This window comes from Lycium barbarum, chromosome 1, assembly GCF_019175385.1.
Source record: "Lycium barbarum isolate Lr01 chromosome 1, ASM1917538v2, whole genome shotgun sequence".
NCBI classification, from domain to species: domain Eukaryota; kingdom Viridiplantae; phylum Streptophyta; class Magnoliopsida; order Solanales; family Solanaceae; genus Lycium; species Lycium barbarum.
The window spans coordinates 165,911,704-165,983,792 of record NC_083337.1 but is presented as its reverse complement, the minus strand read 5'-3'; the positions used below and the strand labels follow the sequence as shown (position 1 = coordinate 165,983,792).

Genomic DNA, 72,089 nt, shown 5'->3' with positions numbered 1-72,089 from the left:
CAGAATTTTGGTCAAGATTATGTGATTGTCCGTAAGTACTCTCCTTTGAGTTTTTATTTTTAAAGAAGAAAGGCTAACACTATAAGACCATCTCCAACCTTACACTAAATATTACACCAAATCCTATTTTTGTGTAATATTTGGTATTTTGTTGCTCCAATCCAACACCATTTCTTACACCATTTTGGTGTAACACTATTCGTAACCACCGTTACTATTCATCAATATTTTATTATTATATAACACTTTAAATTTAACATATTATAAATTTTAATTTTTTCATTTAGGTCCCTAATATACCTAATTATTTTTTATGTAATATCTTTATAATATTAATTTTACATCTTAATTTTGGAGTATAACTTTTATAAGTTAATTTTCGTATATATTATTTTTATATAAAATTATAAGTTAATTTTATTATAAGTTATAATTTTATAAAAAAAAATATAACCATAACAAAAATGAAAATTGCAAATATAAAATATAATATGTTGTTAATAAATAACACAATGTTCAATGACATAATAATTTCGAATTGAAAATACATTAAAATTTTACCACAATGTAATATTTATTTAATTATATTTTATCAATGATTTCACTTTTATTTGAATTATCCATTAATATGTATAATGTATAATATTTGCTTACAATTTATATTATTTAAAAATTTATGGTATAAAATAATTTTATATTAGATGGTTATATAAGAAAGGAATATGAATTATATGAGATGAATATGTAAAAAAGAAAAAAAGAAAGGATTTGTTTATGAAATAGAAAAAAATTAAATAAAATAAAAAATATAATATAGAAGAGAAAGAAGAATATAAAAGGGTATTCTTTTTTTATGTAAAAAATAATGTAATGGGTTGGAGTTAATTTCCACCATTTTGGTGTGAAAAATAGTGCTTGAGGTTGGAGATGCCCAAATAGAAGGTTCAATTAAGTCCAATGTAGAAATGACTCGATCCTCTTCAAGAAATTAACCGACTTCATTCTTGCGATTTAACTTGTTTGGGCTAGTAATATAAATGTTATTTTAGATGTTTAGATGTAACACATTGGAGAGAAAAAGGTCTAAATAGTCCCTAAGTTTAAAAATAAGTTTAATTTAATCCCTAAAATATGTACACAAAACAGAGCATCAATGTTGTTGTTCAGTTTCTTTTTCAGATTTTTACCTCCTATATTTGGGTGGTTATTGATTTCCAAATATCCTTTTAGTTACTCCCACTGTATCAAAATTTATGTGTCACATTTTTTTTTAGTCTGTTCGAAAAAAAATGTTATCTTTCTGTATTTAAAAATAATTTAACTTTATGATATGATTTACAACCATATAAATATCTAAGGATTATTTTGGGTCACAAATGTAAAAAATATTCCTTTCTTTTTTAAACTCCGTTCCTAGTTAAATGGTGCCACATAAATTGAGATAGAGGGAGTATAAATTTATCGTGCTGGTTGTATTAACATAAAATCATTCGATTCATGGATCATGTGAAAATAAGTACTGCTTCCCTCAGAATTTATAGAACACCGTTTGATAGGCTGTGAAATTTCCGTATCTTTTTGGAATTGTGTGTTTAAAACTGCAAACTCGTGAGCGGCATATAAAGTCAAAGTGAAAAATAAGTTCGAAGATAATCAGATTAAACATTAACGACTTTGAGTTAAAACAAATTTTGAGTGTCCCTCTGAAAGACGGACTCAACTATATGGGGAAGTAAATGTGAAACATGGTTTAAATGGCAAATCTTAAAAAATGTACTGACATCAAGTGTTTACAATAAATCATATTAATTTACCATGTTAAATCATAAATTAAGAGGATGCGCATTGATTTACTATTATTCAGTGATAATAATATGTGAAGACGTGTGTCATGTATTTATTGGGTAGATATAAACACAAAGTAAGTCATCACATCATGCTTTTCAACCACCAACTCTCGTAGGATAAGTGCTTACCTGCACCCATTATATTTACACCAAACCAAATAATATAATCTTAGTAGGTAAAATCAAATTAAAATACATATTACTTAACAGAGGTGTTATGCAACTAGAGCAACCTTACTCATCAATTCAACGTTGCTTTTATATTTAAAATGTTTTCATTTATAGAAAAGGTTAAATTCCATATTAGTTAAGGAAATGAATTGTGATCTTTTTATAGCCATCATTTTTCAATTTTGATCTTTTTATTATGATTTTGAAAAATGTTTCCTTGTGAACTAATTTTTGAAGTTGAAAGACTCAACTGTCATATCTTTACATCGTATCAGAGGCAGACCAATCGATCCCTTTATTGTGTTTGTCTGTGTTGGGCCCGTAATCCACGCTGCAATAGAGTCCTCACGGACAGGAGTGTTATGTCCATATATTGATTGAGAGAATGTGTTGCGGTCTCCTTATGTGATTCGGGCAATGGGCAACCCGACTGACTTGAATATAGATTTAATTAGCAGAAAATTAAACCAATTAAACAAGCATATATGTACACGTACAAATAGTAGAAATAAGTTAGAAGGCTAAAATGCTTCAAACTAACATAAACGACCACGCAAAATACACGAATCAAAAGTACACTCTTCAAATAATATACTACTCTACTAATCTAATTGTACATACTTATTAGTGAAATATAATTAAGCAAAGGAGAAGATTTATAAGTTTCTAATCCTTGAATCCAGTCTTTGCGATTGGGAAAAGTTCTAATGTTCTTAGAGGTCTGTTATTGCTGCAATGGACAATACTCGAAGAACCCTCGTTTGTCATGAAGATCCAATCTCCGCCGTTGGTCCTCATCATGCAATTGATCTCCCTGAGGTAGTTCACCATGTGAGGTGATGCATCTATTGCTTCGACCTACAAAAAGGACGAGATATTTTAAAAACATTACATAGTTTTAGTTGCCAATGACTAGCTACTCTATGTTTATATATTTGTTCTAAGAATTATCCTGAAAGTTATACATGTGCATATTCTGTATTTAGAAACAATTTAATTTTAAAATTTCTATTTTACGCCTAATAAAATGATTTATGGACACCCAAATATATCTATAACTTGTGTCAGACCACCATAAATTTCAAAATCTTTCTTTTTTTCTTAAACTTCATGCCCTGTAAATTAAAATACTATCACATAAATTGGGACATAGTGAGTAACTGATAAGATAAGATATTTGAGAAGAGGAAACCCGTACCCGGTATTTACACTAAACTACATGACTTACTATAGTTAATTGATAAACTAAGACAAATCTACATTACTACTTATGCGTTCACGTAAGTCCTTTAACTTTTACTCAAAACCCCTATATGTATAATTCCATTTTAGATAAGTAATTTTGTGTAAATTCAGTGAATATAATTATTTGTTAATTTGAGATACATGTAAGAACTCATAAACTTAAAATCTACATAAATGTGATGTGTGCAGAAGACATTGATTGGTTTAAGGGTGGATTAAGTCATTCTCAAAAAAGAAGAGCACGTAAAGATTATGCGTATTTAATTTTGCATGTACGTTCATGCACGTCATACAAAACTATCAGAACGAAATCATATATACACAGGCACACGCTAACGCATAAAACACAGCACTAGTAGATAGTAGACAAAATTTGTACCTGATGAAGAAATATAGTTGGAGAGTTGGGGTATAGTTGATAATTAACAGCAGCAGTATTAGAAGAAGAAGAAGGAGAAGGAGGAGAAGGAGGGTTTTGCGCATCCTCATTAGTGTAATTCTGCATTTGCTGTAAAAGCTTTTTTCTCATGTTTTGCCTGTCTCTAGCTTTGTGGTTTTGGAACCAGTAAAACACATTCTTCCACTGAATCTTTCCATACATAGAAAGATTGGCAGTTATCATTTGTACTTGTGATGAATTTGGATTAGTCAAACCTTTTCTGTACAAATCCTGTAATATCATCAGTTGATGTGGAGTTGGTTTCCATCTAGGTCTAGGCATGTTGAGACTTTGTGAGTATTCAAAAGATTCTTGATAACAAAAAAAACACTGTTTCCCCTTTAGGGGTTTCCAAGAATAAAATGGTCCTGCTCTTTTGCTGTGACTATTTAGCAGTACTATAAATATAGACGAGCTAGACGTCAAGTGGCATGAAATAAGTAGTCATGCTGGTGTCACGATAAGGAGAGACATTAAATGAGAATCCAGTAGTATGTTATAGAATTCATATAAGTCATTATTTTAGGTTGGTTGTTTCTGCATAATGGGCTGCCTAATTATTAACTCATTTCACATAATGAATCCTGCAAAACTTACAGTGTGGGGTCTAATAAAATTCACTTAATTCTTTTCATTTGGCTCGTTTGGTAGGATCATTGGGAATTACTCCTACAATATCTAAGTTATATTATAGGAGTATTCAGTATCAGCTATACATCGGTTGATACGTTTTTTTTTTCTCGTTCACAATTAATACCGGCACAAAATCGATAAAAGCTATACTCTCTCTTTCCTAATTTATGTAACACTTTTTCATTTTTAGTCTATCAAAAAAATGATACTTTTCTATATTTAATATGTAACAATTAACTTTAAACTTTCAATTTTACTCTTAATGAGATGATTTATAGCTAGCCACACAATTATCTATGACTTGTCTTTGACCACAATTTTAGAAGTATTTCTTTTATTCTTAAACTCCTTGTCCGGTCAAAATACCTTCACATAAACATACGGAGCATATCATAGCAGGTATCTATATATACTCAACTCAGTAAGTATACACTGATGAGTATATAGTATATCAAATAAATATACACTGATGAGTATATAGTATATCAAATAAATATACACTTCTATACGAAATTTCTGGGAGCTTTTGTGCTTTTTTTGGTCAGGCAAAAACGAGAGGAGGTGAGAGGAAGGGTTGATGGTGGTCAGCGATGGCTAAGCTTTGTGTTTGGGGGCTTCTCCTCTTGTAGATTTTATTCTTTTTCGACTAGGATTTGTAAATGTAAAGTTCCCTGTTTTATATTTTACAGGCAAGGTCCGAGCCAAAGCTCTATATATGTGCTCTTGGGATTCAATCGCTTTTATTCATACTCTGTATATATTGAAAAAATCTATCAAATATATTTATAAATTGATTGTGAACCCAATTATTATTGTAAATTAATTTAAAAATTATCGTAGGAACTCAAAAACTTAAAATTCTGGATTTACCCATGTGTTTGTATAGTACTTCTAAGTCTGAGTTACTTATTCATATGTAGTGTTTACAGTTAACTTTTACCTATAGTCGACTACTATTATTGAGCCAATAATTCTTTACTTATGAACAACTGAACTTCAGTACTAATTCAGTCGCATCTATTTTTCCCTAAAATATTACTGCTTTGTTCAATTTTGCATAGCAAATTTTGCATCAAGCCGCCCTTTGACAGCCATTCGAGGCGGCTCATTATATCATATGTGTGTTTGCTAATGACAAATCCCAAAAAAGAAAATCAGAGGACATTAAAAAACTACTGTGTCTTCAGGAGAAAGTAGCTGGCTTTCATAACGTTATGCACTCAATTGGATTCAGTTACCGTACATGTATTAAATCGCCTTCTTTTAGTAAATATACTCAGTTACATACAGATATACATTCTTTTATTACCGTTTCACCAAAAATAGGTAAAACATAAATCCAAGGTACAACGAATTTATCTAGCTTTTGTCTGATTACTCCCTAACTATTAATCATTGTGATTCAATCACACCAAAACAGCTCAAATATGAATTTTTAATTGCATCATTCTACTCAAAATGCGAAAAATAGTCAAATAGATTCTCTTTAAGAGCTTACTTTTCTATTTTATGTTTCTAGCCGGGGCTGATGACTTTATCGAGTCAATAAACTCCTACTTCAGCGGATGTTTTGTATTTGAAATGTTTACTACTCTCTCCTCTCCGTCACTTTTACTTGTTTAGTATGTTAAAATACGTTCATTTTTACTTATCCAATTTAAAAAATAAAGAGATAATTTATTATTTTATATTTATTTTACCCTAATTATTAAATACTATAATAATTTTCAATTCATTTCCCAACATATAATTAGTGGAGATTTAATAAAATTATCATTTTATTTAATATGATATCCAAAAAGAGTTGTATCAAGTCAAAAATGAACAAATAAACACAGACGGATGAATAATTCAAGGTGGTACGTACTTCTGATATTTCGGCAATTTATTCATATCATTTGGCAATCTTTTTGGATGTTAGCTACTATTCGCTGGCTTACTGTACTGTTAATTCACTCACCTTTTAGTTTAATGCGTTTTGTTGTTTTCACTCCCCCCCACGCGTTGTTGTCCTTCATATATATAATTTTTAATTAATATTCCTTGAAGTTGAAATAAAAAACTAAAGAAAATGATGCCGATAGGCAGATGCATTAATAGAGTATAGCAAAGAAAAGAAAGTCATGATGTCAGCGTACTTGATGTGAGCGTCATCAGAGCATGAAAATCATAATTCAGCCACGTTTTGAATTGATTTCTCATTTCCTACTCATCCGTCTCAATCTAATATGAAATTGAATACTAAATTTATCAAAGAAAGAAAGTACTTTTAAATTTACAGTCTAAAATAAAGTATAGACTCTCGTGTGATTTTAAATAATTTCATTAGGAATAAAATAAAAAGTTAAAAATTAAATTAAAATATAAAAATATTTCATTTTTTATTTTTTAAACAAACTAAAAAAGAAAGTGCATATCTCATAAATTGGGCAAATGATTTATGTATCAAACGAGACGATCAAAGTTCTTGATTGGGTTGGAAGCAGTGTTTTAAAAGGCAATTTCAGGACTTGCCTCGAGGCAGGGCACTGGCAAAACATCCCGGGACTTACATGTGGGCTTAGTTCCTGTGTGGCTTGCGCCCTAAGCGCTCGACTGTACGCCCTAAACACGTCTAACTCCCAATGTTCGAGGCTCGCCTAACAGTTCTTATACAAATTATATGTTAAATTCCTTAAATAAAATTGTTGACCTTCATAATTATTTAACAAATGAATGATACTTAATAATTTTTCATATAGAAATAAGAAGATTGGGTGTAACTCAAATAACAAGTCGTGATATTGCATATTTACTATTTGAGAACATCGTGAGTGTGAACGTCACCTAATATTTCTTTTTTAAAATACATAGCAAAATTGTACATTTAGCTTGTCATTGGTCTTTTGTCTTACGTATCAAAATCATCATATTTTATTATTTTGCTATTTGAAAGTAATTTTATTTTTATTCATGAAGAAGTTACTTTTTAATTATAATACTGATAAAGTTTATTGATTATTTGCTTATAGGGAGATAAAATGAATAGTATGACAGTAATATTGTTTTAGAATTTGTGATTTTTTCATTGTTTGAAAGTTAACATGTTAGAGTTGATTTGCATTTCATAATAGCTTTTATGAAAATTATGTTATTTATATAATTACAAGTTGTAAGTGGCGTATAATGGATTGCTTTTATTTATTTACAGTTTTCTTTTATTTTTTTTTATGTAATTTTACCAATTAAAAAATATTTATTGTAATTATATTATTTATGAAGTATTAAAAATTAAATACTCATAGGACTTACGCCCCGTGTCTCGGGACTTACACCTCATTGAGACATATGTAAAACGCCCCGTCTTTTAAAACACTGGTTGGAAGAGAAGTTTAAGTTACTCATGATTGGGGATTTGGGGATATACAATGTTAATTGTAATTCCAAATCTGAATTAACCAAGCAAGCATGATAATATTTATTCTTTCATACTTGCTTGGTTAATTCAGATTTAGAATTACAATTAACATTGTATATCCCCAAATCCCCAATCATGAGTAATATTGTAAATTAACTCTAATGAAACCAAATATATATATATATATACTGAAAGTAATATTACTACTATTTACTCACAAGATAGGATTAGAATTTAGATATTAGTATAAATAAAAAATTTCATACCTAAGTAAAAAGAACAAAAAGGATAATTTTACAGTTAGAGGAATATACTAAAATACTAAAATGCCTTAAAGTTGGTTAAAATCTCAACGGGATGTGTACGGGATATATGTAATGTCATTTTTAATAGTAGTACTATAGTATATCTTCATGATTGATTTAAGATTTAAGAATTAATGAACACCAGAATGGGAGACACATAATTAATTGAACGTATTGTACGATAGGTCAGGTGAAAATTCAATGCATCTGACAAGCCAATACAAAGATAGCACATGGAGTGGAGGGACGTAATATTTACCCGTACGCACGTATCCCGTATTTCCCCATCAACTTCTTAATATTGAGGTTAACTTTATTGAGTTTGTATAAATAGGACGGATAAAGAGCAACACCCATCAGAAGAATAGACTAACGAATTGAATATGACAATCGTACATGCATTAAAATCTTTTTTTCATCGTCATACTTCGTCATCAAGCTACAGTCCCCCAACCCTTGATTTCTTTTTGAGTCCATTTCACTTTATTCCCTGACATTTAAAAGTTTAAAAATAATACCTTCTCCAAATATTGAATGAAAAAGATAACCGCTTATGCGATATTTTTTAGTGAGGATTTTCCTTATCTGAATAAATATCTTTTTTCTTTTTCTTTTTAGAATTAAAATACCAAAATAGTCTTCTTATTATTGCTCATTCACTTGTTTTGTTGAAAATAATATACTTTTTAGGGATATAACAATTGTTTGCAATAATAGGTCAATAAATTATTAGCTATGTGACATTCATTTTACCTGCATGCGCATTAAACTTTGGGGTTCTAATTACACATTAACGGTCTACCTAATTTTCCACTCTATCATTACCTTTATCTATGAATTATCTCATTCACCTCTTCCATTGTTCTATTGAACACCAAAATATAAAAATATATGCTTACATAATTTGATTAATGTGAAAATTGTTGTGAAGTATATCTTAGCGGATGAAATTGCTATTATACAAAATATTTATAGATGACCCACAAGCAACGTCAGAGTGAAAAATTAGGTAGACTGTTGATGTGCAATTAGAATCCCAAAATTTAATGCGCATGCAGGTAAAACGAATGCCGACGCACAAAGAAAATATTTTGTTGCGAATGAACAAGATATTGAGGAATTGTCCATACGTAAAATCAAATTATTGATACGGGCCTTTTCCACAGAAAAGGGGAATCTTGTGTTCTAATAGAAGCGCTAAAAATTTATTGACAAATTATTGAAAGTAGCTGTTATATTCTAAAAAAATACATTATTTTCAACGGAATTGGTGAATGAGAAAATAATAAAAAACAATTATATATTTTCGTCTTTTAATTCTAGAAAGAAAAAGAAAAAAGTTCTTTATTCAAATAAGGAAAATCCTCACCGAAAAATACTGCATAAAGGGGGTTAATTATTGTTCCCATTCAATATTTAGAGGAGTTATTGTTTCTCAACCCTTAAATATTAGGGGGTAAAATGGGATTGATTTTTTTTTTGGGGGGCCTTTTTCCCTTTTGTTTAAACTACCTTGCATGCACAAAAGGTCTGGTCGATCGTACCATCTTACTTATTAAATAAGAAAAAAAATTAAGTTCTATTTACTTTAGATTTTAATTTTTATATTATTAGATTAAGTTGACCCATCACATTACTTAACTCTTCACATATAACACGTATGATATATGATAACTTAGAATATTGATCAGTAATAACTTGTATACGGCTAAATTACAACAATAGTGTAAGACATTAAATCCTTCAAGAAAATGACATGTTGAGATATGTTCACCGTTCAAGAATCTACTATTCGAAATATTTAGGATATTCCATATCTAAAATTTAAAAGTGTCAAAATTAGCTCATGATCAAAATATGACCAGCCTAATCAAATTTGGAGGGGTTAATGACCTACCCATTTACTAATTCAGCCCATCTTAACTCATCCTAAATTTCGTTGAGCTGATTTGGTTATAAGTATTAACTTAAATTGAGCCATGAGAAACTGGTAAAAATGTTTAAATTTTTTCTTATTTGATATGTTATGTGTAACAAAAGAAAGTTTTATTAGGTTTGCTAGGTAATTACATACAATACAAAAAACAAACAAAGAAAGTAAAACTTGGTAAGAGTTGGGCGGATTGAGCTACGACCCAATATTTAGCTCATCTTGACCCAACTAATCCCAGCCCAACACACTTTTTTGTTTTTTTTTTTAATTCCAAAAGCCCAACACACTTACTTGACATATATGAGCAATGAGACACTTATTAGATTTCAACTTTGACCCATTCAAATTCAAATCAAACCACCCATTCCTACTCTAATCTAAATAAAGAGTGGATATATACACAGTACAAGAAACGTAGACTGAGAAAAACTTTATTTGCGGTGACGGGTGATTATACAGGCAGCTAGACTCTTCTTTGCAAATGAGTTGTCTAGAGTAGTGTTGCAGTATTATTGTTCGTGACTGGTAAATAATCTCAATTATATTTGTCTAGGGAGTTTGTTCCTTGTCGGACCACCGTTAGGTAGCCGTTTGATTACTGAGTTTGAACGCATATTTTATTGCATTGTTGGAACTAGGGTTTCAAATTATAACATGGCCCTAGTCTTCTAGGGTTTCAAATTATAACATTGCCCTAGACTTCTAGGGTGTCGAATAATATATTGCATTTCTCAGCCAATTAGAATTTAGAAGTACGTATTTGGCGTAGCAGTGAAGGAGGCATTGATTTTCACTGACTACTTGTATATATTTTTACAATCACCAGCAGTAGTACAGTTCTCACACCTGCCATAACACGTACCACTATTATTGGCGGAGGTAAAAGTTCAGATATGATTCCGCTGAGCCCAATAATTTTTCTCAACCAATGCATTTTTGTATGAATAAATTCATAACATATGTTTACATATTAAATTTGGAACCGATTATTAACACATGAAGCTTTCATTTTAAAATCCAAAATCTATAAAATTTTAATCCTAGCCCGCATCTACCACTACTTGTGTATATTATAATGGGATTTTGATGACATAAATTTTAGAAGGGTAGCGCTATATATCTCAGTAGACACTGAAATCACAATTTTGGGGTTGTGGTAATTATGATGTGTTTGTGTAATCTATGGCATGGCAAAAGAAAAGAGCATTTGGATTTAAAGGTGGGGCTAATCACATAAAGGATCTTTGAACTTTTTTCCAAGTAATTAAAGTTTTAGCATTATCTTTTACTATTATATTAACGTAAATTAAACGGTATCCATTATCCATTATACACACACACATTAAGTCACTTTAATTAGTATATCTTGTCTTATACTCCAGAGTAAAATTAAATAATTTTATAGTCAATAATATTCAGTTAATTCAATATGACGAAAAATAATTTGCAATTATTTTTTCACATTTACTCTTTTAGGAAAATACCCAACATGTGGATGGCTGGCATTAATTGTCGGCTATTCATTGTGGATGACGTATACCAGTGTGACGTTCACTGTTGCTGTCCTGGATTTGATATAGGGGTGTAGAAACAAACCGACAAATCGCATTAAATTGATAATTCGAATCAAATCGAGAAAAGATTTTGATTAGTGTTTTGGTTTGACTTATTTTGGTATTGAGAAAAAAATTAGATTATAATTGATTTGATTTGGTTTTAACCAAAAAAGGTCAAACTGAACTAAACTGGTCTGACATTATAGATTTACAATTTTTAAATATAATTTATCCATAAAAATATTATGTAATTTGTAAATATTTGTTAAGTTTATTCATAGTTTCTTGTCTTTTAACATATATATATATATATATATATATATATATATATATATATATATATATATATATTTCAAGCCTGATTCAATAAGTTTTATAGTTCATAAGAGTTAGTAACTCAAATAAAGTCCAAACCAAAACTAAATCGATGCTAATGCTAACAAAAAAAAAAATCAATTCTAATACTAGGAATGACAATAATGTTCTATTCAATTCTTTAATTTTGCATTGGTTTAGACAATGAAAATACATAACTTAATTTTATTTTTTCTTTTGTCATGTTACTAACTGTACTTATTTTTGCATGATTTTGAAGTTTTAGATTATGATTATTTTCATTATGACTTATTAATTAGCGATATTTATTATATGTGATGTCATTATCTATTTTTGTTGAATATTTTATTACAATGTCATCACTCCTCTCCCTTTTTGTATTATTTTCTTAAGAAACACTTATTTATATAGTTATATCTTACTAGGATTAAATAAATATTCGAAGTAAAAAACATATGAAGAGTTTTCCGAAAAAATTGAGAAAATCCAAAGTTGAAAAATCTGATTTTTATTGCTTTGGTTTGGTTTATAAATTAAAAAATCAAACACAATTAATTTAGTTTGATATTTGAAAAATCTGAACCAAACTAAAGATCATAGATCCTTACGTAAAAAAAACCAGGTTGAAAATTAAATATCATAATCAAGTCGAATAGAGAGTAAGAAAGGTAAAAATTGGGTGAGCTAGTGACTTTTTGGACCAGTATTCAACCTTTAGCCGCCATTTGAAATTGAAATATATGAAAAATGTATTAATTTTTAATGTGAAAATAGAAATTAGAAAAAATATTCTAAAAATATTTACTGAAATTTGAATATTTACCAATTAAACTTCAAGGATCAGAAATATTTCCTAGAGTTTTGACATGTCACAATTCAAACACCATAAGAAAATGCTGGAGTTTAACATGTGGCAGTTAAAACTCCAAGAATTTTTTTCTGGAGTTCTCGGCTATAACAACAAACTCGATAATAAAATCTTTGAGTTCTTGGTTGGAGAACCATTAACTCCAGTGCTTTGCCCTTTAGTTCTCAAGCAAGGGTGGATTAAGGCATAAAATTTGGGACACGTGAACTAATGGTCACTTGGTAAAACTAGATATTTTATATAGATATTTTTTCGAATTGATCTAATATTATTTACTGTCACTAATGCTCTAAAAGGGTTGAATAGTGCGCTTGGTTGAATGTTGAATTATTTACCCTAAGAATAGGGATCGAATCCAACTAAATAAATTTTTTTCTACCTTTTTAGTGGAACAACCAGTATGTTCTAGAAATTCTAAATCCGTCTCTGTAATCTCAGGTGTAGAACCACAAACTCTCAAATATTTCCCAAAAACTAAATCATAAATTGATGGTTTATACACAAGTAAGATAGAATTAAGATGCACGAACAACTATTATCCAACAAATTCACCAAAGAAAAAAAATTTGAATTCACTTTTAGCTTTAGATCAAGCAGTTTGTGGTTTTAAAATGAGGTGGAAAAAAAATCTTAGTAGAGTGTTCGAACTCCAACACAATATGATACTCCCTCCGTCCTAAAAAGATTGATACTTTTCGCTTTTTGAAAGTCAAATTTCTTAATTTTGACCGTGTGTTTGAACATAGAATATTTAAATTTTTTGAAATAAAATTTACATATTCGGAAACTACGTAAAGAGTACTATAATTCACCATAATTATTAATTTAAAATATTTAAAAGACATATAAAAAATTACGGTCAAAGAACAATTCGTTCGACTCTCAAAAAACGAAAAGTGTCAATTTTTTTGAGACGGAGGGAATAGGAGTTTTACTTTTAAAAGTTTCGAACTCCAGCGCATGGTATTGTGAGGATTTTCACCTGTAGGGAATTTCAAACTCCAAAAACAATATGATGGAGTTTTGGCATATTTCAGATACATATACTTTTATTGAAATATTATCTCCGCATTAAACAGAGTTTAATTGTTTTAAAAGTGTCTATTTGCCCAATTTATTTCCCGTAGGGAAGTGATAGATGTTTGTTTGTATTTTATGGTCTTGGACAAATAAAGATGATGTAAGTATATACTTGTCCTTTTTTACTCAATTGATTAATTAGTATCAAGATGGGGTCATATGCACTTTTGTCCCAATTTTGTGCTAATCTTTAATTTTTGTCTTTCAAATGGGTTGGTCGTTAATTTTTGCTACGTATCATAATATTCACATCTGATACACCATCTTTAAAGAATTTATGTCTCTCTAGGTATATGTTCGATCTTGAAGGGCAAAAAATAAAGACCAACACATTTGAAAGACAAAAATTAAAGATCAGTCCATTTGAAAGGGAAACCGTGCAATTAAATTATCAAAATGTACAAACTTAGGCCCAATAATGCCTCGGCCGACAAATTAAAGAAGGATGGTTTTTTGTTTTTAATTTGTACAATTGTGCCGTCAGTTTTATTTATCAGAACAGGCTGCTGCTTTATTGCGCAGGATTGTATTGAAAGCTCACGAGCTCACAGCAAAAGACAGTCTAATAAGAACGTGAACAGAGTAATTGCACCACCTTAATATTTTTGGTTTGTGACGTTGTGGCATTAAGGTTACTATAAAGAAAACAAAATTTAGTCGAAAGAAGTTGATATTGTGTCCCCCCACGAATTTAGTTTACTTATATGCGCAAAGCAAAAACAACTGTGCCATACATGAAAGGGCACGTTTGATTGATAGGGAGGAAAATATTTTCTGGTTCTAGTTTTATCATGTTTGGTTGGTCTTTATTTTTGCAATCTCAGTATTTTTCTTTTGAAAAATAAGTTCCTTTAAAACGAGAAAATGACTTTTCTAGTAAAAGTAGAATAAATAAATTTCTGAAGTGGCATTTCACACAAATTATCTCCTCCCCACCACCCATATAACCCCATTCCAACCATGCATCCCCACACTCCTACGTAACCATAGTTCCATCTTACAATATTTGCTTAGATTATATACAAATATTTTTGGGACAGTTTTTTGCTTACTTAAGGCCACTTAAACAAGTTTCTTTCATACCAGTACACCAAAGTCACTCTATATTTTGCGCAAATATAGAGCTAGCACTAGCAGGCCACCAGTTCCTCCTATAAATCTACATCATCCCCTAAATTCTGATTACTGAGGATAGCTGCAGGATTTTTTACATTTTCCAACTTTCAGTTTGTAATGGGTAGCCTGATTCTTGCTGGCATGAAAATACGTTCCTAAAAAATAAATTTCTGTATTTAAAATAATTTTAATTTTAAATTTTAATTTCTCATTTATCTTAATGAGACAATATTTATAGTAAAAACAAAATGTGCCATGTTATAAAACACAAATTCCTGGTCTTATTATTTATGACCTCCGTGACTAATTAAAGTGCATCATCATTTAATTGAGATGGGAAAATATTGTTTAATATAAATCACTGTTAGATATGTGATATCTTCATATCAATAGATGACGAACTATGAATATTTGCGAGTCCGGAATCAAAATGACCCATTAAAAATCAAAGTGAACTAAAATACCAAAAAAAAAAAAAAAAATTGGAGCAAAAGTATCTTTAGCGCAGTAAAATACTGTGCTATAGCACTTAACTGTGACGGCACCGTTAAGCGCTTTAGCGCAGTAAAATTTTCTCTCCCCTATAGCGCAGTAAAATAATGCGCTATAGGACTCCAACATAAAACCCCTTCGGCTCCACCACTGGTCCCTCCGGTGGCGTAAAAAATTTTCAAAAACACCATTGGAGGCAATTTTAAGGTGGTCCCCACATAAAAATACGTCATTTTCAATTAATTTTTGCCAGGAAAGTTTAGATTCTTGGTATATTCAAGTCAAGAAGCAAGATTCTAAACTCGAATTGTGGAAAAAAGCGGCGTACAACTCGATTAAAACAACTCTACAAAAATCTTCGATTAAAATTTTCTACTATGAACTTTTGTTATTAATTTGTTATATAGATTATATTGTATGCATGCTTAACATTTAATCGTCGTAAATTTCCAAAAAAAAAAATCAAATTTCATTTTTTTTTTGGTTTGATCGGGCTGGGTAGTGGCTTTTGCCACTGTTCCGATTTTTTTTTTTTTGGCTAATTCATTAATTGTTAAATGTGTATGAATTGTTAATTTGTTAAATGTTTATGAATTGTTAAGTTGTTATATGTTTATGAGTTGTTAATTTGTTAATTGTTTATGAATTGTTAATTATTTATGAATTGTTAATTGTTTATGAATTGTTATTTGTTAATGAATTATTAGTTTGTTAATTGATTATTTGTTAAATATTTATTATGAATTAATTAGTTGTTAAATATTGATTATGAATTGAAAGAAGTTGATTGTTAATGAAGTATTATTTTGTTAACACTTTGTTTGGATGATTGTTATCTATTGTTTCATAATGTATCGTATTGTGTTGTACTGTATAGGACCAAATCAGTCCTTACATAAAATAAGACCTTTCGTCATTACGTAACGATGAATTTAATGATATGATACAATAAAATTAAAGTAACAATCAAAACAAACATTGTATTTAAACTAACAACACAATATAATACAATAGGTAACAACCATCCAAACAAGTTGTAAATGATTATGAATTGTTAAATCTATATTATTTTAAAAGCATGAATATATATGTTAAACAAAAAAAGATTATCTAAAAAAGAATAGTTAAAGATCTTCTTTTAATATTTATGTTCACGGAAATAAAAATTATTATGAATTTCATAAATACATACGTTAACGATAAAATGTAAAGTTTGTAGGAAAATATGTGGTCGACGAATATACTCTTTTAGTCTAATTTTATCATATTTGTGTTGGCTATTTGGTCAACTAAAAATATATCACATATTCAAAATAGAGTTCTAAACAAATATTACTGCTAAATTTCGATTCCCAACTAATTAACTTAAAAGTCTTTGCCATCACATAATTCAAAACCCCGTGTCCTTACTATCACATATTAAATTTACTACACATTTAATATGACGAAAGTTATGTTGAAAATAATTATTTTCTTCCAATATTTGGTTGGAGAGTGAAAATAATTTTTGGAAAAGACTATCTAATAAAGATTTATACATTTAAAATAAATATTGTATTCAAGATAATAAGTAGATACTTTTTTTCCAAGTTGCTTATCAATAGAATATAAATAATATTCTAAAAATCGACAAGAAATATTCGTGCAACGCACGTACATAGAGACTACATACCCCCAAAATATAGTAATCTCCTATTATGTTAATTATGCCATTGGTGTTTTATTTATTTGTGAAATTGTTTATCCCATGTTAATTATTCACAAGATATAATATAACATAATTCACATATTCCCTACAAATTATTAATTAGTTAATATAATTTCTCTTTCATTTCAAGAATAATGACTAATTTAGTTTGTACAGACCGGACTCTTTCATGGATCCGAATGTTTCCCCGGGGCCCGATGATCACTCGGGGCCCGCAGTTCACCCGGGGCCCGATGATAGATCGGTATTGTCTTTGCAAGGCAATCATAGGTCAGAGTTATTATAGGTTGGTACTTGATAAGTTGGTATTTTACCAACTTATCTCTTCTTTAATCTTATATTTTTGCTATATTTGCTTGAGAAAATAGTGTATTTAATATCATTTACATCTACTTTACAGGTTTTATGTGATTTAGAAGTGATCAGAAGAAACCAAGTGAAAATTTAGTCAAAAAGAGGCCAAATGGGACAGTTTTGCAAAACTGTCCAAACTGGACAGTTTTGCAAAAACGGGACAGAACTGCAAAAAACGAGCAGAACTGCAAAAACTGAAAGTTGGGGCATATTTTGTCATTGTTTTGACTTGGAAAAATCTGGGCATAAAGAGAGGCTTAGGGCAAGAAAACATTTTCATCTTTGGCACAACACACAAGTTCTTGGAGGCTAGGGTTCATCACCAACACCTTGGAAGAGAAGATTTGGAGACACCAATGAGAAATTCTTTACCCATTTCTTCTACTCTTGCTATGTATTGAATATTTATGTGTGTAGTATTTCATTTCAATACTTGAATTTCGTTTATGGAAATATTCTTGATTAAAGTTTGGATTGAATCTCTTGTTTTGCTTATGTGTTGAATGATTTTATTCCTAATGAAGTGAGTTATTGTTTCTTTAATTAATCTCATTTTGAATGATTCTTAAGAGAGTAGCTAACCCTAAGACTTGCCCATTTATTTCGGTTTAAACTTGGAAGAGGCAAACTCGGGATTGGGAAAGATTAATTAACAAGAATTTGGGGCGTTAACCCTCATCTAATGGAAATCGACCTAGGAATAGGCGACACCACTTGTAGCCATATTCGGGTGTTCTTAATGCTCCTAATTGCTTTAGGGATATTCAATTAGGTAGTCTAGTTAGTCTTCGGAAGAAGCTAATTTAGAGTCATTATCCGAGGCTAAGTAATATAAACTCACCATTATTTGTAAATCATGAAGTACATTGGATCGTTACTTGAGCGTAGTTTCCCTTGTATCCATGCTTGTGGCCATTGATCATTTTACTTGCTTTCTAGGTTAGTTTACATTTTTGCATTAGTTATAATTCTCTCAAACAAAACCAAAACATTATCTATCGTTTGGCTTTAGCGTAGTTGGTGAAAATTCCTACTTTTCCTAATCGCCTACATATTGTTCTCTGTGGGATTCGACCCCGACTCATAGTTGGGTAAATTATATTTGCATACGACCGTGCCCATTCCAATTAATAGGGTGGATTTGGACGTTATCAAAAATGGCGCCGTTGCCGGGGAACAATTTGGCGTATTTAGGTTAGTTTGGGATTTAAGCTAACTTGCTTTGGTCCAAACTTTCTTTGCTTTCTAAAAAAAAAAAAAAAAAAAAGCAGAAACTGTCTAGTTTCTGAAAAACTGCCCAATTTTTGCAAAACTGTCCAGTTTCTGAAAAACTGTCCAGTTTTTGTTTCTGCAGAAACTGTCCAGTTTTTGCTTCTGCAGAAACTGTCCAGTTTTTGCTTCTGCAAAACTGTCCAGTTTTTGCTTTTGCTAAAAAAAAATGACATCATATAATGAAAATTGGTTGGATGGTAGTTGTTCATACTTTGATGACCCATGTCCATATTGTGGAGGACCTCACTTTTGGCAAGATTGTGAAAATGCTCCCGGGAGAGAGATGTGTGCACCGTCTCAATCCTATGATGGGAATATTTGTAATATATGTGGTGGTCAAAATGGACATTGGAGTGATTGTCCTAATTATTTTCCTTCCCCTCCCCCAAGTTGTTCTAATGAAAATACTAGTTGTGCTTTTGAGTTTGATAGGAACAATGATATGGCAAACGAAGGGCAAAGTACCGGATATGAAGGTATCATGGAATTGCTCCAAGCATACTTTGACCGGGAAAGGGAGGAGGAGCGAGAACTCGTCGGGCAATCCATTTTAGAAATGAACAAATCACTTGAGGATGAAAATTTTTCAATTTCCATGGATGTGCCTAATCCTCAAAATGAAGTAGTTGAAGAAGAGATTTCAAATTTACAAGATGAGCCCGAAAATTCTTGTGACCACAACAAGAGTTGTGAAATTGAAGAAGTGGTTCAACTTGAAGAAAATGAGCTAAGTCATAAAGAAGAAATCTCCAACACTCGAAAAAAGGAAATTCAGGAAATGTTAAGTGGCATTATGGAGAGAAATGAAAAATATGGGAAAATTGTGGCCAAATGGTGGGAAGTAGTTCAAAATGGAGATGATGAAACTATCCAAAACATGGATTTCACCATGTTAGGATTTTTACAAGCTTTGGACGATTCTCACCATGAAGAAAATCTTGACAAAATGGAAATGGTGAGCCAAGATTGGCTAATGAATCAAGCTCAACATCTTGAAGTCTATGGGGATCACCGTGAAGGCTTTTTACGGATGATGGAAGAATATCTAAAAATGCATGTTGAGCAAAGTCAAGAAGTGGAGCTACTTGAAATTGATATCCGGAAATTGGAGGCCGAATTGAATGCAAAGATTGAAGCATGTAATGCTCAATATCAAAGGGCCATGGATCATAATTTTGAGTTGGTTTCCAATGAAGAAGAGGTCAAGATTGATTTTCATGAGTTAATGGTGAATTGCCAACCGACCAATCCGAAAATAATGCAAGATGTCGAGATTGAAGAAATGATACTAGAGTTGCATAAAAAAGTTCATAAAATAATTTTTGAAGACTCTAGTTCATTTTTGGGTGAGGATGCAAAAATTCATGCAAATTTAGAATTTGAGCGCGTTGGACCTCATTCTAGCCATTTTTCAACGTTGTGCTTGGTAGATGATATGGAAGTTGAACCAATCAAGCCAATGGAGATTTTTGGAGATGAAGAAGAAAGCGTTTTCATTTTGAAGTTTGCTATGCCAAGAAGAGAAAATGGCATGCCTCACTCACGGGCCAAGAAGTGCAAAATGCGATACCCAAAAGTTGGCCTCTTTGCTTTCCTACCACCGCCTCATAAGCATCACCGGAATCTTGATTCAAAGTTGGGGCGCAAATTCATATCTTCCAAATGGAGGGAAAAGTGGTAAAAGGTAACCGTCGTGCCGCGACGTTAACTTAAGCGCTTGGTGGGAGGCAACCCATCGTTTTAAAAATTTTAAATTATTTTTGAAATTTGAGTTTTTAGAATAGTTTTGTTTATGGTGTTTGACTAATCTGCAAAGTTTCAGAATTTTTGGAGTTGTTTTGAGCAGGTCGAATTTTTGGACAGCCCCAAACCAGTAGCTGCTGAAAATTGCAGAAACTGTCCAGTTTTTGCAAAACTGTCCAGTTTTTGCTTGTGCAGTGAGGACACTGCAATGTTTTTAGTTGGGGGTGGCATGTGGTAGCACGTTATATTTTGGTTATGCTTGATTGTGTGCCCTTGTCGGGTTTATTTTGTGACTGTTGGTGTGGCTGTGGATAAACGTTACAAATGGAACTTGCTCAAATTCTTGAAAATTTCGTTCTTTTTGCATGTTGTGGATTAGTCACTTTTGTTATTTTATTTCCGTTCTTAGTTAGGTAGTTTAGGAGTAAAAATGGTGTTGGGATGTGATTTTTTACCCCTTGGCTAATTTTTGGCTTGCTTGGTACCAACTTATTTAAACCTTAACATATGAACTTTTGATTTTTGAAAAAGAAAAATGATTGAAGTAAGGTTTCTTGTTGTGATTTTTAGATTTAATTTTTGGCTCTTACTTTCACTAATTAGTCTCTTTAGGCTATGAGTGACTTTTTGAGTTCATTTGTTTCAATTGGTTCTTGGATACATATTCTACTTGAGTTTTCATGTGCCATGTGTGATGAGGTTTATTTGTGAGTTCTTTTGCATTATTTGTGGTCTAGAACTTGCCCGGAATGAGTTTCAAGGCGAAATCCTAGACTACACTTGGTTTGAAAAATGATGTTAGGCCTTCCTTGAACCGCTTTTGTGCCTTAAATATCCTACCTTTGCATATTTTCCCTAGTCAACCCCTTTTGAGCCTTTAACCTTTTCTTTGGCAACCATGTTACAAGCTTTAACCTTTTGTTCTTCATTGATCCATCTTTTGGTACCCTACCTCCTTAAGTGCGTTGAAAGTGCAAACATAGGCGAAAAGCCTAAGTTTGGGGGTGATGGTTGGAAAAAGTTGTTATGTGGGAGTTACTTTAAAGGCGGAAAAAAAAAAAAATTGAACTGTTAAATGGTTCCGTCGTTCAGTGTTACGGACCGTAACGTGTGTTACGGACCGTAACACCCATCGTAACATCATTAAATTTCCAAGTAAACTCTCTGGAAATTTGGATGACGTTACGGTGAGGTGTTACGGACCGTAACGTGTGTCCCATTTGGCCTCTTTTTGACTAAATTTTCACTTGGTTTCTTCTGATCACTTCTAAATCACATAAAACCTGTAAAGTAGATGTAAATGATATTAAATACACTATTTTCTCAAGCAAATATAGCAAAAATATAAGATTAAAGAAGAGATAAGTTGGTAAAATACCAACTTATCAGTACTATAGGGATATCGACTAGGCTCCGTCCCCCTAGACTGCAGAGAGCGTGAACTCTTTTACGGAGCGCCCCCCACACCCTCGCGTCTTAGATATATTGTTTCGGGGCGACATCTATCGTTGCGTGTCTGTTGGTCGGGTACAACATGATTGGGCGCTCATTACGGTCATGGTTGAGCGGTGGAGGCCGGAGACACATACCTTCCATCTTCGCACCGGTGAGGCCACGATTACACTTCAGGATGTGGAGGTTCTCTTTGGATTGCAGGTAGATGGAGAGTCATTATACACTCGGTACGAGCCTCCTCCTAGTAGGACATGGGTGACAGAGTTTACTAGGCTCACCCACTTCGTGCCTGATGCCATGGCCCAAATCTCGGGACAAAGTCGGGTTCAGATTAGTGCACTCTGCACTTATATGGAGGGTCTGGATCCCATTGTGGATGACACACAGCAGGACATTGTTAATCGTCATGCCCGTTTGTACCTGCTTATTATATTCGGGGGCATCTTGTTCCCGAACTCATCGGATGCCTTTGTCAGTTTACAATATTTGGTTTTCTTGGAGCATCTGGACCGCTTGGGAGACTACAGCTAGGGCGGTGTTGTTTTGGTGTATCTTTACAGATGCCTATGCTGAGCGTCTATTGGTGTTGTCAGCGATGTGTGTGGATTTTTTGCTCTTCTCCAGGTAATATTTTATGTGTGCGTTCCTTTAATGTAAACAAACCTCTTGAAACGACGACTAAAAAAATCGTATTTTCTAATATTGCTTACAGTTATGGGCGTGGGAGAGGATGCTACTTTTTCAGCCCGTACCTAGGCATCACGTCGAGATTGACATGCCTTATGCGAGGAGGTGGACAACGATTTTTGACCGGGATGTGGATGCAGTATTCTTCCATTCCGGGACCAGCTTGATCACATGACGGACGATGCGGTAAAACTATTTAACTTTGCATTATTAATTTAATTAAACGTCTTTTCTATTTGGTGATCACCGATTTGTATTTATATATTATGCAGCTATTTATATGGACGCCGTATGCTGCTATATTAGATGGTTTGCCGGCCTTTTGCAGGGCAGGTCAGGTGATTTAGAGGTCGCAGTGTCCATTGATACACCTGGACAGAGTTAAGGACCACATGCCCGAGCGCATCTTACGACAGTTTAGGCATACACAGAGTATACCCTCTGACGTTCGTCATGAGCTCCGACATTACCAGTAGGATGATCGGGCTACGGTGATGATGAATTTCTGGCTTTCATGGCTGTCCAACTCCACCGTTGGAAGAACAGGTTAGGCACTTTAGCGGTGGTCGGCCATTTGACTCCCATTAAGGATTACATGCGCTGGTATCATCAGATCACACGCTGATTGATCAGCAACCCAGCTTTGCATCTCGCAAGGGATTTAGGATACTCAGCACTGGCGGGGCAGTACAAGGCATTGGTAAGTTTATCGTATTTAGATTTATTTAATTGCATTAATTGTTACGTTTTAATTTTTTTTTTTATTATTGAACACAAATGCAGTTGGTGGCCGTACAACGATTACGCATGTTGGGGTTAGAGCATATGCCTTACCCCGGGCTTGCGGCAGAGATGGTACGGATATCTGAGGATGGTATCCGGCAAGCAAGAGAGATTAGGCGTATGCAGGAGCCTGTTCCAGAGGCTATGTATTAGCCAGCGCCAGGAGAAGGACCTGGTGCTACCAGAGGAGGAGGCCGTTGTTGACACCCAATTTTGTCCCTCCTTTATTTTTATTCACTCGGACGTCTAAATTTATTGACGAGCTAGATACTTTATTTTCACTGCTATTTATATTCGCTACTTTTATTTTAACATTACAAGTATTAATTTATCACAAATTTTAAATGTTCATCGTCATTTCACTTTCGGGTTTTGAATCGTTAAATTAATTACAAGACAACATTTTGTAAATCCTTACTTTCTATATACTAATTACTATTTATCTTCACATAATAAATATTGTACTAGTTACTAAATTAGAAGCCCGGAAATAATTAAAATAGCGGAGGAAGGACCAATATTTTCAGCAAATTAATGGCTTAAAATACAAATACAATATTACTTCCCTATCCAAATAAACAACCCACATTTTAATACCCAACCCACATTATATTAGTCCAAACACAATACCCGGTCCAGCCCATACCTTACCTGAACCGGCCCAACCCATTTCCCCTTTTCTTATTCCCTTCACTCCAACCCTAATCCCTTTCCCTCTTCAGCCGCCTCCTCTCTCCAATTCGCCGCTCCCCCTTCCCTTTCCTCTCTCTATCTTTCCCTCTTCAGCCGCCTCCTCCCACTCACCCTTGTCCCCCACACGCCTCTGTCTCCTCACGTTCCTCTCCACTTCCCTGTTCCCCGCTCCTTCGTCTCTCTCATACGCTCCTCTTTCTCCTCATATTTTCCTATAAAAATCGGAAATGAACAAGATCAAAAACGGGAAAAAATTCCCTAGAGATCGAACAGAGATCTGGAACCAAAAATTCCCTATCAAACACCAATTTTAGTCAACAAAGACAACGAACAACTACTCTATTTTACTTTCATTCTCTGTTGAAACTTTAGTTTTCCTTAATCGATTTCGAGTTTGTCGCGTTCGAGCGTAGATTCGAGGCCTCGACGACCTCAGTTCATTGCGCACAAAAAAGGTAAACTCGATACACACATTATTTACAGTCTGTAGCTTCTGTTTTGTTTAGATTTCAGCTTATTCTGCTATATTTTCAGTAGCTATGTAGTTTCTCTGTCGTCATGTTTTTTTTTTTTTTTTTGTGTTTGATGTTTGGGAGCTGTTAGGATAGATTATTGATTGCCAAATGAATTTGAAAGAGGTATACTGTAAATTTGAATGCTTAGGCTGAATTTCCAGGATTTAGAATCTATTTAAAGCCGAATACATATAGGACTTACAGTGGGTATACACTCGATATATGCCTGGTATACACACCATGGTGTATATATCTTAGGTATTGTATCAGTGTTCTGATGAATCTCATAATGTTGTTTAAAGCCATCTGTTGACGAAATCTTTTAGTCATGACCCTTGTAGTCTTGCACTTTCCTGTGTACTTCAGTTGATCATGACTTATCTTGAACTGTGTAAAGCTGCCCATTTCACTCTGATCATGCTAGCATTGCCACTTTAGGATCAATATGCATTTCTTTTGCTTTCACCCTTAGGCAGTCTTGTTTGTGTTTTCTCTGCAAATTCTCCTATGTTTTTTCCTATTGCCTAGCTTGAATCTTATGTGCTAAGTAATTGTCTCTGTTTTAAATCAGAAAATTGTAGTCTAGTTTGAATGTCCTGCGATATATGATTGAAGCTGCTCGAAACCAACCAACTCCCTGGTCCTATCACATGTGAATACAATTTAGTTTCATTTTTGCTTAATTTTGTTGTGACCATCATACATGATTGACTTGCTTATTTCTTCCACAATCTTATCCTGAGCCTAACCTCTTTTGCATTCAAGGTATATGTTCCAATTCTGTGAGCCTAGGAGGAGTCTGAGCTTATTGTTATAATGTGCTACTTTATTGTGAATTCAATACCATCATTTGCTCGACTGTGCTGGTATCTTTTTAAAAAATAAAAATAAAAAAAAGGGTGCACAAGCAGTTCGTTAAATGAATTAAAACTGGCATTATGTGTCTCCGAATAGAGATCAATACTGCAAATCTTCCTTACATAGCCTTACAGTTTAAAATTTAATGATAAAATGTCTACACATATGAAAGAGTTTAGGTTATGATATAATTGGCCTGGGCTCTGTTTGGCTTGAGTTCAGATGAGGAGGATATTACCTTCCTATCGTTTTTTTTTTTGGATTTGTGAGAAAATTCTAATTCGAATCAGATTTATTAATAGGTCGTGTCGCTATATGATTATTTTGAATTTTGCATCTGTTAATCCCGATAACATCTTTTAAGATTAGAGTATCAAGATATCTTGAACATTACCTTCTTTGTGTTTAACTGATTCCCCTGAACAATCTTAATGTTTGTCGTATGGGTTCAGTTCGATAGAGCGATTCAAATTTGTATTTGCTAATCAGATTTTGTTTCCTACTTATAAACGGAGATTGTAAGATCTTTTGTCCAAGTTTCTTGGTCTTTGTTTGTTAATGAAGAGCTAAAGATTGGTTAAAAGAAGAAGCCAATTTTATGTTTTAAACTTACTGGCTGTTCTCATCCAGATAAGCACTGTTAAAGCTTTATATTATTTAAGACCAGATTCGAATTCCTGAGGCTGTGACTCTAAGGCTATCTAATTTCTTGAATTTGAACATATTGGGTTTCTTTAAGATCTGGGTACCAAGATCTGTATGATCGGTTGAGCCAGGGACCTAATCAAGCTAAATATCATCACATGCCTGTTTGCGATATACTTTACACTTATGATAGAGAACATGAATATAGGAAGTCACCTTGTTTTAAAATCATATACGACAGCCTCTTGATGATGGTGCTTTACCTGGCTGTAGAAGAATGCATATTTGTTTCAATGGAAAAATGTTACTGAACTGGTTTGCCTTTCGCTTGCTTGGGTCTTTGTCCCTTTACTTGTTTGGCAAAGGGTAGTTTAAGTCACGTTGGCTGTTTTGATGTTGAGTAAAGGGTTGGTCTAGTCCTAATCATTTATTAAGTGTTTTAAACAAGGAAGTTGTTGATTTGCTCGTCTGGGATTTTGCATCATGCAGCTTTATTTATTGATCATACATACACTAATCATCCTTTCCTTCATTTGTCTTTTTATGCATGACTATCACACACGAGTCCAAGGGACTCGTCATCTCCTGCATTCGGTATTGGGCCAGAGCCAACGCAATTTCTCTTTCAAGTCAGCCAACTTACGGCCAAGCAAGGAAATAAAATTTGGGCCAAAGCCCAATCGGTGTGAACAGCAACAGTAGCGGACAGTAGCATTCTTTAATGGGCTGAGCCCATTTGCCTCATTCCTATTCTTTTATGTGCATTTAACGTATATTGTATGATTAACATTGTGTTTGCTAATTTAGATAAACTTTAGTAACATTAGAGATTTTAGTTTAGTTGTGGGTAGTTAATTCAAAGAGAAGACTAACAATTAAGCTTCATTAGTTTATATCGAAATTATCTATTATCCACAATATTTATCATTTTTAGAATAATTGATTTTCAAAGTATCATGACTATATATTTTTGACTAAAGTAACCATAAATTATACTTACTATTTTAGAAGTTTTAAAACGCCCCAAATTTTACACTAACTTAGCTTATTCTAAAAATAAAAGGCAAATTAGTTTCAACGGATAACTTTCCCACTTTAATTCTTTTTTAACACTTGAAATACATAATTGTTTGAAATAACCTTAGCACAATATATATATATATATATATATATATATATATATATATATATATATATATATTAAACTGCTAGTCTTCATATGAAGCCTTTAATATTTATTTTACATTAATCTTACGATAACTCTTTGAATTTGTGAGTCGGCATAGCTCACTTTTCTCCGAATACATATAAACATTACATATTCTGTTTCTTTTAGTTTATTTTAACTAAACTCTTTATACAAATTATTGTGTTTTCTACAAGTATTATTTTAAACAATACTATTACACTTTCATTTAAAATTTCAACAACATTTATGAGTTGTATTTTAAAATAACATGATGAGTATTCTTTTATACAAATTATTATTTATAAGTTCTATTTTTACAAATAGCATGTTTACATGCTTATCTATAACTTTAGCCATACTTACAAAGCTATTTTCTTTTCCTATAATACTATATTTACACTTAGCCTAACTAATCATAAGTCCGGTCGGTTAACCATTGCTAATGGGTCTTAAAGGGTGCCTAATACCTTCCTTTTAGACTAATTGAACCCTTACCTAGAATCTCAAGTTTCGCAGACCTTAAATAGAGTTAACTTTAAACATAACTTTAATTAAACTTTAGGTGTCCTAATTCACCATAAATAATTAGGTGGCGACTCCTTAAAACAAATAAACAATAAAACAGGAATCTCCAATATGTCGTACTTCTAATTTTAACCTCCGGGTAAAAATGGGGTGTGACAGCCGTACTGCCAGAGGACGAGGTACTACTAGAGGACGCAGTGCACGTAGAGAACGCGGTGCTGCTGCTAGAGGACTTAGTGGTGGAGGACACCATCTGGTAGATGAGGCAGATGAGGCCGATCCCATTCCAGAGGATGTTCCCGTTATGGTCCATCCGCAGCTATTCCAGGCCGGTGGCAGCTCACCTGGGCACTCACCTACGTTTATGCCGGCGCTCCTACTTGCTGAGATACCTGGGTGTTCATCACAGCCAAGCCAGAATGCATACATGGAGGAGCGTGATAACGTCGATTGGGCGGCGTTACGCGCTTCATTAGCTGATGAGTGGCCTGTGAGGAATTTAGAGGGAGTCAGGATTCTTGACTTCGATGATTTTTTAATCCCCGTTAGTATTTAAAATACTTATTTGTTCATTTAAATTACTTATTTTAAATGTATATGTTACTCATTATTTAGTTAAATATTTTATATTTCAGGATTCGGCGCCAGCGGGTCCACCAGAGCCACCCACTCAGGCGTTTTCTCATGGGCTTGCCGAGCCAGCGGTGTCTTCCCATGTGACTGTCGAGCCACAAGTAAGCATTTTATTAAAATTAATTTTATTCAATATAAGGTCAATATTTAAAATACATATTTGATTATTTAAAGTACTTATTTTAAATATGTATGTTACTTATTATTTCGCTTTTTTCATATTTTAGGATTCAGCGCCAGTGGGTCCACAGGAGTGATCAATTCAGGAGCCTTCTCATCAGCCTGCCGAGGCAGATGTGTCTCCTCATGAAACTATCGAGGCACAGGTAATATTTTTACTTAAAATCAATTTTATTCAATATAAGGTAACTATTTATTTAATTTTTATAACCTTTAATTGGACTTCGAACAACATCTCGTCCATGAGACTACATGATATTCCGCACCAGCCCCATCTTAGATGCCTATAGACCCACCTCAGGAGCATACTCAGGCGCTTGCCGATACATAGGTTTGATTATTCGACAAACATTAATGTATTCAATTGAATAAATAAGAAATGGTACTAATTATTATATATTTTTTAGGTTCATCCTTCGGAGCCTGCGCTGGCAACTCCTAATGAGGAAGAGGTCGAGTTTTGATAATGTCCAAATTCACTCATCAACGAGAAAGTGTACACAGTCTTCGCAATATAATTTACCCAACTATGAGTCGGGGTCGATCCCACAGGGAACAATATACAAGGCGATTTAAACAAGTAAGGAATTTTCACTTTCTACGCTAAGCCAAACACTTTTTCGATATTTGATTTTTGATAAAATTATAACTAATGCGAGGATTATAACTAATGCGAAAATACAATGGATCGTTACTTTAGAGTAAATTCCCCTGTATCCACGCTAGAAAGCATGTAAAATGATCAATGGTCACAAGCATGGATACAAGGGAATTTACTCTCAAGTAACGATCCAATGTATTTCACGATTTTACAACTAAGAGTGGGTTTATGCCAATTAGATAATGATCTCTAAAGTCTCATCAAAAGTCTCTCGACGAAATCAATGAATTCCACTCTAAGCTTTCTCAAGCCTTAGAGTGTGATATTAAGCACAATCAATAATATCTCAAGTAACTTTCCTATCTCTAGCTCAAGTTATTAGATGGGTTTTAATGACCCAAATTCTTGTTATTTAATCATTCCCCACCTCAATCTTCCTCTCTCGAGCTCAAATCGAAGTAAATGGGAGGGTCTTAGGGTTAGCTAATCCCTTAAGAAACATTAAAAAACAAGATTAATTAAAACAACAAAGACTCACTTCAATAGAAATAAAAATCATTCAATACATAAGCAAAACAAGAGTTTGATCCAAAACTTTAACAATGTATATTTTCATAAACCAGTTTCAAGTAATGGAATAAAATACAACACACTTAATTATGCAATACAGAGAAAGGAATTGAAGAAAGAGTTAAGAAATTTATCATTAAAGAGCTCTAATCTTCTCCTCCAAAGGCGTGGTGTAAAAATCCTAGCTCCAAAGCTTGTAAAATGGCCAAAGATAATCCATTACAAAACCCTTGAAGAGTTTTTATACATCCCAAAAAGGTGCAAGAGAAATGGACAAAAATACCCCCGCGTGCCTCTTCTGTGATTCACGGGATGAGCCACAAGCGCAGCGTGCGAGTCTCGCGTTTGCACACAAATATCGCGCGCTGCACATTTCAACAAGTTAGTTTTCAGTGATGGGTAGAGCACGTGGCAGGCTCGTGATTCACAGGCAAAGCGTGTGGCAGGTTCATGATTCACATACAAGCTGTGCGTGTCAATCGTGTGAATCATGGGCGATGCTTTTTTCTCAAAGTTCTCACTCTCTTCTCTCACAAGACGTGCGTCACCTGTGTGAATCATAGGTTTGCCCTGCGAGTCACATGCCTTGCTTTCATGTGTCCGTAGCTCCTTTTTTTTTTTTCTCGTTTTCACTTGGTTTGATCTCAATTCTCTTCATGACTCAATGCGCCTGAAATAGTAGCAATACACACTAATAATAGCCTCATATCATAGATAAAGGACACAAAAACCAAAGCAAAGAGGCTATAATAAGTGGTAAATTGCCACTTATCAAGTTTCCAGACCCAGCTCAGCCTGAGGTTCTGACCGTGCTAGCGGGACTAGATCCCAAGAAGAAGCACATTCTAGGCAAGGGCACACGGTCCAGGAGAAGAGGAGATGATCATGACTTGGAGCGTCCGGTTATTAAGAGGAAAAAGGGCGATGGAGACGATGGCGAGGGCAGTGGGGATGGTATGAGCCTTAGGCCTAGGGATAGTCTCAGGCATACCACATGTGGGACCCATCCACGATAGTGTATATACAATAGTGTTGTACAGTTTAAGTAAATATTATATATGCGTTTCTATTTATATTTATAAATATTATCTTAGTCTTTATTATTGTTTGTAGTGTCACATCCTAAATTGATAATAAAAAAAATGTGACACATTTGAAATAGAGTAAAACATTAATTTAAAAATAACATGAAACCCTAAAACATAAATAACGTAAAGCTAATGACTACAGGTCTTCAAACAAAAAAGGACTTCGAGCACTTTTCAACCACTAAAACGACAATCTGAATTTTTGCATATCCTTGATGTATTGAGCCTACCTTATTAATCGCACAAAAATAAGTAGGGTTCTATATAAAATAATAAAGTTTTGGAGTCTCAAAGCATGATTAATATACGGCTAAACTACGTAAAAAAGTGTGAAAAATGTAATAAGAGGCTGTTTTGGGATTATGTTGGAGTCCTATAGCGCAGTATTTACTGCGCTATAGGGGAGAGAAAATTTACTTTAACTGCGCTAAAGCACTTAACGGTGTCGTCACAGTTAAGTGCTGTAGCGCAGTATACTTTTGTACCAAATTTGTTTTTGAGGATATTTTAGTTCACTTTTATTTTTAATGGGTCATTTTAGTTCCGGACTCAATATTTGCCACCACGAGGTTGTGTCATGCCATGCATGCAGGTTCCTTGTAGCAAATGTCAACGACATACTCTTATCTTTGAAAGAATCTGGATGAGAAAAGGATAAAAATGATCCCTTAATTATGATAGTAGGTTCAAAATAGTCCCTTAACTATGCACTTAACGGTTTTAGTCCTTTAAGTTTGTTACAAGTTAACAAAAATGGTCCCTTAACTATGAGAGTAGGTTCAAAATAGTCCCTTAACTATACACTTAACGGTTTTGGTCCTTTAAGTTTGCCATAAGTTGACAAAATGGTCTCTTAACTATGGGGGTTGGTTAAAAATAGTCCCTTAAGTATGCACTTAACGGTTTGATAATGTCAGAAAATGGTGTCTCGAAACACAAAGACCGACGGACTCTATCGATTAAAACTGATGGAATCCATCGACTAAATAAAATACACTAGACTTTAGAAATAAATTAGAAATAGCAGAAACTAAAAAAGTTGTCACTACAAAAAATAAGCGAAAAAAACGATGGACGGAAACCGATGGATAAAATCGAGGGACAATATTTTTTATTTTTTTTTAAATTTTTATTGTTTTTTATGAAAACCAACGGAAGTCCATCGGTTATTTTTGAGGAAAAATGCGCGGAAGTCCATCCTATTACCGACTAACGTCCGTCGGTTTTGTCCCGAGTTATTTCATCGATCTAGAGTTCTCACTAATTTTTCCCTTTTTTTCATAGTTCTCGTCAAATCTAACAAATAGAGTTCGATGAATATTTTGTCGAGACTAAAACTGTCAACTTATGGCAAACTTAAAGGACCAAAACCGTTAAGTGCATAGTTAAGGGACTATTTTGAACCTACTCTCATAGTTAAGGGACCGTTTTTGTTAACTTGTAACAAACTTAAAGGACTAAAACCGTTAAGTGCATAGTTAAAGGACTATTTTGAACCTACTATCATAGTTAAAGGATCATTTTTGTCCTTTTCTCGAATCTGGATGGCTGGCTCAGCTTTGTGAAGCTTCTCTGAGTCGTAATTATGCAACCACTATAAATAAAAAATAAAAATAAATAAAATATTAAAAAATTAAAAATATGCACAACGATTATTGAATTAGTCAAGTGTACGCATAAATCCAAAATAACTTGAGAAAAAAGGAAGGACCTACGTAAGGGACTGCAACAAGCGCGTCATTGCGCTGCAGTTCAGTAAACCGTTCACTGCGGCATAAATAAATAACCTGCATATTTACCATGTACATCTTAAATAAAACAATTTAAGTCAGACTTTTTTTGTCCCCTCTAAGATTAAAATTTCCGAATTTAAATTAGTATTTCAAGATGTGAACAGTACATATATAATTAAGGTTATCTAGTTTTTAAGGAGTTAGTGGCCTGGATGACCACTCAACTTATGGTAATTGACTATCACAATCACTTAACTTTGCATAGTTAACTTCCATGATCATTTAAACCGGAAATACAATTTTCGGTACTTTTTTTAAGGCAACTGTAAATATTTAGGAAAACAATATTTAAAATATTAAAATCATTATTTAGATTTATTTCAGACCCAACCTACCCTAAACAAGACCCATTTCTTAACTCGGCCTGCTTAATGAGCTGACTATAAAAGATATGTGCCTTTAATAACATTTAATTAAAAGAACACGGTTGTTCTTCAATTTCTACACAAAAGAAAAAAAACAGATAAATTATACCCCTGGTGTATTATACTCCTGAGGTAGAAAGTTAATGTTCTTTTGGGTAGCTTCAGAACCTGTATCCAGGGCGGATCTAGGGCTCACCGACGGTGAACACCCTTGGCAATTTTATTTTTATTTTTTATGTACATATAGGGACTTTGAGTACCCTGAACACAAGAGAAGAGTTTTGTTTAGTGGTTCAGGGGGTTCAAAATTCACCTTGAGGTTCCTAATTTAAATTCAAGGCACTTTTTTTTTTTTTCTTTTCGAACTCCCTCAGTGAGAATCCTAGATTCGCCCACTGCCTCTATCAGGTAAAAGGAAAAAGCATTGAGACAACTGACTTCATTATCCTACCAGCAGGCTGGTGCAGTTGCTAATTACAAACGGTTTTAAATTCAATTGCATGAACACAAAGGAAGTAAATATAGATGTAAGAAGCCATATTCCGACCACACAGATATAATGTTCCAAAGAGCTAGAGTCATGACTGATGCAGTTAGAGAAACAAAGCTGATAATGAAGCCAGTAAGCGGGTCGGTTCAAGAATTGGTTCGGGTTCAGGGTGTGTTGGATCCTAAATAAATCTAAATATTGATTTAAATTTTTTGAAATATTATTTTCCTAAAATTTACAGCAGCCACGTCATTAATTGGGTATCGGTGCTAAAATGACCATATATAGAGCCTGTTTGGATGGGCTTAAAAAAAATAGTTTATAAGCCGAAGACAGCTTATAAGTAAAAAAAAAAAAAAAAAAAAAAATTGGGGTAGCCCAATTGCTAAGTCAAATGGGCCCAATTAATTTTTTGGGCTTATTTTAGGCACAAAATGACTTTAAGCTGACCAACCAAACACTCAAAAAAGCTAAAAACAGCTTATGAGCAACTTATAAGCCAATCCAAACGGGCTCATAGAAACTAACTAGGCAAAGTAGTGACTTTTGGAAGACAAAACAAAATTGAGTGATTTTAATAGCTCATGACCATAAGTTGAGTGGCCATCCAGGCCCACTATCTCGGTTTTTAAGCATCTGAATGCAAATAATTTATCTTCATAAAATATTACATAAAAAAATAAAAAGAATCTTAATTTACACAGGGGATTGTAAAAATTGCATGTTTTTCTATTAGTACACCTAAAAAGATAGCAACAATAATGGAGGTTGATGGAGGTGACTATCGATAATAGTCAGTGTGGTGATGAATGGTGGTGGCTGTGGAGTGGTGATTAGAGGTGAAGGTTGTGCGGTTATGACTGGTGGTATAGAGGTGGTTGGAGGCGGTTATGAAGTAATGATTGACTATGGTGGCAGTAGTGGAGGTGCTGCTTTAATTTGCACGATGGAGGTTGAAGGTGGTGATTTTGCAGTGGTGTTGGATAGAGTAATGGTAAAATGTTTAGTTCAGAAGTTTTAACCGAATGATGTACCTGGTCCATATTAAGAGCCCGTTTGGATTGACTTATAGCTTAAAGCTGTTTGCAGCTTATAAGCTGAAAAAAATAAGTTGGGGTAGTCCAACTTATTTTTTTTGGCTTATAAGCTGTTTTCAGCTTATAAGCTGCTTTAGATAAACTAAGTCAAATGGGTCCAATTATTTTTTTGAGCTTATTTTAAGCATAAAATGACTTTAAGCTGGCCAGCCAAACACTCAAAAAAGCTGAAAACAGCTTATAAGCCAATCCAAACGGGCTCTAAGTGTTTTTATCTTTTCGTCATCGTCCAAAATAAGTGGTGTTTCACATGATCGAGAAGATATTAATTATTTTCTTTCAAATTCTCTCTATCTAGATAAGTGAATTTTTATGTAATTGCTAAGAAATAATATTAAATAGGTACTATTAATTAAGAGTAAGTTAGTAAAACACTTTTTACTTTTTAAGAATTAGTGATTTCTTAAAAGGTGCACTCAAGCTAAAATTTCCGCTTGATATGAACTGGAGTCTGGAAGGAGTAATAATTTTAGAACTTTAATATAAGATCTGAATGAATTACCTATTCTGAATAATAAATGGTTAATAGTGAACTCATTTAATGATTCGAGATCTGAATAGTTCTAATTCAGACCTCACTGAGCTCTAATTATAGAGAAGGCAAGATTCTTGTGAGTTTTGGGAATAATTACAGCCACTTAAATCCCTGCTATGATAAGTAGGACAACCATGTATACTTAAATTCCACTGTTCTCAGACACCTTTCTCTATACAGAAAAAGGCTCTGTGACTGTCCAGCAGTAACTAATTTAAAGGACCTCACTGTGCATACCTAACCATGCATGAAACCATTCTTTTCCTGTTAAGGCAGAGGAGTTTCAAAATTTAAAGGCCGAAGGATTTTTTTTTTTTTTTTTTAAGTCAGAGCGGAGCCACATAGAGCCCAAGGGGTATCCGAACCCTCTCGGCGGAAAAAAACATTGTTTTGACAAGGTTAAAATTATTTTTTATGTATATATAGTAGATGTTGAACCCCTTTAGGCTTCTTCATATGTTTACTTTTTTATATTTTGAACCCCCTCGGCGGAAATCCTGGCTCCGCCACTGCGAAGAAGTGAGGATTTATATAGTCGACCCTAACTTATTTGGGACTAAAGCACATTAATAGTTGTTGTCTTTCAGATTTATATCGTTGTCTAATAATTTACTTGCTACCTTGTGTGGATTGTATAATGTTTTCTAACATGTCATTGTTGTTAGAAGGAGGTTCACATTTGTCAATATTATTCTTTTTGGTGGATCTTAACATATTTAGCCAGCCAACTTAAAAAAAAAAAAATCACCCGCCTAACCGTAACAAATTGTAGCCGCGACCGGTGCATATCCAGTGCATAACAAGTATTGTACGTATAATCAGAGCACATACAAATATACTTGCTAAAAATAAATATTAGAATAAATTTTTGTTGTGGGCTTTTGTTAGGTTGCTGTGATCCATTTTCTTCCAACAAATCCAGCTCAGCAGAATGGATTTGTACTTGGGCCATCGTCTAGTGAAAATGGATCCAGACATATGTATCGTAAAAAAGGCAGCTTACACAAATGACTATATTTTGAGGGGTTTTCTTTTAGGCATAGTTACATTTTTGCTAATTACATTTCGTAGCTATAGTAACGTGTATTTCAATTCGGTTGTATTTCTCTGTTTTCAATTCGGATGTATTCAATTTGGATGTATTCATTCGTAACAACTTTTACATTGTATTCAACTTATTGTATTTAAATTCGGTTGTATTCAAACAACATAAATGCAAAAATAATACAGGGATATTAAGCTGTATTCAAAATTCACTGTATCCATTAGTATACAAAAAAAATCTCCTTCGAAATACATAAAGAAACACTCTATTTTACACTAAAAAAATAACGAATACACTCAGATATGAGATACAAGAATTAAATACACTCAGATTTGAGATACAAGAAAAAAATACACTCAGATTTGAGATACAAGAAATAAAATCACCACCGGAGATTTTTCCATCATGGGCAACGGCGCCGTCGTCCGGTAACGATCCAACCAGAAACCATTTCTTTCTATGTATTCAACACAAAAACAAATACATCTCAAGCAACAACAATGATAAATACTCAGATCTGAGAAATACATTCAGATCTGAGCAAATACACTCAGATCCGGCAACAGCGCTGTCGTCCAAATAGTCTGCCTTCAACTATTTCTTTCCCACCGCCGTTAACGGCGAAGTCCGTCGCCGCGATCGATCTTGAGTCTTCAGAATTTTGGTTGCAGATCTGATAAATACACTCGATCGAAGACACTGGAGAAGATGACCAAGCGGCGGAGGCGGCTAGCTCAATCGAAGAAGATGACCGGCGGCGGCTGGCCGACAGAGAAGAGAGAATGAAAAAGGAGAGATAGTTGAGGGAGAAGAGAGAGAGGGGGTTGAGGGAAAAGATTGATACAATGGAATAAGAAGAGATGAGTTTTGAATTAGTTACCTTGTGTAATTGAAATACAACATTTAGCTACTAGATGTAATTAAACCAAAGTGTAGTTACTAAATATAAATATCTCTTATATGTTCTCTAAACTATGTAAAATTCCCTAAAACATACCAAAATAAATTTATACGCTTTTTTAATGTACATTAAACATAAAATCTTTAAGAAGACAGTTTCTAACTGTTACTGCCAAACTATCTTCTAATTTGAAAATTGAATGTTAAGTAAGTCAGTGATAGAATTGTTACCTTATATCCACGTGTAATTTAAATCTTTGATCCACCTAGACAAAAAGATAACACTATTACTTTGGAGTTTTGTTGTACATAGATGATGATGTGGGAAACTCAAAAGTTTTTCTTTAGGATGTGAATGTGTATAAAGCACATGACTATTTCATTCTATTCCTAGCTAGAAGATCATTACAATATTTGCACAATTAAATTTGTTATGACGTAACTATCTGTAAATTTCTTTTTTATCTCATTTTATGTGATACACTTTAATTTTTGTTTTTAATTTCTCCTAGACAGATTTCTTTGGGGCATTTGGCCGATTAGAATACATGCTTTCTATGTGTATAAAGCTATAATTATCTTATAAGTGATGTTATTATGTAAATACTTTTTATATATCTTCAGTACATAATTAAGATCTTCTTTCATTAATTCATCAAACAAACTTTGAGAAAATCTCTCTGTTCCTCTCGATCCGACCTCTTTCTCCATCACTCACTTTCTTCTTCCTCCTACTCTACCGCAATTCATCTGAAGTACTGAAACATGGCATGCATGCATCACCATAACACTTAGAAACTCAAAAAACACAAATTAAACTTAATGACTCGTTTTTGTATCTATAATTATAACAATAATGACTTCTGCTTCTTCTCAACGACCAGCATTTGGCCTAAGCAACCTTCGCAAAACTGTAACTTGGCTATTCATCACCTTGTTAATCATCTATCTTCTTTATTCATTCAACTTAATTCTCAATAAAGATTCCCCTGAATGTACTTTGCCTTCATCATCAGAATTATCCACAAAAGAAGCATTTTCCACAAAACACCCTCCAGCTTCTCATAATTCCAAAAACTCAACTTCCCTTTCTCTTCAAGAAAATCCAAGGGAGCCTGAAACAGGTCTAAAACACATTGTATTTGGAATAGCCGCGTCTTCGAATTTGTGGGATAAAAGAAAAGAGTACATTAAATTATGGTGGAGGCCAGGGGAAATGAGAGGTGTTGTTTGGTTAGATAAAAATGTTACAATCAAGAAAAATGAAGGTTTGCCTGAAATTCGAATTTCAGAGAATACGACTAAGTTTCTTTACACGAATCGACAGGGGAACAGATCGGCTCTTAGGATTTCGCGTGTTGTTTCTGAGACATTAAGGTTGGAACCTAAAGATGTACGATGGTTCGTAATGGGAGATGATGACACAGTGTTTAATGTGGATAATGTCGTTAGAATTCTTTCAAAATATGATCATAATCAGTATTATTACATTGGGAGTTCTTCAGAAAGTCATATTCAGAACATTTTTTTCTCATATGCCATGGCTTATGGTGGAGGCGGATTTGCAATTAGTTATCCATTGGCAAAAGAGTTGGAAAAGATTCAAGATCGTTGCATTCAGCGATACCCTGGATTATATGGTAGTGATGACAGAATTCAAGCTTGCATGGCTGAGCTTGGGGTCCCGCTTACGCGAGAACCTGGATTTCATCAGGTAACCGTCCATTAAAAATTTGGATTAATTAGTAACCTGAAATGAAATATGTATTCACCTAAAAGATAATTACAGGTAATAGTTCATAAAAAAGTTGGATAAGTAACGTAGAAATTATAGCCAACAACCTGTTACAACAGGTTAGGATACGTTATAGCCAAAATCTTGTTCATAACCAAAATTTCATGCATTACTAGTGCTATGCTACTACAATATTTATAGCCTGTTTGGGCCAAGTTTATGTAAGCAAAAGTGTTTTTTTTTTTTCCAAAAAATGTTTATTTTAGAAAATTGAACTATTTGGCCAAGCTTTTATTGGAAAAAGAAGTTCAGTAGTAGCAGAGTTGTTTTTCAGAAGCTAAAAAAAGTGATTTTTTTTCAGAAATGGTTTTGAAACCTTAGTCAAGCACAAATTACTGCTATAATATTGAAAAAAGGTGCTTTTCAAATTGGTAGCCAAACATGAACTGCTACTCTCCAAAAGTACTTTTCTAAAGAGCATTTCTGACAAAAAACACTTTTCAAAATAAGCAGATTATGGAAGCTTGGCCAAACAAGCTATTAGTCCAAGAGCCATGAAAATTGTTCCCACTATTATCATTTTACTGTGTTATCATCAATTAAAAGTACTTCTGACTGGATTTTGATGAATTTTTCTTTGTGGTAGTATAGTATGATGTGTATGGAAACTTGCTAGGCCTATTGGGAGCACATCCTGTAACACCTCTAGTATCAATTCACCATCTTGATGTAGTGGATCCTATAATCCCAAGGATGAGCAGAGTTGAAGGACTACGGCGCCTTTTTGAGTCGATGAAGTACGACACTGCCAGCATAATGCAGCAGTCGATCTGTTACGACAAGCAGAAGTACTGGTCTATTTCAGTGTCTTGGGGCTACGTGGTTCAGATCACGAGGGGTAATATCTCGCCTAGAGAATTAGAAATGCCAACAAGAACATTTCTTAATTGGTACAAAAGAGCTGATTATACAGCCTATGCATTCAACACTAGGCCTGTGACAAAGCACCCGTGCCAGAAGCCTTTTGTGTACTATATAAGTGCAGCCAAATATGATCGAAGCAACAATCAGATCGTTGGGATTTACCATCGTCATAGAGAGTCGTACCCTTATTGCAGATGGAAAATTGAGTCACCTGAGAGTATCAATGCAATTGTTGTGTTGAAAAGGCCAGATAATAACCGTTGGCAGAAGGTAAGTTTGTTAAGCAAATTAATTTCTGAAGATTGATCCGAAAAGGACTATCTATTAAGTGGATTTTGTTCTGTTTGCAGGCAGCAAGAAGGGATTGTTGTAAAGTTCTACCATCAAACAACTCCTATTTGTACATTTGGGTAGGCAGTTGCCAAGCAGGCGAAACCAGTGAAATGTAGCTGTTGGAAGGAACACGTGGAATTGGCTAAGCATTTTATTCGAAAAACTATAGAGCTAGAATGGATGGTTTTGTGTCTATTACCAATTCTTCCACCTGAGTTGAGACCGACCATTCAAATAGAGCTCAGATATTAATGAACTCTATAGAAGAGTTATTTATAGGAACAATACCCTTACCGTTATATTAACAACAAGTAGATCTACGCCAGGAGAATTAGTAATGTGTTAAGAGAAATTAGTAGGCTTTAGTTTTTCGCTTCCCTCTGTTTTTGTATCAATAGCATTTGATTAGGATAGGAAGAAACTATTCAGAAGTTGAGAAGTAGTAATTTTGCAGAAATTATACTACTTACTAAAGAGCCCATATAAGCCCACACTAGACTAACAGTGGAAAGCAAAATGAATTTTGATTTAGCTAGTAAATGCAATACAAATTTAACCAACATATAAGATATTCTTTCATTTTACTGCAAAGATATGTTATCTGCATAAAAAGTTAAATTCCCATCGAAACATATCCAGTAAATGCCACATTGAAAACAGTATCGAAAAAGCATAGAGATATAATAAAATGAATTTCTTCAACAATTTTCACCGGCTGCTGTGATTGTATCCTCCATTTTTCATCCTTGAGAGAACGATCCAAATGCAATTCAAGCCAGATATTCGTTTCATCTCAATTCCATCATTTATGTACAAGTTCACTGTCAACACCTACATTAAGAAAAGCCAAACATGTTAAACTCTATGTTGTGGTTTCTTTGCCCTTTTAAACTTTTATCCCCCTCCTACACCGTCCTTTCCTCTTAATGAAAAGTTAATAGTTATCGACGGCAATATGAAACATTCTTAGTAAGGTAGTTATTGATGTATCTTAATTATGAGATAACAGTTGATAATTAAACAAATGTCAAAATGCTAGTTTTCGGACTTTGCAATCTTATCAATAGCAAAAGCTGTAACCTTAGGAATTAAGAAGGATTAAATCATAACCTTCAACTTTGATAACAGTTGATAATTAAACAAATGTTGAAATGCTAGTTTTCGGACTTTGCAATCTTATCACTAGCAAAAGCTGTAACCTTAGGAATTAAGAAGGATTATTAGGAACATAGGAAATACAGAAAAGGAAGAAAGTACTTTAAAATCTTTACTTGCATGTGCAAACATTGCCCATTAATTCTGGTTGAGACAATAGTAGTTTCTACTTGGTACTTTCATGTTACTTGTCCAGTTAGGAACAGATCAAAATGAAAAATGTTGGTGAAACTCTAGACCACCTTCTCTTATCTAAGATAAACTCACCACAACAGACACCTATTTACAGAGTCAGCAAGAAAATAATAACAAACAAACAACAGTTCTTTATGATTCCTACAATTGCAAAATCTAAGATGTTTATCATCCGGATACAGAGGAAAGTCGTGAAGCCTATTCTTCCATTCTTATCTCAAACCTCACTGTTAAATTTTTTCAAAGTTGATCGCCATGTCAGTGGGGCAAACTCATATCTCTGGAGATCTCAATAGGGAATAAGAAACCATAACTATTGATGAGTCCTATGTCATCATCTGTTATGGTAATGTTTCATAAATTTTTCAATATGATTCTTCCATTCATTAGCTTCGCTAGCAAAAAGTAGGATCTTTCTGCCAGTTTTCTATAAATTTACATGAGATCCATTTCCTTCCTTCTGTCCAGTGAAACTGCCCGATTTTACAGTATAGTTCTTGTTTTTGGAAAGAAAGGTATTAAATTGGGAAAAAACATTGATAAAATTCAATTCCGTTGTTAAAACTTAAAAAGTTAATTCGAAAGGTATATATTTGAATTCCATTTCATTCTCTCTGCTCTTTTCTTCCATTAGGTTTGGCTAAGGGGTGTCTCTTTTACATACACTTTCAAGTATTTCATACTGCATTGGACTAGTTACTAGAACATATATATTTATATTGGCTTTAATAAGTTCTTGCTAACGCTTCTATTCTGTTTTCTTTCTCATTATATCGTTGAAGCGTAGAGTTTATACATGGAGTATATAAATATATACTATGTACTGGAGCTTGCATTTGCACCAGATATGCAAAGGAGGCTTTGTTTTTCTTTATTATGTCCAATCTATAACTTTTAAGCTGCACATGTAATTTACATATCTGACACAAAAAAGTTGACAACCACTTATATTTGTGTGCGTTTAACTTCTTATTTTAGTCCCCAAGCTCTGTTGTATAGTCTCCGTCACTATCACCAGGTTTCTTCTTCATCTTTTCTAGATTTCTGAGAAGAACTTTTGGATGACTTCCGGATAGGAGGCTCGATTTCAGGGTCATACTTTAAGGAGGCAAGGTAGTTCAAAGCAGTGACGATATCAACAATTGGAGGGCGCATATTAGGTTGCTCCTGGACACACATTGCAGCAATTGCAAGAGCTTGGTATAAGCTCCTAATTGGATAGTGACCATCAAGTGCTGGATCTGCCATCTTGTAGAATTTCTTCCTGTCTTTGAATAATGGTCTTGCCTGCAAAAGACGAGTAGCATTTGTTGAGTATATAATTAATTTAGATAAAAGTATAAGTCTACCGCCTCTAATAGCTTAAGCTTTTAGATGAGGTTGTCACTGGTCACACACTTTGACGTGGTATTAAAGCAGACAAAGGACGAGGCAGTGGCACATTCAATAACATTTATGCAAGTTCAATATGGCTGCCTTAGTTCATTCCTGACTAATCACAAATCTAGAAAAGTTGTCATAATGTTGACAAAGCGCTTCGTCAGCAGTTTCTTCTATCAGGAGACAAAGCATAAATTCGATTTGCAAACATATATAGACAGCAGCATAATCATTTGAAAAAATGTTTACCATGAAAGAACCTCGAGTATGGAACTTACAATGATTTTTAGGTGTCTTGACAAACCATGGCATTGTTCAAGTGGGATTGCTTTATTCATGGTTGAGTGCTAAGTAGAAACGAGTTATAATCGGGTAAACACCATCTTTTCTTAAAACAAAAAGTCAGTTAAATAATGTCATATAAACCTCACTATCATAGATTAACTCATGAAAGATAACAAGATTCATTCTGGGCGTTGCAAATTTTTTTGTTACCTCTTTCATGGAAACCATAGCAGTCAAATCAAAGGGCTTCTGATAAACAGTGGCTGAAAGACTTGTTCAAAAGACAATGATTGGAAGTAAATTCAGTGACATCAATTTCTTGGATCCATTTAGGTGTAGAAATGAGAATGATGGTCAAATTCAGTAGCTAGGAGAGAAGGATAAACCGGTCTTACCACAGCACAACCTCAAAAAATATATTACATGGCAACAATAATAGATAAAGGAAACTTACCCATGCAACCAGGTTTTGCTCAGCGGCAGATTTTGTATAGTCAATCGCTCTCCTGCCTGTGATTATCTCCAGAAGAACAACTCCAAAGCTGTAGATATCTGATTTGAACGTTAGTTGGCCAGTCATAGCATAATCTGGTGCACAGTATCCATATGTGCCCATCACTCTGGTGGAAACATGAGTCTTGTCTCCGCTAGGACCCACTTTAGCCAAGCCAAAATCAGATAACTTTGGGTGGAAGCCCTCATTAAGCAGAATATTGGAGCATTTCAGATCGCGATAAATAATAGGAGGTTTCATCTTGTCATGTAAATATTCCAGGCCTCTTGCAGCACCTGCAGCTATCTTCATTCTAATGTTCCAATCAAGAGGTTTTTGATTTGGCCAGGCATCTGCACACATTGAAATAAGCAAAGCAAATGGACTCATCACAAAGAATATAAACAACATACAAAACATATAAATTGATTATGTTGTGTATTTATGTATATAAAATGCATATTATAACATACATACATTTGCTGGCTATAATTATTCAGAGCGGTCCAAAAAGGTAATTATCCCCAAAAGGAAATAGGCATGTTTATCAGGATGGAGTAGGCTAAGAATGGAAGAAAGTAACATGAAAAGCAGACAATTATAACATACCAAACAAATGGTCTTCCAATGAACCAAGAGCCATGTACTCGTAGACCAACAGCCTCTGTTCTCCCTCAGCACAACAACCAATTAGTTTAACAAGATTAGGGTGATCAGCCTTACTTAGTGTCTGTACTTCAACAATAAATTCCCTAACTCCTTGACATCCATTGGGATCGAGTTGTTTGATTGCAACGATCTGCATTAGAAAAGAATATAAAAAGAAAACAGACTCAGGACACCAAATATTCCTAATGTTAAACTTAAACCACTCACTTACTTTAAATGAACCTGCAAATAATCCTGTTGTTTATTGCAGACTTTAAGGAAAATTCATAAGTATTGCAAGAATGGAGTTGAGCTGACCTCACCAGTATCCTCCAAATGACCTTTATATACTTTGCCAAAACCTCCTTCTCCCAAGAAGTAATCTTCCTTGAAATCTTCTGTTGCAGCTATTAATTGATCGAATTTAAACCTCTGTGCCTTAGCGCCACCTGTTTTTCCATCTGCAGGAGGGATGTTACTATGACCCCCATCTTTCCTAGACGTAGATCGCTTTGAAAGTATAGCCTCTTCATTCTGAGGGATGTTACTATAACCTCCATCTTTCCTAGACGTAGATTGGTTTGCAATTTTAGCCTCTTCATTCTTCACATATTTAAATTGACTAGCCACTGGTGTATCTAAGAAACATGAAAAAACAAGAGGCATAAAAAAGATGGTAGTTTAAAATGAAGGAGGTCTCATTTGAAAGAGTAGAAAAAGAAATGAAAGAGCAGATGGATAGCAATCTGCCAAAATACTGATCCAGAAAGATTCTCACAGAAGCAAACAAAGATTCATATATAGAAAGGACCAAGTTTTCTGAAAAAATAAACATATACAGAGAACACATGGATCAGAATATTTAACCTTATTATCAGGCAAAAAAAAAAAAAAAACGTTTACATCCTTCCATGAATATCTCAAAAAACATCAAAAGTTTTAAACCCTGTAAACATGAAATAAAGAAAGAAATAGGCATAGATAGAGCCACATAAACAAATGGCAGATACCATTTGCAAACGTGAAGCAAAATTCAAATGGCTATCGGGTATCTTTGGTACGACGAAAGTCATTTTTTATGAAACTGATCTTGATGATTTCCAAGGAAAAATACCGTAAGGTACCAAACAGCTTCATGAAAAAGAAACTGTAAAAATCTTTCATCCAAAAAGATTAACCAAATCGTAGATGCATGCAACAATAATAATTCAGGATTAGATGGATACCACCGAATATCCATTAAACAGCAAACAAAAACAAAAACTGGTTTCACAAACTTTCAAGATTTGATCAGATTCAAACAACCCCATATTGAAACTTTCCAAATGCACTAAAAAAGGAACAATCTTTCCAAAATCCAAAAGCCATCCGTTTCACAAAATCACACGTAACGATACGAAAATTTAATCAAATCATGTATATATAAATCTCATACCTTGTTTAGGCTGTGACTTATCAACCCTTTTGTATTGATGATTATTTGTTTGAAATATCTTTTTCTCAGGTTTCTTCACTGATGTATCTCCATCTCCAGAACAAGGAAAACAGCCCATGACTTAATCTCACTTTAATTTCTCCAATTAAATTAAACTATCTCTAAGCCACAACGCTGTTTATATGTCTCTAGTGTAACTTTTTTACTACTCTTATTCTCTCTTCTTCTTCTTCTTTCTCAAAAACAGGGAAATGGGGAGTGGAATAATAATAATAATGAATTAAGAGTTACAAAACTCTCAGTTTTGCCTTAAAAGAGAGAAAGAAGAGAAAAATGGAGAGAGAGAACACATAGCTTAACCTTTTTATATGTTTATTTCCTCTTTAATTGAAAAACAAGGTAGTCTTATTCTTGGGTTTTGTGTTTGTGGTGCAAATGTGTAACATTTTTCTGGTACAGTTTATCCTGTAATTAAATGCCACGTAATAATACCTAGTTTTTTTTGGTCAAATCATATAGAAAGTCACATCAACATATCTGGTCGTCACAGCTGACTCAACTACTAAATGTCTACCGATGTGACAATTGCTGTACCATACTAATCCATTTTAATTTATATGGCGACATTTTATTGAATATGAAATTTAGCTCCCGTTTGGTCATAAATTTGAAAGCATATTTTGAAGATTTGTTCTCAAATTTTTATTTGGCCATAAAATTTTGATAGATTTTGAAGACAAATCTTCAAATTCCAAATTCGGGCTCAAACCCATTTTTGAGTTAAGATCTATGTTTTGACCTTTTAAAAACTACCCCAAACTTTTATATTTTATAAAAAACCCCATCTATTTATGACCCAACTAATTAATTTTATCTACCATCTTCCTCCATTAAAGTCATATCTACCATATTCCCCCAATTAAAATAGTCTCTTCTATAAAGTGAACTAGCTAAGCTAGTTACTGCCCTTTTTTTTTCCTGAACCGATGGATCTTTGTCTTGTAATTTGAATTGTAGTAGCTAGTAAGTGTGTTATTTGCAATTATTATTAAAATATCATGTTCTGCATAATTTGGAATTAACAAGTATGTTTGTTTTGTATGGTTGGATACAGAGTCTTGATAGTTTTTAGAACTTATAGGTATAAGTAATGTTTCTTGTTTTCCAAAACAAAAAGTGAAATACATTTTGAAAAACTATGGCCAAACACATTTTCAAAATTTGAAAAATTTCATCCAAATCAAGTTTTTCAAAATTGTTTTGGAAATCTATGGCCAAACGCTAGCTTAAGGAAAAGAACTTGAAACTTTAATGAGATTAAAGTTACAATGAACCGTTGCCAAGCTAAGTTATTATTAAATATATTTAAATATTATTTTTTTGGTGTGCACCAACAATAAATTTTTCCACATAAATAGTTTTACTATAAGTATATTTTAAATATTATATATATTCTTTCTATTTTAATTTATGTGATATTTTTTTATTACTTTACTAAAAAAATAATGAGACATTTTTATATTAAAACTTGACTCTTTTTTTTTTTGTCGAAAGTAAAAGTTTTCTATTCAATCAACTCGAACCATTTACATCCGTGCTCATGGGATTCTTGAGATGGGATCTACAAAATTAGACTCCATATAACATAATCTAACTTTTGCTATCTAAACTAGCTAGGGTAATGATCTAGTTGGGCTAGAGTAGGCAACCAGTGACTCTTTTTCTGTCCTATTATGTGAAGCAGTAGAACTATTTCCTTAACTCTTTCTTCTTTGTTTCTCCTCTTCGACTGAAATCTTCTAGCATTCCTCTCCATCCAAATGTGATAGACAATAGCAGCAAACACCACTCTAGTGATGGTCCATACCTGATCTCTATCTTTGACTTTTTGAGCAAACCACGACACTTCAGTATCCCATTGTTGAATTGTTCTAGCCTGATGTAATCATCCTAACAGCGGCCAAATGAATTGAGAGTAAGGGCATTGAAAAAGCAAGTGATCATGTGTTTACAACCTGTCCTCTTCACATAGAACACATTCTTGTGCAACTGTCATTCCCCAAGTATTTAGTTTATCCACATTTGTCAATCTCCTGTGAATTGCCATTCACTTGACGGAAAAGGTTCAAAAATGCCCTTAATGTATTAGAAATGGCTCAAAAATGTCCTCCTTCACCTATTGGATAAAATATGTCTCTCCTTCCATCTATTTGGAATTTTGGATAAAAAATGCCCTTAACGTTAAATTTAAGCCTAAATTGCACCTCCTTTTAACAAAAGCTTATGTGGAATATATAAATTTTTGTATTAAATATGTGACATTATTTTTATTGGTCCACATGTCATAACATCCAAATCCATTCACAATCCAACCCATTAACCCAAACCTATTTTTAAAAGACCCAACACTTCTTCTTCTTCATCCGACAGAGGACCGGGCAATTCGCAGAATTGCCCTTCTTTTGGGGTGGTCTTTAAATTTTGTCCCTCATAGTTGCGATCTTTAAATTTTGCCCCTCATATTTGTGGTCTTTAAGTTTTGCCCTTAGCTTGGATACCTGAGGTTCTGGGTTCAAACCCCCGCTCAGGCATAAAATAAAAAAATAATTTCGCAAGGCAGGGCTGGAGGGAGTGTATGCCAGATCCGGCATAAAATCCTTAAGGAAAAACTAAAGTTATGCCGGAGGGGGCATAACTTTTCCTCAAGGCATAGTTTAGTTATGCCTTATGGGGCAAAACTTTTCCTTAAGGAACTATGCCTTATGGGGCAGACTTTTAATTAAGGCATAACCAAAAGTATGCCTCATAAGGCAGAATTTTTCCTTAAGGCAAACTTTTAGTTATGCCTTAAGGAAAAGTTCCGCCTTATGGAGCATACTTTTAGTTATATTTTATGGGGCACACTTTTAGTTAAGGCATAACTAAAAGTATGCCCCATAAGGCGGAATTTTTCCTTAAGGCATAATTAAAAGTTTGCCTTGAAAAGTAAAAAAATATATATATATGTCTCAAGGCAAAGTCTGCCCCCTCCGGCATAACTTTAGTTTTTCCTTAAGGATTGTATGCCGGATCCGGCATACACTCCCCCAGCCCTGCTTTGCGAAATTATTTTTTTATTTTATGCCTGAGCGGGGGTTCGAACTCAAAACCTCAGGTATCCAAGCGAAGGGCAAGACTTAAAGAACACAAATATGAGGGGCAAAATTTAAAGACCACACCAAAAGAAGGGCAATCCGTGCAAAAAAATGCACAGGACCTAATTACTCAACTGAAAATGGTTCGTGCTGTTGGAGAACTAGCAATTAAAAGCTTAGGGTAATGCATATAAACGACTAGATTCAACTGCATTTAAGTCGGACAAAGGATGAGGGGGAAAATAAGAGAGAGTTGACAGCTTTTGTTCCTTTTCTTATTATACAGTTGGAATTTTGGATTTCTACCTCTCAAAGACATGCAGATTCATGAGCATGAAAATCGTTGCTTCATTTTAGGAGTTGGAATAATTTTAACTACATGTTTATGTTGTATGAAAAAGCATCTAAAGTTTGAAATACACAACCTTAACTAACAATAGATTTACTAGAATGAAAATAAGAGCCCGTTTGGATTGGCTTATAAGTTGGTCAAACCAGCTTATAAGCCATTTTTAACTTATTTGGATGTTTGCCAAAAATAAAAAATAACTTAAATTAAGTTAAAAAGTGTTTAAAATAAGTCAACACCAAGAAGTTGCTCAATCCTAATTTTTTAATTTTTTTGGGTTTAAAAGTCATTTTGATTTGACCAACAACTTTACTTCTAAAAACCCTTTAAGCACTTTTATCCAAACACGTAACTTTTTATTTATAAAATAACTTTAAGCACTTAAAAAATACTCACTTTTTTCCAGCTAATCCAAACGGGCTCTAAGAAGAAAGCTGTAGTTCAATACCATCATGACATTATACAGTCAATCTTCTACGGTTCCCATATGTTGGAGTTGGATAAAGAGGAAGAAGAGTTGGGTTTTTTAAAAATAGGTTTGGGTTAATGGTTGGGTTGCAAATGATTTTGGGTATAATTACATGTGGACCAATAAAAATAATGCCACCTATTTAATTTAAAAATTTATATATTCCATATAAGCTTTTGTTAAAAGGAGGGGTAATTTTAGGCTTAAATTTAACGTTAAGGGCTTTTTTTATCCAAATAGGTGGAAGGGGGGCATTTTTTTATCAAATAGATGGAAGGAGGGCATTTTTTAGCCACTTCTAATATGTTAAGGGCATTTTTTAACCTTTTCCGTAATATAAATTGATGTCTAGGAACCATACCAGGAAGCAGTGCTGAAGATTTCGAGGGAAAAAACAGGTACAGCTGCTTTGTATGCTTTCTTGATGATGTATTTGTCACCACTTGTGTAGTTATCCATAGCTGTTAGCCTAGTAGTTGTAATATTTTCCTGACTAGCCAGCTTGCCTGCTTGGGTGTATTCATGTTTTGTAAATCATTCCTCTTGATGTATATACTATCAATCCAAAGTATCCAAAGCTTATCCTTTTTCTTCACAACAGCCCATAACAACTTGCTTGAGGCAGCTTGGTTCCAAACTACTGAGTTAATGATATTCAACCCTCCAGTAGACTTTGGTTGGCATAATGTATTCCAAGCAACTGGTGCTCGTTTGTTGTTTTCCTTAGTGCCATGCCATAGAAATTGTCGACATACACTGGTAAAACTTAACTTTACACTTTTCACTTTACCAAATGAGAAGATTCATAATCACACTAAATTTATCACATATTTAATGCCAAAAATTTAAAAAATTAGTCACACAAATTTTTTTGCATTTTTAAGATCACAAGTTTTAAAAATCTTAATTTTTTAATTAAATTTTATATTTATTCAGACTGCCACATAAATTGGAACGAATGAAGTAACAACTAACCAGTTACTTACTCACATTTAATTCATGTTATTGATAAATATTTATTATACAAGTAATTTTAATTTAAGATACCTAATTATGTAAATATCTTTTGTTAATACTGCACAATTCTTAACTCTTACTTGTATTCTGAAGCCAAACTAACAGTATCTGCGCATCAATTTTGCAGTGGAAATCCTATGTCACAGACGGTTTTACAGCCGTCGATAGCTAGCGGGCCCCATAGAGGCAGAGCTAGAATTTTCGATTTATGAATTTTGGACCATAATTTGATTTTTGATTAACTGGTTATGAATAGATTATTTTTACATTTTAAATGAATTATATAATATAAGTATAAAATTTTAAACCAAATTATTAAATTATGCGAATCTATAATTACTACACTAGCTCCGCCCCCGTTCTAGGAAATATTAACCCACCTGCCAACGCGTCTTTCAGTTGGAGAGCAAACGACGAGCCGACGTAAAAACTCGTGGCCGATTTAAAAGAGATAACAACGTAATTTTTGACTTAGTAAACAAAACCAAGTTGCATTAAGATTGAAACCTGTCAGTGACTCAGTTGTTTATTAATTGTGGGTTAAGTTTTGACCAAAGCAACAATGTTTAACTTCTACGCCTAATGCAAGGCAAACTGATGAGGTGCAAAAACTTTTGCAAACTTGTGTTTGGTTCAAGTTATTCCTAGAAAGTGTTAAATAAGTCGCACCTTATTTAACAGACACATTATTCACTGATAGGTTGCACCTTAAGATAAATTGTCTAAATATTTTTTTTTAACAAATATAAGGAGCTACCTATATATTTGGCATTTTTATTAGAACATGACATGTTCCTTTCTAAACTACATAGTGAAACACTCTAAACTTCATTATGTGATTACATTAGGTGATTTAAATCATGACTAAATTAAACATGTCCATGTTGTTCTAAATTTTCTTTTAAGTACTTCTGTAACATATATACCTTGTATTTTAACTTTTAAGAAAAGAAAGTAATTTTCCAATGTTACAATAGTAGTACCAAATTACTGTGGTTCTTTGCTTCTTCTCCTTCCAGACCAAATTTGTGTTTTTAAAGTTTACTACCAAATCAAACCACATATTTGTTTACTTTGATTTTATGATTCGATTTGGTATTTCAGTTCATCTTGAACGGCCCTACTGAAATGAACGGATGCCGTTTTGTTCTTTTCTCGTAATTTATACTGCCCTCATAATTTAAATATTGGAATTTTCTCTAAAAAATGTAGTTCTTCATTTTCAATTTTCTCAAGAAAAAGACGCGCTCATTACAATATTAATAACAAAAGCCAGCCGCCGCCGTCCAGGTGTGAAATAAAAATATTCTTCAAAGAAAAAGATAAAAGAGATAAATAATATTCAATTCCATACGTCTCTGGTGTAGTCTTGCTCTGTTGATCCACCAAATCTAAACATCTATTGACTATTGTAAAATTTTCATGACAAGAAAGAAAACAAAATGAATGAATAATTTAGAACGTACAGTTCATTCGATCTTTCCATTCTTACAACTAATACAAAATGGATAAAAATGTTAAGAACCAAATGTTGTTAAACTTTTTTTTTTTCTTAAGAATCGACTCACTTAAAGTAATTTGGCTTGTGAATTCTGGACAGATGATTTTTGTAACATTTTACCGACAAACTTTCAAGAAATCTTAGGTTTTCTCGTCGATACTCGATTATGGCAAAATTTTCAACAGCTAATGAATTATCAGTATGTTAATTAATCAAACCAATACGAGTTTCCAACAACAAAAGGTTGGAAGAATTAACCTAATAGGCATCCACCCAACTGCTTAACTAAAAATAACCGTGCATGTATAATATATGTTTGCATCCATGTGTAGTATGTGTATAAAAATATATAATCAATGTATAATCTATATATACGGGCTAGAAAAAGTACACAGTGAATCTGACCGGCTATTTGCATAAATCTTACGTGACCTAATGCATACAACAAACCAATAACAGCGTGCATGTTTAATTGGAGTATGAAATATATAGAAATGCAAAAAAAAAGAACGAATGCATATTTATGCAGTTACAGGGAGATCACAATTTTTTCCTAATGATTTTTAAAATTTCAAATTTTTAATATTAGAATAAGACTTTCTTTAAAAATCACAGTATGATTCAAGACCAATAAGAATTAAGAGGAAATCGAAAACAAGATGAATGTCAAACATAATCAATAAAGATTAGTTTTTCAATACTTTAACTGTTTCTTAAAGTTGGGAGCCGTTTGGACACGATTTCATCTCATGAGATGAAATCATGTTTGGACGTGCAATTTGGATTTCTTAAGTTGCAGTTTTTTTTTATAAACATAAAACCTCACAAGTTGTGATAACCATAAAAAAAAAAAAAAATCTTATACAATCTTACCAAATGAGTAAATCATAGTTCATAATAAAATTAATACACTACTAAAAGGTCTTTCTAAAAAATACAACATCAATTCATCCAACTTTAGCTCAAAAAAAAGGAAAATTTAATATGAATAGTAATGTAACTACTCTTTAATATAATCCTCCCACATGGTACGAACAATATATCTACCAACTTATGGGTTTTTTTTTTACAAAATATAAACGTATGGGTCAAATTTTACATTTATATTTTTTGAAATCATGATTTCAAATCTCAAATCATGCCTTTTTGGATAATTTGAGATTTCATCTCATGAGATGAAATCAGAGTTTAAATCGCATGTCCAAACGTCCACTTAAATCAGTTTTCAAATTTGGTGCGAATAACTTTTTTCCATATTCCGCGTGTCTAGTGATTAAATAGCATACGTAGTAATATCCCAGTAAATGTGCTTTTGGTACCGAAAGTGGAATACCGAAATTACATATTAAGTAACCCTTTTAGGCGAGACACCCATAAGACAAGTATATACTCCCTCTGTCCCACAATAAGTGTCACTTTAACCAAAAAAAATTATCCCATAATAAGTATTATCTTAGGAATCAATGCATATAGTGATAATTTTTTTTCTACTTTGCGCTTAGACAAAAACTGACAAATGTATGTATTCAAGACAAAAAGCACATAGAAACTTGGTATTGTTGAATTCCCAATGTAAAAGGCTTACTTTTCATGCATGATCTAATCAAAAGGGAAAAATAATTTATTTTTATTATATAGGGGTAGTTTAGTAAATTTTACATTGCATTATTAATTTTTTAATATGCGTGTTTTTGGTTAAAGTAACACTTATTATAGGACGGAGGGAGTACAATGCTAGTTGAATTAAGATGAAACATAACCATTTCTTATGTTCTAACTAACTCTCACATATTAAAGAACGGAATTTGATTAGTGCTAAAACTGACTAACTACTAATGAAGTGCCTAATAAATAATAATAGTACAGCACATATAGTTGCGTGGAGTTTATAAATTCTTAATCTGTTGATGATTAGACATATAAGTTAACGATGATTCCCTCTTTTTTTTTTCAAATGTTAGGAAAGCTACTGGGCACTGGCCAAACAAATTATAGACCAAATGGTTGCAACTTGCAACTAATGGAATATCTTTTTTATGAAAATGACGCGCAACTATCATCAAACTTTTAAATGCAAAAATGGATTTTCATATCCTGCACCTGTGCACCATGCATTTTGTTTATACCTTAAAGTTGTGTGTTACGTATTTATAGGATTAATACTATATTATTTCCTTCTAGATAAACCCGTCAACCGGTTCGGTTAAACCGGTTAAAACCGGTAACCGGTAGAACCGGTTAACCGTTTAATTATTACCGGTCCGGTTCCGATATTTTTAAAATCGGAATCGGACCGGTTAAACCGGTGAAATAAAAAAATAAAAAAAATTATAGCCGTTGGGCGTTGGGCCTTGTCCGTTAATGGACCGTTGGCAACGGTCCATTTGCAAAAATGGCCGTTGCCAAACGGTCATAAAATTAATTTTTGGCCCCCCAACCCCCCAAACTTTTTTTTAACACTTTAACCCATCCCCCACCCCTACATAAACCCTTCTTCATTTTCATTTTAATTCACACCAATTCACTCTTCTTCTCTTTCTCTCAAATCTCAATTATAGTTACTTTGCAATAATTAGCCACAAAGTCTTATTATAGTTTCAACTTTCAATTATTAATTTTACAATTATAATATTGTTGGTGGAGTTGGTGATTTTGCAACAATCCGAAGTAGCTTTGGTGAATTTGCAATTCTAGCCGCCTTCACTTTGTTGGAAATTAATCCGGCAATTTGGTACATTCGTTCCAACTCTATCTTTATTTTTCGCAATTTAATTCTAGCAATTTATTTTTCGTAATTTAATTTACGCAATTTAATTCTAGCAATTTAATTTGTTGTAATTTATTTTCTTGTGATTTATTTGATTGTGATTTAAATTAATTCTATTTTATAATGTCAAAGAGATTAAGACGTGGTGCCGGTAGTAGTAGTGGTATTGTTAGGGGTGGGCTTAATGAGGAAACATTTGTGGAAGAAACACCTAATTTAGGTATTGATGTTGGTGGAAATAATTCACTTTTAGGTCATGAGGCAATGCAACAACATTTTACCGACACTTTTAATGAAGATGATGATGATGATGAAACACAACCCCCCGAAAATCCCATAGGAGATACATGTCCTGCACAATCACATACACAAGACAAACCGCCTAGAACTTGTAAGCCAACAGCTAAAGTTTGGAAATTTATGACTAAGAATAGGGAAAACCAATCAGCTACATGTACCATTTGTGGACAAGTATTTAGTTTTAAGCAAGGAACTGATAAGGATGGTGGAACGGCTACACTAAATGGTCATATGAAAACCAAACATATGGATGTTTGGGGAGAGCAAACAGGTTCAAATGTGGGGGTATTCAAATGACGATAGACCCACGAACCGGTAGAAATTTTAAGTATGACAAGAAAAAAGAACATGTAGAAATAGTTAAAATGGTAGCTTATGATTGTTTACCATTTTCCTTTCCCTCAGGTTTGGGGTTTGTTACTTACATTCAACGTTGTTATAATCCGTTATTTGAGGGTATTCCTAGAAGTACTTGTAGAGCCGATGTTATAGATTTGTTTAAAAAATATAGATTTTATTTGCGCCATGTATTTAATTCTTTAAATTATAATGTTTGTCTTACCGCTGATTTGGGTCTTAGTCTTAACAAGTTAGATTTTTTTCCTATTACATGTCATTGGGTTGATGACAACTGGGTTATGCAAAAAAGAATTATAGCTTTTTTATATGATGAAGGAAAAGGTCGTCATGATGAAAAAATTTTAGCGGATTCAATGTCTACTATTATGAGATTTTTTAACATTTATAGAAAAACACTTTGTATTGCTTTAGATAATGCTTCTAATAATACAAAGGAGATAGGTCTTATAAAAAGAGAACTAAACCCTCCACTAAGAAATATTTTTCATGTAAGATGTAGCTGTCACATTTTAAACTTAATTGTTAAAGATGGTCTTGTGCATTTTGAAGATTCTGTTCAAAAAGTTAGAGATGCGGTTGCGTTTCTTTTTTGCAATGCTAATAGGGGAAGAATTAGAGATTTTAAGAATGCTTGTGTGGAAAATAATCTTAGACCTAGGAAAATTTAAGTAGAAATTGAGACTAGGTGGAACTACACTTACATTATGCTACAACAAGCATATGAGTATAGGATTCTGATACAACAAGTTCACAACAAATATAATACTGATAGTGATGATTGGTTAAATTTTTCGCATTGGGAAGATGTTAAAGAATGTGTTGAACTCTTAGAAATTTTTTATAATGCAACTCTTGCTTTTTCTAGACAATTCTATCCCACGGTAATCGGAATTTTAGCCTACTTAGCGGAAATAGCTAGAGTTTTACAAGAGTATAAATATAAACCCGGTTATCAAGTGGCTATTTTTGAAATGATAATCAAATTTAAGAAGTATTTTTTTCCCATCCCAACTTTATTTATATTGGGTTCTCTTTTAAATCCTTGTTTAAAAGTGTCTTATACTAAAAATTTGGTTAGTCAAATTTATACATTTTTAGAAATTGAAGAGGGAGTTCAACCATCTTTAGCTGAAGCCGAACTCGCTATTGATGATGCGTTTAGAAAAGTTTTTACTCATTATTCTAGTTTGGAAGAACGTACTACACCCGTTGCTCCACGTCCTACTACTTCTTAGAGTAGCAAAAAGGGCTTGTCGGGTTTAAAAGTTTTACATTCACATCCAACTTCTTCTTGTACTGCAAACTTTGATGAATATAACTTTTATTTGATGCAGCCAAATGTGGATATCAAGGAACTGGATGACTTGGACGTCTTATCATGGTGGAAGAAGTACAAGGCAAGCTATCCGGTACTTTCAAGAATGGCTCGAGATATCCTTACGGTTCAAGTATCAACCGTGGCTTCGAAGAGCGCATTTAGCCAAGGAAGACAGCAAATTGGAGACCATAGACATTCATTATCCGGCCTTAGCTTGCAAGTACTAGTGTGCATTCGCAATTGGATAAGATCGGAGCGACGTAACCAAAACTTAGAAGCGGAGGAAGGCGAAGAGGAAGAAATTGAAGATTTGATAGCTAGTGGACCGGAACAAATGGAAGACTTTGAAGATATTTCCATGACCGAATATGATGTGGGGAAATTAACGAAATGGTTCAAAATTGGTGATTTTATTATTCTACTATTTTTGTACAACTCATGTATTATTTGCAAGTTAAAAAAAACTACAACTTGCAAATAAATGTTATCCAAGAATGAATAAAATATATGGCTCATTGAGCTTTCTTCTATTTACTTGTGTTCATATTAAAAATAAAAACTAGAAAGTTATATACTTGAAAAATTACTAAAATATATTAAGAATATACTTATAATGTATAGTATACTATAAGTATAACTTAAACACACACACACACACACATATATATATATATATGTAAGTTATACATATATATAAGTTATAATGTTATATATAACTTAAACATACATATATATATATATATATATATATAAGTTATATAACCTAAGTATATTGATATATATACGTATATTCTTACTATATTTTAGGTATATGTAGTATAACACTATAACTTAAGCATATAACTTAATATATATATATATATATATATATATATATATATATATATATATATATACACGTATATTCTGTATTGCTGACTTGCTGTTAGCCTGTTAGTCAGTAAATATTTAAACTTTACTTATAAACTTGTATAACATATGTAAATATACCTACAATATACTAATAAATACTATAATATATATATATATAATACAAAAAACAAAAACAAAAAAAAGGTTTTGGAGACTTTGAACCGGACCGGTTCCGGTTTGAGGTTTCAAACCGGTAAACCGGAACCAGTTAAACCGGAATCGGTTAAACGGTTCCGGTTTTTTAACCGGAAACCGGCCGGTTCCCTAACCGGTTACCGGTCCGGTTCCGGTTAACCCGGTTAACGGGTTTACTTCTAGATCTTTCCGACTTATCTCCTATCAAGATTATAATCCCACTGATAACTTCTGCAGCTTTGTCACACCATAATCTCGTTTATTATTTTTTGAAATAAAAACAGATTTGAAAAGATCAAGACATAAGTCAACAATCTAAGATAAAAAGTCTTAAGCTTATGAAAAGATCTTCAAACCTACCGATATGAGGACATATGGGTTGAATAGCCTTGAACGAGATAATGCTCCAAGATTTAATAAAGTCATAGAATTAACTGACACATAAAAATGCAAAAGAAGTTAGGATACCTTAATTCGGTTGTTTTAGCATCCCTAACAAATATAATTGCGAAAAAGGGCCATTAAATTGCAAGAAAATGTAGAAACAGCACCTAATATTACTTATTTTACTTTTTAATAAGGGAAACTTCACAAAAGTTGGGTCATTATTGCTTGCCGCCTCAACAGCTATGAGCTAATAGATCTATTTTCCAACACACGTCGAAAATACCTACCAAGGTTCACAAAAACGCAAAGAGTTGGCATCTCCAATTTAATTTGTTGGCTGCGCCTTCCATCTAATTAAAATAGTTACCACTTGGTAGGAATTCGAAAAATCTTACTGATACACACTTGGGACCTTTTTATAATCATGGCCAATGAGCTATGATCTCACTATAGTGAATGTGTTGTAATTCCGACCAGCCGTGGCAACTTGCTGGCGTTGAATGCTTATTGTTAATACTATATTTGGTCCATATTATTTGTATTTTCAAAGACCCCTTAATATATATTTAGAAGCTTTAATTATAAGTTTATTAAGTTTAAACACCCTCTACTTCTCTTCGGATGTCTCACTTAATTAACACTTCACTAATTACTAAAGCTATATATGGAAAAGGTATATCATAAACAGTCTCTACTCTGCCAAACTCATCCATCAGATAACTTGTGTAGTAAATTCCTATAAGAAGCTGGAACCTACTCCATAACAAGGTCATTTGAAGTTTAACAATAATATTCTGACAAAAATGGATATCAAGACCGTTTACAGCAAGAAATGATCTGGACAACGAATCAACTCGGTTCTGGGAATGACGTGCTAAAATGTTCATGTACTTTCCTCTCAGATACAAGAATCAGGTTTGCAGCACTTGTTTCTTCAACAGGTGCAGAGCTCTAATCAATGCTTTATTGTAATGAGAACAAATTTGGAATTTTTTGCACTCGCCGAATAGAGGCATATAAATGTTGATTTGCAAAGCTAGGAGGTCCGCCAAATCTTCTTCATGGAAATTAGTCCAATTAACATATCTAAGGTAAAAAAATGTTGAGAGTTTTACCAGATGTGCATCATGAGATACACTCCTTGTTCAAAATGTAGTCTACTGCTTCTTCCACAGTGTCAACAACCTGCACCGAATGAAGATCATGCTTGGGTAACGTGTCCTTTGTAAACATCATCATATTTGCTTAACGGCTGTCCAGAAATGGACCATACTGTAAATATGTGTGTGGATACCATATATCCACTTACTAGCTTTACAAACCAATTTTCGTCGACTGGGTGAGTGCAAAAGGAATTAAAGAGGAAACAGTTATGTGTTATCCTATAAAGAAATAAATATATGCAGTCATAGGTCAAAGATATCATTTACCCACCAGATCTGCGGGAAAATCGTCATGATTTTCTTTCCCCTTGAAGACCCCAGTCCTTGTCAAAATAGAGAACCAAGGAATTCCAGCCTAAAAGGTAAGATTTAGACTTATATATAGTTCAAGTTATGAAATAGCTTAGTAGTAGCATAAAATAAGTCTAAGAACAAACCTGCCGAGCTCCTTTGATATCAACAGAGGGATTATCACCAATCATATATAAGGTTTTGAAATGCTGCTTTCTACCATCAACCTGATGGTTATTGTGACATGATTGTAGAACTTGCATCAATACTGTCTCCGCATTATTAAATACAAAAGGATTTGGTTTCCCATATGACGTATACTTCAGAACAGCAGGGTGAACGCTGTAACAAAAACTGGTCTCAGAAGCACATTACCGGAAGGTGTAGTTTCTTTTACATCATATCTACATCCATCTTACATATATTTTTTTACGTAATATTAAGATATATACAAATCTATTATCAGAGCAAGATAATAAAATGCAAGCTACATTCTCAATTGTCAGATATCACATCAAGTCTGAAGATATTTGAAAATGAGCCTCACGCATTGAAGACGGATTCTAGTGCAATCCTGAAAGCACCCATGCCAAGTCGTTCAGATGGAAACAAAGCCTAGAGTCAAAGGTTAGATAGAAAAAGTTACATTCTCTATGAATATGTTCAGAAAAGCAAGGACAATCAGATCTATTTAGAACTGAAAAACCTGATAGGCAAGGTCATCATTTGCAAAAAAGAGTGGTGGCTGGTGTGCAATCTCTTTTCCTGGAAGCCCTCCAGTCCTTAGAATGTCACAGAGAACCTAAAATTGACTTCTCGTGTGTTAGACTTGCAAAACTTCAATCGGGGGAGTGAAAGCAAATTTGAGCACATTAATTCCATGTAGTAAGACAAGAAGATGCATGCAAATGCACACAAAAATCAAGAAAAAGAGGAACAGCAAGATGTCTGGAAGTTTGATGGACCTGACTGGGACTGTAAAATAAGACTTCACAAATCAAAGCGAAAGATAGATTATGAAAAGCGATCAGAAAGAAGTTTATTAGTCAAATATTGAAGTACACATCTGGTTAACAAATGTATCTGCAAATCACTAATTCCTTAATAGAAATCCACCAAGCCAAATATACTTGGCATCTGGTGAAATAGTTGAATGATACATCCACTAGATTCAATGTTATATGTCAAGGGCTATCTTATATGAAAAAATTCATCAACGAGCCTACCCTAAGCCCCACCCCAAACCAAGAAAAGAAAAGAAAAAGGAGATAAGAAAAAAAAAAAAAAAAAAAAGAGAGAGAGAGAAAGCATGAAGAGGAAAATATAGCATAGAAGTGTCGATCAATCTTTGTTTCTTTACATATAACTTTAGCTTTAATCTTCCAGGTAAATGCAAGCTTAAGCCTATTAGATTATAAAGAAGAGTACCTGGATGTCCCTGCTCCAATCAACAGAATCACTAACAACAAAAACTGCCTGCACTCTCTGTAAGCACGGATCATTGCTCAAAGCTATATGCTTAGACTTGTTATTCTGATTAACGTCCTGCTTGTCTGTCCATTTTTTGTATTGTGCCAATGGGTCAATGTTGTCAAAACAAGATGCATATTCATCTATGGAGAGAACATTTCTGAAATTTAAAGAATAGTAGTATATCACTGTTGAAATTGTTAAGTATTTGAAGAATGCACTTTAAACCACATTGATAAGGTGCAAAACCAGGGAGTTTACTTAAAACCATATTCAGACATCACTTCAGCAGGTTCTCCTTTTCCAACAGCAACAACAAGCTCATTCTCAAATCTGTTAACATAGATTTAACTTGTTAAAGCCAACCAAAGCAAATTTTGATCTTTCAAACTTGATTTTTAATTAATATAAACTGCTCTAGTTCCACATATATTTTCCCTTTTAACCCTGCTGTGCTATCCTGCAAATCTATAGGGCATTGATGGAACACCACACTTCCACTCTGGGCTCTCAAGTTTGGTTGTTGTATCAGTATCTAACACTTCTCTTTTCTCAAACACGATGCACTGACCAACACTTCAGCACTTTTAGCTCTAGCAAGTCCATATAATTAATACATGTAATCATAACTGATGAGATAAATATTTCTGGATGTCCAATTTGGGACAGCAGAATATGTTGCATGCACTTTCAGAGTCAATTCTTGAATACCAATTAAACGGAAAGTCAGTTCTTGAATACCAATTAAACGGACAACCATTTGCTAAGCTTTTTTGTTTTCTTTCTTTTTCCAAACAAGATAACCATTTTTTAAACTGTTACAGTGATTATTTGTAAGTGGTCAATTTACTGAAGACATGCTTGCACTTCTATAACTAAGCTATGTCCTGCTTTAAAATATGCGGTGTTGACATACTGATAATTCACATGTTGTTAGGTGTTTCTAAAGTTTATTGCTATTAGTTCCAGTTCAGAAGAAGGCACATCCTTGCATTACATTCTTATAAAGCACACCCGCACTAAAGAAGTAGAGATATCTGACATTCTTATAGAGTACACCCGCACTAAAGAAGTAGAGATATCTGTTTTCTTCTACTAATTTTTTTTTTTTTTTTTAATATTTGAATGGGGAGAGTGGGTACGAGATTTAACAAACGAAAGATTACCTTCTCATCAACTGTTTGAATGGTGTATGCCCCTGTATAACCTGCAGATCAAACACACAAGGCTTTAAGATAAGGAGCAAGTGCACATCCTAGGACTACCAACTCATGGAAAGGTCCATTGTTGAAGAAGAAGAGCAGATTATGATCAAGACGAAAACACTAATTAATCAGATAAAACTTCAACACTATGTCTCTCCGAAATAGTATACCTGTAAAGGTAGGATATTGACATCCAACAATCCACCCAACTCCTTTGCTCTTTTAGATTCAGGAACACCACCTCCTATGGAATATAAAATACCACATCAAGCCTCTTTCTTCTGATAAGCAATAAGCTCTCAAAATTCACGCCTACTACTCCAAGGTTCAGAACAGTAGGTCACAATAAGGTTGTCTCGACGAGTCACAGAAGGAAACATCAATTACTTTGATAGGAGAACCAGTATAGGATGGATGAATATTTACTGTGATTCTAGTAAGTGAAAGAAGCCACTCCACCTATTTGGCATAATTTTTCACTCAATCTCTATCATTAGATCCAATTAAAGAGCTCCATCGATAAACCTAATTCTTTCTTTTAGAATTTCATCGATAGACCTAGTTTATGTTCACCTGATGCATAGAACACATAAGAAGCGCATGTCATTTTGATTACACTCAATTTTGTTAGGTATAAAAAGTGGAAACTCAAGACAAAAGGAATGTAAATGTGAAACCAGCACGGAAGCTGATCGACTTTGAATGTCTTGATCGAAGAGATTTTTCTGAAGTAAACCTTGCACCCATCTCCATATGGAACTATGAACCAAAATACTAATATCTTTACTGGGAGAGAACTAATATCCTATGAATCATCAATTATTTAAGGGATATCGTTATCAACAACTTCAACCACCTAAAAATTCCCTTCTACGTCAGAGGCATAGAACTGGGGTATATAAACATGTAGTGGCCTGTATCATTAACCGGAGTTTCACTGACCTACTCCAAACTCTTATGCTTAACAGCAATATGTGGATGGTGAGTATCCTTGTTGAGTTGAGATAAGTTAGTTTGGTAGAAGGGAATTTTTAGGTGGTTGAAGTTGTTGATAACAATATCCCTTAAATAATTGAGTGTCCTTTTGATTACACTCAATTTTGTTAGGTATAAAAAGTGGAAACTCAAGACAAAAGGAATGTAAATGTGAAACCAGCACGGAAGCTGATCGACTTTGAATGTCTTGATCGAAGAGATTTTTGCACCCATCTCCATATGGAATCCATATGGAACTATGAACCAAAATACTAACCGATGATAATGGGTTTTATTCATTCATAGAAGTGGCAAAATATCTTTACTGGGAGAGAATTAATATCCTATGAATCATCAATTATTTAAGGGATATTGTTATCAACAACTTCAACCACCTAAAAACTCCCTTCTACCAAACTAACTTATCTCAACTGAACAAGGATACTCACCATCCACATATTGCTGTTAAGCATAAGAGTTTGGAGTAGGTCAGTGAAACTCCAGTTAATGATACAGGTCACTACATGTTTATATACCCCAGTTCTATGCCTCTGACACCTTCTTCTGCTTTCATATTACTTCAGGAAATGTTCAACCTCAAGCAACACTTAGTAATCACTAATAACAAATAAGACAGTACAGCACGTTCTCAGAGCAGACCACCTACTGGCACGAAAGAGATGGTATAAGATGTAAATTTAGCGAGTTAACGTGTTGATATGGATTTATTCAAATGTCATGATCCGTCCTATTCCGGAACTTGTGATGTCTAACTTAGATACTTGCATTTACGGAGCTGTTAGTTTAAGTAGCTAGAGAATTAAGTAGCTAGAGAACGAAAGCACAATAACCAGTTACATCAACCACTCACCATTGGTCAAGAATACATAGGGAACCTTCAAAATACCTGCACAAATCAAAAGTTACTAAAGTTAACCTCCCTAATCATGATTACCAACAGAAAGTGCCAATAAATAGCTCCAAGCCTGTAAAAGTATGAGTCAGCAGTATTTAGATGGTAACGTTACAACATCACAAAGGAGAGGACAACTTCTCATCAGAAGAACTCAATCAGAATGAGAAAATGAAGTCCTTCAAAGACTACAGAAAACACTATGAAGTAATCATTTTCCATGTTTTCAAAGTAAGTGGAGAATTCAACAGATTAATATAGGGTGCGTCCTATATGATGGAAAATGTTTTCTGTGAAAAGTACGTTTTATCGGGTAATAAATTTCTGAATCTTTTTCCACTGTTTAGTTGAATCAAAAAGTTAACATATGGTGATCATAAGATAGAGAACTAGGTGTAAGGTAGCCGGTTTTGGTCCGATATCAAGAAAGAAAAAGGAGTGTGTTTGGGGTGATAGTTTTTGAGTGTTACAGATTGATAGCATTGTCCATATATTGTTAAAGCATATGATACCGGATATTTTGTATAGAAAAATTACTTCAGTGCATATCAATTTCCCCCTTTTGGTGGAAATTTTCCACAATTCTTGATAACCAAGCACTGAAAAATGATTTTATCAAGAAATATACTTCTTCAAACATTTCTGGCATGCCAAATACACCAATAGTTAAGCTATATATTAATTTCAGGAGTAACAACAAAAAATATGAGTGAGCGCCTATAGCTTATTCTGGAATATCATTCTCATTCCCTCTTGCATCAACCCTGAGGCTGTATAAGTTCATGTATATTACTCCCTCCGGTTCAAAAAGGGTGTCCACTTAGCCTTTATTTTTTGGTTCAAAAAGAGTGTCCACTCACCAAATCAAGAAAGAATTAATCTTACTTTTTCATATTTGCCCTTATTAAGTGTTAAGTGACCAAAACCCAACACCTATTTAATTAGGGGCATTTTAGTCAAATTATCTATTTTTGCCTAAGAGTTAGTTATTGTGCAAATGTGTAAGTGGACACTCTTTTTGAACCGGAGGGAGTAGTAAGATTTCTTCTAAGGGAGCTAAAAGTAAAATAACAAAAGTTGAACATTTTTCCTTTATACTTGTTTGCTTTACCACATAAAGTACATAAAAAGGGCAGCGCGGTGCACAAAGCATCTTGCGTTATCACGGTATGGAAAGGGTCGCACTCCAAAGGGTGTGATTCAGTAAATATTTTACATTATACATAAAAAGAGAATGTTAACTCGAGCTTTGCAAAATATGCAGGCCACTAGAATTCCTAAGTTGTATCTTCTAAGTATAATTCTCATTTGCTCTTGTAACAAATCAAACCTTATACGATTACGAATATCTATAAAATTTCAATTGGAAGAATAAAATAAGAAGAAACAATTAAGCAAATGTACCGGCATGGTCATAAAGGCGTTTGAGAGCTCGAGGAGAGGCGCCGATAGGATTGCTGCCGCGGAGCAAAACGCCGTCAATGTCGAACGCAATGCCGAATGAGGCTCTGCATTATCAAATAGATTATGAATTGTCATAAAACTATAAAAGATGACTAAAGAGATAGGGGAGAAATTAAGTACGGATTGGAGGAGGAGTGAAGTTGACGATATGAGAAAGTTGAAGAGAGCTTTCTTGTTAAGATTTGCAGAATTCTCATATTCCAGTGTTGGAGAAGATGCTCCTATACCCACTTTTCGCCTTTTTCAACCCGACTGCTTTATTCCATTGTAAAATTTGTATGGTATGGAGCCCGTTGTAGCTTTAGCTCATTTAAAATAATTCATAAGCATTAGCATAAGGGTTAAAGATGATGTAACAAATTATATGCAGTGTTTGGATAAAGTAATAAGAAACTGAAGTGTAAGAAACTTTTTATATTAAAATGACTTAAATGCCCTTAAACTGTTGTGATTTTACAATAGTTTAAATTTTAGATTAATCTAAATACGAAATAACTATTGATTAGAATTATTTTTTTATAAGTATAAATTATTTTATGATAAGCGAAAATATTTAATAATTGACAAAAATAGTCATTAAATAACATACTTAAATACTACACGAAATATTTATATAGAGAACATCAAAAATAGAGAAATTCATAGACACCAAGAGGAATTATGAATATTCCATCAAGATGAAGTAGAGTTACGATAAAAACATTAGAAATTCAATATGCAAATCACGATTCTTCTTACTTAACACATGCAAATGAACTTTATAAAGTAATAAGGATGATAGAAGATTGATTTATAATTGATATCTTTATCATCCATAGCCAATTGTGTTTTATGCGGAAGTACTTTAGATTATTTCATGACGATAGTCGGCGTTGTTATTGAGTTTTGAGAAAAGTCATGAAAAAGGTAAGGAAGTGAAGTTATGGATAGGGTTAGGATTTTAATTTCAGTAGGAATATTTGAGGAATTACAAAATAATATTAAGGATAGAATTGCAAAAAAATTTATCAAACCTGAAGTGCTTATAAGCTGAAAAATGATAATATGACCAACTTATAAATTTTAACTTATTTTAGCGTATAAACACTTGATTCATAAGCACATTTAATTTTACCAAACGGATAAATAAATTAAAAAGTAACTTATAAGCAGGTTTGATCAGCTTATAAGTTTAACCAAACACCCTCATAATGTCCAAAATAATTAGCTTTTCAGCTTTTAAGTTTTGCTTGGTTTAGCTTTAGAAAAAAAAAAAAAAAACCACTTTGAAGTTCTTTTTTGCCTCAAAAGTTTTTGCAAACAAAAAACTTGCTAAAATTTTAATGAGTTACTTTATCCATGACACTAAATTAGTCCCCCCTTTGTTCTAACTTATATGACATTTTTTTAGTCAGTACAATTTTTTTTTTATATATTTAACAACAATTTAACGCGAATATTCTCATTTTCTCTTAATGAAATAATTTCTAACCACAAGAAAATTTATGTCTGTTTTCTATATTTAATAATAATTTAACTCTAAAATTTCAATTTTAACTTAATGGAATGATTTCTAGCCATAAAATTTGTTTTGGCTTGTTAAGACCATAAAATTAAAAAAAAAAAAACATTTTTTTCTTAAATTTTGTGCCCAGTAAAACACCCTCAGGTAAATAGGGACGGAGGTAATACTATTTTTATCACGTTAAAATAGTTACGTAAATGTTATAGTGAAGTGGGTGAAATTTTGTAACTATATACCATTACAACGAGTAAAGTTTATCAGCTTTCATATCACAAAAAATAATTTTGGAATTTTATTAAATTTTTAGCGGAAAAGGTCCAAAAATACCCCTGAACTATTGAAAAAGGCTCATAAATATCCTCCTTCCACCTTTTGGTCTAAAAATACCCTTAAGGTTTATTTTTGGCTCAAATATACCCCTCAAACTAACAAAGTTAAAGTTAACTCTTTTAAAAAGCCAAATGGCATTTTGTGATTGGACACATATATTATTTAATTTAAAAATTAAAAAATATGAACAAAACTGATTTTTTTTTTTTTGCATTTCGTGAATTAATCAACGAATTTTTTTATTTTTTTTTTGCATTTCGTGAATAAAAAAATGAAATAGGAAATTATAATTTTTTTTTGCATTTCGTGTATTGAAAAATGAAATAGGATAAAAAAATTAATTTTATTCATATAAAAACAAAATTGGAAAATATATTTTATCCAATTTTCCAATTTCGTTTTTATATGAACGAAAAAAAAATTATCCTATTTCGTTTTTTAATACACGAAATGCAAAAAATAATTATAATTTCCTATTTCGTTTTTTTTATTCACGAAATGCAAAAAAAAAACATATTTCGTTGATTAATTCACGAAATGCAAAAAAAAATAAAAACAGTTTCGTTCATATTTTTAAATTTTTTAGTTTTTAATTTTTAAGTTTCCACACAATTTTTTTAAAACAAATATGTAAATTACGGAATTTTATTATTGGCAATTTTTTTTTAAAATCTGGAATTTTAAATTACTGGAAATTTATTATTGGCAATTTTTTAAAAAATTTGGATTTTTTTTTTAAATTACGGAATTTTATTATTGACCAATTACAAATTGTCATTTGGCTTTTTAAAAGAGTTAATTTTAACTTGTTAGTTTGAGGGGTATATTTGAGCCAAAAACAAACCTTAAGGGTATTTTTAGACCTAAAAGGTGGATGGAAGGGTATTTTTAGACCAAAATATGAAAGGAGGGTATTTATGAACCTTTTTCAATAATTCAGGGATATTTTTGGACCTTTTCCGAATTTTTAGTGATGATGCGCGAACTATAACAATCCAGATAAAAGGAGCGCCGTATAACTTGAGACAAATAGACCATAAAACTATTGTGCCAAAAAGAGTAATGAATAAAATTACAATATTTACTAAGGCATTCACCAAAAGAATAAAAAGCCCTATATTATTATTCTTGACAAAAGCAAATATTCCATCTCCTCAATTACCTGTCTCCAACTAAACCAAAAACAGAGGAGAAATAGAAGACAGTCCCTATCACACTTGAGAAAATCAATTAAAATAATCAAAAGTTTATCCATTATACAAAAACAGGCTCATTTTCACTTCCATTACACACACAAATTGAAATTGAAACAAATCGAATTACATCATAGCCTTCGTCTTTAAAATTCAGATGTAACCAAGAGAAGACACCTCCATCTCCAATCTGTAGCTCGGATTTAAGTCACATGACGAGGTAAATAAACAACCACTGTTGATCCGAAAGACTTAAAAAAGGTATCTTCAAGGCAAGCTGAAGCTCGGGAAGAAAACAGGGGAACATAAATTATGTTCCCACATCCAAATGGGAATTATTAACTGATAATCCCCCAGTTTGCAATAATTGAACTAATCATCAGCAGCCGTGTACGTGTAAAGTCACCCGTCAGAATCAACACCGGAGTCGTAGCCTTCTCCTGGGGTTGCTATTGATGGTGTCGAGGACCCACTATTTCCATTCCTCCTTCCTGATTTGCCCCCAAAGGAAGCTAATTCAACAGCTGATTTCACCATAGACTTCAAAATCCTCATCTTGATTTGTCCCCTTCTTTGTGGAAAGCACTGCTTCTGGTCTGACTTGGTCATGGATTTTTCCATTTACAGGATTTTGGTTGTGATCAATTCTCAAGAAAAGGAAAGAAGAGAGAAAACAGAGCTTTTGAAATTGGAGATTAGAGAGTACCGGTAATGGGAAAGAATGAGTCAGTTAAAATTTAAGAGTATGATGATGATTGGGATAAAGGGAGGGCACCTTTTATATCAGTTCAAAAAAGGACCACATTGCAAATTCCAGTAACTTGGCGCCCAAGGCTCTGGAGTGGATGCCTAAATAGCATATCTGGCTTCTTGGAGTGCTTACGTGGACACTGAAATGGTCCACTTGACTACTGTACAATTCTAAGTGTGAAACAAAGCTGCCACGTGTTACTTTCACCTTAAGTAATGTATACATTTTCAAATTTTAAAAGGTTCATATAGTTGAAAGGTTCACTTTTGAGTAATAGTAAATGTTATGTTCGTGACAAGACGCTCAGGCGATTTCAGGATTTTAAGAGGATGGGTTCATCATTAGTTATGGTATATTTTGAATTCTTTTGCTTTTGATTCGTTGCAGCTTAGCGCCTATGAGTTTTTTTTTTTTGCCTTTTGGGGCTTGGGTAATTAGAAATAAAGAGGAAAAAAATTCATTAGATGTAATATAAAAAAAAGAAACACGTTTTTTACTTTTAGGTAATTAGAGTTATAGGAAAAAAAGGATTTAGAATAATATAAAAAGGAAAGTTAAAAGGCTGCTTTAGAAAATAAAAATATAAAAGTGTGCGGGAGCTTGGGTTCAATCCTAAGACCTTGAGGAGATAAACATAACTCCTAACCAGTGCCCCACTTGGCCTAGTTTGACCATGTGTTCTTTCAATTAATATTAGATATGTTTTCAGAATTATATATATGATATATCGAGTTTAGTCGAGTAACCATGTGTTCATATGATCTAAATTTCATACATAAATTCGCCTCTGACAAGACGGGGTTCATAGAGATGAAAACCATAGTGTTGAATTGAGTTTAAAAGGTTCATTGAGTCGTGGAAGGTTCAAAATTTTAAAAGGTTCATTGAGTCGTGGAAGGTTCAAAATCTTAAGAAAAAAAATTAGTTGAAAACAATATTAACACATCACCAAAGAGCTATGCTGCCACGGCGGATGGACTTTAAAGGCTCACACCTTCCCACCTGATTTTGACTTGGAACCAATGTTTTACTCCCTCCGTTCAGTTTAAGTTTTTCACGTTATTTAAAAAATAATAAATAAAATACATAATTTATTAATGTATTTATATTAATTGATATATATTTTAATTAAATTTAAAATGAGTAATAAATATTATGAGTAAAATTTTAAAAAAAAATATTTTCTCTTAATATTCTAAAAATAATAAATAAAAATTTATTTTTAAAATATTGAACAAATAAAAGTCAACAGAAGGAGTAGTACAAAAGTGACTAAAGAAAGTCAAAGGAAGTTTCTTTACTAGAAAATTACACATCAACCAAAGTTAGGCGACATTGTCCTGCAACTCACATTTCGGTCAGCTTAGTTCACACTAGTAAAGCTAAAACAAAAGCTTTAGTTTTTACTTCGTTTGCGCCCCCCCCAAAAAAAAGGGGGACTAGTAAAGCTTGATCAACGCATCTAAACTTCAGTGTAAACTCCGACAACTAATTCCTTTGAAAAAAAGTTACGAACTTGGAATTATATAAAGTTACTATAATCATGAATTTTAATATGAAATTTTTAAAATTATATAGTTACAATTTACAAATAACTTATTTTACTTTCTGAATGGTGATAGTGCGTTATACAAATTCGGACAAAGTCAGTTAAAGTGAGGAACGAATAATTGCTGCAGCAAGAATTAACCTTCCTCCATTTTTTTTTCATTGCACTTTTTTTCATTAAAGCACACACTTTATTTGCGCTTGGCGCTTAAAGCCCCCAACGGATCTTAAAGCTTTGTTGCACTTTCCGCTTTTGATAACACTGGTTGAGTCAAAAGGTTAACATATGGTGATAATAAGATAGAGACCAAGGTGTAAGGTTACTGGTTTTGGTCCGATATCAAAGGAGTGTTTGGGTGATACTTTTTGAGTATTAAAGATTGATAACATAGTCCAAATATTGTTAAAGCATATGATAATTTCCATAATTCTTGATAACCAAAGATTGATAATTGATTTTATCGAGAAATATACTTTCTTCAACCATCAACTCGCATGCCAAGTACACTGACGGTTAAGCTAATATATTAAGTTCAGCAGTAATAAATAAATAATGAGTGAGTGGCTAGAGCTTATTCTCGAATGTCATTCCCATTTTCTCTTGCATCAACCCTGTGGCAGTATAAGATCATGAATATTACTAAGATTTCTTCTGGAGGAGCTAAGTAAAATTGAACACTTAGGGTGTGTTCGGTATGAAAGAAAAATATTTACAATTTTTTCATGTTTGTTTGGTCAAAAATTTTAAAAATATTTTCTTTAGGAAAACAACTTTCTTAAAAATGAAAAAAATGACCTCCCCAATCAAAGTAGGGAAAACAAGTCCACAATTGATAATTCACCAACCACCCAACCCCCCCCCCCCAACCACCAAACCCCACGCAACTCCCTCACACACCACCCCTCCA

At 33.3% G+C, this 72,089-nt stretch overlaps 4 protein-coding genes across 5 annotated transcripts; 1 reads left to right on the top strand and 3 right to left on the bottom strand.

Moving 5' to 3' along the window:
- Window positions 1-2,536: 2,536 nt before the first annotated feature.
- LOC132626333 (WUSCHEL-related homeobox 3-like) lies at window positions 2,537-4,050 on the bottom strand. Its single transcript, XM_060341175.1, has 2 exons — window positions 3,643-4,050; window positions 2,537-2,876 (listed from the first exon to the last, which is right to left on the bottom strand). Exons 1-2 carry the CDS (start codon window positions 3,982-3,984, stop codon window positions 2,685-2,687), a joined length of 534 nt encoding a protein of 177 aa, XP_060197158.1. The 5' UTR covers window positions 3,985-4,050; the 3' UTR covers window positions 2,537-2,684.
- Window positions 4,051-37,920: 33,870 nt separating this feature from the next.
- Window positions 37,921-40,779, top strand: LOC132626324 (uncharacterized). Its single transcript, XM_060341168.1, has 3 exons — window positions 37,921-38,856; window positions 39,529-40,071; window positions 40,152-40,779. The coding sequence occupies exons 1-3, from the start codon at window positions 37,999-38,001 to the stop codon at window positions 40,248-40,250; spliced, it is 1,500 nt and encodes a 499-aa protein (XP_060197151.1). The 5' UTR covers window positions 37,921-37,998; the 3' UTR covers window positions 40,251-40,779.
- Window positions 40,780-42,332: 1,553 nt separating this feature from the next.
- On the bottom strand, window positions 42,333-46,108 carry LOC132605308 (probable serine/threonine-protein kinase PBL7). The gene is made up of 5 exons (XM_060318501.1): window positions 45,726-46,108; window positions 44,609-44,928; window positions 44,252-44,441; window positions 43,604-43,995; window positions 42,333-42,771 (listed from the first exon to the last, which is right to left on the bottom strand). Exons 1-5 carry the CDS (start codon window positions 45,841-45,843, stop codon window positions 42,496-42,498), a joined length of 1,296 nt encoding a protein of 431 aa, XP_060174484.1. The 5' UTR covers window positions 45,844-46,108; the 3' UTR covers window positions 42,333-42,495.
- Window positions 46,109-59,066: 12,958 nt separating this feature from the next.
- On the bottom strand, window positions 59,067-66,182 carry LOC132605289 (mitochondrial hydrolase YKR070W). Of its 2 annotated transcripts, XM_060318490.1 has the most exons (12): window positions 65,976-66,180; window positions 65,796-65,899; window positions 64,350-64,385; window positions 62,674-62,747; window positions 62,465-62,505; window positions 61,560-61,631; window positions 61,257-61,458; window positions 60,535-60,630; window positions 60,376-60,443; window positions 59,975-60,170; window positions 59,809-59,892; window positions 59,067-59,559 (listed from the first exon to the last, which is right to left on the bottom strand). In XM_060318490.1, exons 1-12 carry the CDS (start codon window positions 66,050-66,052, stop codon window positions 59,500-59,502), a joined length of 1,110 nt encoding a protein of 369 aa, XP_060174473.1. In that variant the 5' UTR covers window positions 66,053-66,180; the 3' UTR covers window positions 59,067-59,499. The 2 variants fall into 2 exon arrangements, with proteins under 2 accessions (XP_060174473.1, XP_060174479.1); XM_060318496.1 differs by lacking the exon at window positions 61,560-61,631 and having other exon boundaries at window positions 65,976-66,182.
- Window positions 66,183-72,089: the final 5,907 nt, after the last annotated feature.

What these genes read in the sequence shown, in the direction of transcription:
- LOC132626333 (XM_060341175.1), bottom strand. Translation starts at nt 3,984, where the DNA reads ATGCCTAGACCTAGATGGAAACCAACTCCACATCAACTGATGATATTA. An exon ending in CAACTATATTTCTTCATCAG is followed by an intron (nt 2,877 to 3,642) that starts GTACAAATTTTG and finishes TCCTTTTTGTAG; the next exon opens with GTCGAAGCAATAGATGCATC.
- LOC132626324 (XM_060341168.1), top strand. Translation starts at nt 37,999, where the DNA reads ATGACTTCTGCTTCTTCTCAACGACCAGCATTTGGCCTAAGCAACCTT. An exon ending in GAGAACCTGGATTTCATCAG is followed by an intron (nt 38,857 to 39,528) that starts GTAACCGTCCAT and finishes GTGGTAGTATAG; the next exon opens with TATGATGTGTATGGAAACTT. An exon ending in ATAATAACCGTTGGCAGAAG is followed by an intron (nt 40,072 to 40,151) that starts GTAAGTTTGTTA and finishes TTCTGTTTGCAG; the next exon opens with GCAGCAAGAAGGGATTGTTG.
- LOC132605308 (XM_060318501.1), bottom strand. Translation starts at nt 45,843, where the DNA reads ATGGGCTGTTTTCCTTGTTCTGGAGATGGAGATACATCAGTGAAGAAA. An exon ending in ATTTGGAGGATACTGGTGAG is followed by an intron (nt 44,442 to 44,608) that starts GTCAGCTCAACT and finishes TTTCTAATGCAG; the next exon opens with ATCGTTGCAATCAAACAACT. An exon ending in AGCAAAACCTGGTTGCATGG is followed by an intron (nt 42,772 to 43,603) that starts GTAAGTTTCCTT and finishes CGTCTTTTGCAG; the next exon opens with GCAAGACCATTATTCAAAGA.
- LOC132605289 (XM_060318490.1), bottom strand. Translation starts at nt 66,052, where the DNA reads ATGAGAATTCTGCAAATCTTAACAAGAAAGCTCTCTTCAACTTTCTCA. An exon ending in CTAGAATCCGTCTTCAATGC is followed by an intron (nt 60,171 to 60,375) that starts GTGAGGCTCATT and finishes TTTTTGTTACAG; the next exon opens with CGTTCACCCTGCTGTTCTGA. An exon ending in ACGATTTTCCCGCAGATCTG is followed by an intron (nt 59,560 to 59,808) that starts GTGGGTAAATGA and finishes CATTCGGTGCAG; the next exon opens with GTTGTTGACACTGTGGAAGA.